At 49.0% G+C, this 72,089-nt stretch overlaps 1 protein-coding gene across 1 annotated transcript; it reads right to left on the minus strand.

The window, feature by feature from the left end:
- Window positions 1-4,064: 4,064 nt before the first annotated feature.
- LOC141272256 (uncharacterized) lies at window positions 4,065-47,964 on the minus strand. Its single transcript, XM_073682783.1, has 9 exons — window positions 47,475-47,964; window positions 46,509-46,667; window positions 46,020-46,199; window positions 44,647-44,770; window positions 30,694-30,791; window positions 30,537-30,615; window positions 28,833-28,930; window positions 28,594-28,711; window positions 4,065-5,334 (listed from the first exon to the last, which is right to left on the minus strand). Exons 2-9 carry the CDS (start codon window positions 46,590-46,592, stop codon window positions 4,118-4,120), a joined length of 1,998 nt encoding a protein of 665 aa, XP_073538884.1. The 5' UTR covers window positions 46,593-46,667; window positions 47,475-47,964; the 3' UTR covers window positions 4,065-4,117.
- Between the last annotated feature and the right edge of the window lie 24,125 nt (window positions 47,965-72,089).

The raw sequence follows: 72,089 nt of genomic DNA on the forward strand, positions 1-72,089 counted from the left end.
CTGACCTTTTTTTTTTTTCTTTGTTCATACGAAGCACACAGTTCTTAATGAAATGGTCAGATTTATAAAAGCACAAACCTTCAGAAAACCTGCGGTCTTTTTCCTGAGAGCGGGGTGACATCGCCCCAATCTCCATCGGCTCTCCAATGTCAGTACAGACCCTCTCAAGACTCGGAGCTGACATGGCAGAGGATTTACTCTCATTAACCCTTGCACGCAGTCTCCTGTCCACCCGTATAGCTAATTGCATAGCCTCCTGCAAGTTTCCAGGTGTAGGATAAGCAATCAGCAGATCCTTAACCCTTTCACCTAGCCCAGCAAGAAACAAACTTTTCAAAGCTGAATCGTACCACCCCACCTGAGCAGACCACCGACGGAAGTGAGTACAATAATATTCCACATTACCTGATCCCTGCCTCAAATGTCTCAATTCAGTCTCAGCTGATGAGACACAATCAGGATCATCATACAACAACCCCAAAGCAGAAAAAAAACTATCCACTGATCTAAAGCACGGATCACTAGGTTGGAGAGAAAAGGCCCATCCCTGAGGTTCTTTGCGCAAAAGTGACATTATGAACCCTATGCGTTGTGATTCATCAACAGAGGATCTGGGTCTCAAACGAAAATACAACAAACAAGCATTTTTAAAGGAAAAAAAATCTTGTTGTTCACCAATAAATAAATCAGGCAAACGTACCTTTGGCTCCACAAAATGCGCTCCAGAACAGCTACTCACGTGTTGCTGGAGCTCGGCCACCTCCAGAGAGAGTCCCTGCAGGCGTTGAGCCAAATCCTGAACCGACACCATGATGGAAACTGGAGATCTTTCCTTAGAGATATTTTTGGGCTGGACTTACTGTTAGGATATGCTACAAGCACTAAGGAAAGACAGGAGATCTGTCCCTACCATAGAACTAAGCTAGATCCCTACGATTTAACGGGGAACTTGATCCTGCGATCAGACCCGCTAAAGTCCTCAGCTAGTCTGAACGAAGACCTATAGATGTGAGGGAGGGATCCCTACAAGAACTAGGGACTGGGAGAAAGATGGACACCTCCTAGCAGAAATTGTAGCAGTAAAAAGACAAACAAACAACATAGAACATAGAGGTCCAAAGACCTAGCTAAACTGACTGAGAAAGGTTACAAAGCACCTGGCTAGCTTAAGAGTAGAAATTACAATGAAGTCCAGCAAGGCCAGGAGGGCGGAGCAGGATTAAATAGACAAAAAAGGTCATGTGACCAGCAAGATAGAAAAAACCTAACAGGAGAGTTCTAACAATTTTAAGATTGATTTATTTTTATTTACTTTTTTTTTTTTTTTTTTTTACACTGTGCAGAGACGCCGGCTGAGGAGACTACTTCTCCCCTCAGCTGCGCCTGCTCCCACTGTTATCAGCGGGATCGGCCATCGGATGATAGGAGGTGTAGTCTTCCGTGGTCCATTCTTTGTGCGGTTTTGCGGCGTTTTTGACTCATTGACTTGAATTGAGTCAGTCAAATATGCAGCAAACATCCGCAGCAAATCCGCAAATATATTTATATCTGAATTTTTTGTTGAGGATTTGACTGACTCAATTCAAGTCTATGGGTGAAAAACGCTGCAGAAACGCACAAAGAATTGCCATGCTGCAGATTTAAACGCAATGACAATCCGGTCAAGATAATTCCTGATCCTGTGCACAGCGCTTCAGGATTGTCATTGCATTAGCTGGCACACGGATTACCTAGCGTTTTTGGTGCATTTCCGAGCAGAAATAACACAGCGAAAACACATCAAAAACGCACAGTGTGCACATTGCTTTTTAATGTTTCTACGATTTTAATTTGTATTTTTTCATATAAGTTTTTGTTTTTATTCACACTGGAAAACAGGTGCTGGATTATCAGTAACTTAATAAATCCCGTCCATTCCTTCCCAACTGTGATTTTCCCTCCGAGCACTTCCCATGGATCTCACCAAGCACTGAGAGGTGACCTGAAAGCAGACAATGTTTTCTATAGAGGAATGGCAGACATGGGTGTTGTCCACATAGAAAGCCTCTCCTAAATCCCATGCACAAAAAAGCCGCCCTACAATCTGCCAGGACACATGCGGAAACATATGAAGACTCCTGGGACTTTATACTCTGGAGTGATGAGACCAAGATAAATGTGTTTGGAACTGATGGCTTCAAAACTGTCTCAAAGGTGAGGAATACAATGAGAATGCATGGTGTCTACAGAGAGACGTGGTGGTGGCCGTGTCCTCATGTGGGGCTGCATGAGCGCTGCTGGTGTCGGGGAGCTACAGGTCATTGATGACATCATGAATTCACAGATGTTCTGCTTTGTTACGCCCACTGGTGGTGCAAGTGGACTTCTGGACCCACCGGGCCGACCCTGGAGGGGCGTAACTAAGCAGCTACTTTGGTGTTCACCGGAGCCTCTAGTGGCGAGGTCAGGCTTGTGCGGCAGGCAGCTGCCAAATACAACTCTAGGGTGGTGTCCGGCAGTAGCTGCTGACCCCAGGGGTCAGCTTAGCTGACACTGATTACAGCTCCATTCAGACTCAGTAAATACAGTCCAGGAACACTGACACGGAGACTTAGGGGAATGTTCAGACACTGGACGCACTGTGACCAGGGGACTTCAGGAACAGGAATGGCCACACTAGGACCAGGGGACAATGTTCAGGGCTCTGGCCGAACCAGGACCATTTGACAAGGGTTCAGGCATTGATTGCTCCAGGACCAAGGGACGAGGGTTTAGGCACTGGCCGCTCTGGAACCAGGGGATGAGGGCTCAGGCACTGGCCGCTACAGGACCACGGGATGAGGGTACAGACACTGGTCTCTCCAGGTCCAGGGGATGAGGGTACCGGCACTGGTCTCTCCAGAACCAGGGGACAAGGGTAAAGGCATTGATCTCTCCAGGACCAAGGGACGATGGTACAGCCACCGGCCACTCCAGAACCAGGGGATGAGGGTTCAGGCACTGGCCGCTCCAGGACCAGGGGACGAGGTTTTCGGTACGGGCTACTCTAGGACCAGAGATTCAGGTACAGGACTCTAGCCACAGCGGGACCAAGGGTTTACGGACTCAGGACCCTGGCCACACCAAGACCAGGGGACCTCACAAGTCACAAGCAGTAACACCTTAGTAAGGGGAGACTGAGTCTTTTATACAAGATGCCTCCCAGCTATTGGTTGGGAGCCATCTTGCAGGTGTACTACTTATGCTAAATGCATTTAGCATAAGGCGCGCACTGCCCCTTAAGAACAGGGAAACAAGCGCATACTAGACAGCACCAGGAGTTGCAACGCATTCACAGGAACAGAGGACAAGAAGAGCGCCAGGAACCACGCCCACGGCTGGAGCGGTGAGAAAGCGTCTTTGCATGGAGGGATAAGGGGACACCATGCGAGGGCACCGGCAGCAGCGTTACTCTATAGTGGAAGAAAAGATGCTGCCATCACTCCATGCCCTTGGTAGACCTGCACTTCTCCAACATGACAATGATCCAAAACACACATCTAAGGCCACTGTTACATTTCTGAAGAACAGGGTTACAGTGATTCAGTGGCCAAGTGTCTCCTGATCTGAACCCAACCAAACACCTATGGGGAATTCTGAAGAGACAAGTTGTCATCGCTCCATCCAGCATCCAGGCTCTAAGAGCTCGTTATTGAAAAAGAGAAAAAAGATAGATATAGTATTATGTCACTAAGTTGTTCATTCTATGACTAGAAGGTTTGGTACCGTCCTTAAAAAATCATTGAGGCCATACAAAATACTAGATGTAGTAGCTTTTGATGTGGGGTGTACTCATTTTTGCACCAACTAATTTGAGTAAAACTGAAGATTTTGTAATGAGAGTTATATTATTACCCTTACTTTCATGTTTTGATTACAACAAAAATGTTCTATGAAATTCAGTGTTGGCAAAATTTTAGAAATGTATTCAGTGAGATATTAAATAAAATCTTACTCATCAAAGGGGGTGTACTTATTTATGCTGAGCAATGTTTATTAAATTTATGAAACACAGTGAACATAATTACAGTTTTTTTTCTGTATGACTTCTCTCATGTTTTAAAAGATATGATTTATATATAAAAGATTTCCCACATTCTCAACATGAATACGGCTTCTCTCCTGTGTGACTTCTCTGATGTATAAGAAGTTTTGATTTATTTCTAATGCTTTTCCCACATTGCAAACAAGAAAACGGTTTCTCCCCGGTGTGAATTCTTTGATGTTCAACAAGATTTGATTTTTTTCTAAAGCATTTCCCACATTCTGAACATGAATATGGTTTTTCTCCTGCGTGAATTCTCTGATGTGTAATAAGAGTTCCTTTAACTGTGAAGGACTTTCCACATTCTGAACATGAATACGGCTTTTCTCCTGTGTGAATTCTCTGATGTGTAACAAGATGTGATTTATCTGTAAAACATTTCCCACATTCTGGACATGAATACGGCTTTTCTCCTGTGTGAATTCTTTGATGTTTAACAAGCTCTGATTTACTTCCAAAACATTTCCCACATTCTGAACATGCAAATGGCTTCTCTCCGGTATGAATTCTCTCATGTGCAACAAGGACTGATTTATATATAAAAGATTTCCCACATTCTGAAAATGAATATGGTTTCTCCCCGCTGTGAATTCTCTTATGTATAACAAGATCTGATTTATATCTAAAGCATTTCTCACATTCTGAACATGAAAATGGTTTCTCCCCGCTGTGAATTCTCTGATGTTTAACAAGATCTGATTTATATCTAAAGCATTTCCCACATAGTGAACATGAATATGGATTCTCAACTGTGTGAGTTTTCTGATGTCTAATAAGACTACTTTTATATGTAAAGCATTTCCCACATTTTGAACATGAATACGACTTCTCACCTGTGTGAATTCTCTGATGTGTAGTAAGATTCTCTTTATCTGTGTAGGATTTATCACATTCTGAACATGAATACGACTTCTCTCCTGTGTGAATTCTCTCATGTCTAACAAGATTTGATTTATCTCTAAAGCATTTCCCACATTCTGAACAAGAGTATGGCTTCTCTCCTTTGTGTTTTCTTTGTATTAAACAATCTGAGCTTTTTGTAAATTGCTTGTCACACTGAAATCTTGTATCCACTGTGTCACCTGGACTTTTGGTAATAATGTGAGATTGCTCAGGAGATGATTCCTCATGATTAGGAGGATTATAAGAAAGTGAAGTGCTGTGAAGTCCAGGAGGTGCAGGAAGGGTGATGAGGTTTCCTCCATTAGAGTGCTTCATGATATCTTCTTTTTTACAATTTAGTGATGAACCGTTATTCTCACAAGGATTTCCTATAAGGATGAAAGATAAATTAGATGAGAGTTTTTTCTTCAACACAAAAGAGATTTCTGAATGTATTTTCTGGATCTCACAATGAAAACCCTCGTCAGTGAAAGTACCGGTAATAAGGAGGACAACTACATGCCATAACATTAACACAATGACGGGTAAAGTGAATGACACTTATAATCTGGTGACATTGGCACAAGTCAGGGGTGGCAGAGATTACACAGCAAATAGACAGTTCTTAAGGGAACCTGTCATCAGGAATTACCCCCTTAACCCTTTCGCAACCCTGGGATTTTCCGTTTTTGCGATTTCGTTTTTTGCTCCCCTTGTTCCCAGAGCCATAGAGTTTTTATTTTTTGGTCAATATGGCCATGTGAGGGCTTATTTTTTGCGGGACGAGTTGTATTTTCAATGCCATTACTAGTTTTACCATATCCTGTACGGGAAAATGGGAAAACAATTCCAAGTGCGGTGAAATTGCAAAAAAAGTGCAATACCACAGATGTTTTTTTTTTTTAATTTTTTTCACTACGTTCACTGAATGCTAAAACTGACCCGCCGTTATTCTCCAGGTCATTACGAGTTCGTAGACACCAAACATCTATAGGTTCTTTTTTATTTAAGTGGTGAAAAAAAATTCCAAAGTTTGGGAAAAAAAAAATAAAAAAAATGGCGCCATTTTCCAAGACCTGTAGCGTCTCCATTTTCTGGGATCTGGAGCCGGGTGAGGGCTTATTTTTTGCACACCGAGCTGAAGTTTTTATTGATACCATTTTGGGATAGATCTGATGTTTTGATCGCCCGTTATTGCATTTTATTTCAATTTTGTGGCGACCAATAAATGTAATTCTGGCGTTTAGAATTTTTTTCTTGTTACGCCGTTTACTGATCGGATTAATTGTTTTTTTATATTGATAGGTCGGGCGATTCTGAACGCGGCGATACCAAATATGTGTATGTGGGGTTTATTTTTATTATTTTATCTTGAATTGGACGAAAGGGGGGGTGATTTTAACTTTTAGATTTTTTAATTTTTTTTTATATTTTTAAAAACTTTTTTTTTTCACTTACTGCATGCTTCTATAGTCTCCATAGGAGACTAGAAGCAGCAACTGTGCAATCGACTCTGCTACATACAGGGGAAGAGAAATGCTCCTGTGCTATGAGCGCCGACCACTAGGTGGCGCTCATAGCGACCAGCTAATGACAACCAACGAAGTCTTCTAAGGAGAAACATAAAGAGGAGAGATGCATACCTCTCTGGATTATTGAGCAGTGAAGCATGACCTCTCTGGATTATTGAGCAGTGAAGCATGACCTCTCTGGATTATTGAGTAGTGAAGCATTACCTCTCTGGATTATTGAGTAGTGAAGCATTACCTCTCTGGATTATTGAGTAGTGAAGCATTACCTCTCTGGATTATTGAGTAGTGAAGCATTATCTCTCTGGATTATTGAGTAGTGAAGCATTACCTCTCTGGATTATTGAGTAGTGAAGCATTACCTCTCTGGATTATTGAGTAGTGAAGCATTACCTCTCTGGATTATTGAGTAGTGAAGCATTACCTCTCTGGCTTATTGAGTAGTGAAGCATTACCTCTCTGGATTATTGAGCAGTGAAGCATTACCTCTCTGGATTATTGAGTAGTGAAGCATTACCTCTCTGGATTATTGAGCAGTGAAGCATTACCTCTCTGGATTATTGAGCAGTGAAGCATTACCTCTCTGGATTATTGAGTAGTGAAGCATTACCTCTCTGGATTATTGAGCAGTGAAGCATTACCTCTCTGGATTATTGAGCAGTGAAGCATTACCTCTCTGGATTATTGAGTAGTGAAGCATTACCTCTCTGGATTATTGAGTAGTGAAGCATTACCTCTCTGGATTATTGAGTAGTGAAGCATTACCTCTCTGGATTATTGAGCAGTGAAGCATTACCTCTCTGGATTATTGAGCAGTGAAGCATTACCTCTCTGGATTATTGAGTAGTGAAGCATTACCTCTCTGGATTATTGAGTAGTGAAGCATTACCTCTCTGGATTATTGAGCAGTGAAGCATTACCTCTCTGGATTATTGAGCAGTGAAGCATTACCTCTCTGGATTATTGAGCAGTGAAGCATTACCTCTCTGGATTATTGAGCAGTGAAGCATTACCTCTCTGGATTATTGAGCAGTGAAGCATTACCTCTCTGGATTATTGAGCAGTGAAGCATTACCTCTCTGGATTATTGAGTAGTGAAGCATGACCTCTCTGGATTATTGAGTAGTGAAGCATGACCTCTCTGGATTATTGAGCAGTGAAGCATTACCTCTCTGGATTATTGAGCAGTGAAGCATTACCTCTCTGGATTATTGAGCAGTGAAGCATTACCTCTCTGGATTATTGAGCAGTGAAGCATTACCTCTCTGGATTATTGAGTAGTGAAGCATTACCTCTCTGGATTATTGAGTAGTGAAGCATTACCTCTCTGGATTATTGAGCAGTGAAGCATTACCTCTCTGGATTATTGAGTAGTGAAGCATTACCTCTCTGGATTATTTAGTGGTGAAGCATTACCTCTCTGGATTATTGAGTAGTGAAGCATTACCTCTCTGGATTATTGAGCAGTGAAGCATTACCTCTCTGGATTATTGAGTAGTGAAGCATTACCTCTCTGGATTATTTAGTGGTGAAGCATTACCTCTCTGGATTATTGAGTAGTGAAGCATGACCTCTCTGGATTATTGAGTAGTGAAGCATTACCTCTCTGGATTATTGAGTAGTGAAGCATTACCTCTCTGGATTATTGAGCAGTGAAGCATTACCTCTCTGGATTATTGAGCAGTGAAGCATTACCTCTCTGGATTATTGAGCAGTGAAGCATTACCTCTCTGGATTATTGAGCAGTGAAGCATTACCTCTCTGGATTATTGAGTAGTGAAGCATTACCTCTCTGGATTATTGAGTAGTGAAGCATTACCTCTCTGGATTATTGAGCAGTGAAGCATTACCTCTCTGGATTATTGAGCAGTGAAGCATTACCTCTCTGCGCAGGTTCAGACCGGGGAACACACGAGCCCAAACTGTAACTCCAGAAGGCTTCTCTGGTGCACAGTCGTCTCATACGATCGCCGCCCCGGGTAGATGTAATAACTCCTTCTATACCCATAACACGTAAAGATGAAATCTGTCTATTATGTGGAGACATTAAATGTTTAGATGCCAGTCTGCAGCTTGTTGAGAGCATTCAGGCTGCGCTGACACACTGTTCCGGAATCCATGCGGGTTTCTTCTCGGTGATGACGTCTGTGGACGCGCCTAACCGTCTGATACATCAGCACCGGTTTGTCATTATCAATGGAATGTAAGATGCACCGACATCGGCTCCGCAAAACCAGCAGAATTAGATGAAGAAACATCTGAAGATAGTAACAATAGTCCATCCAATTACATATAACCGGTGGAAGTGATAATAACATTTATATTAGTTTTCTAATATGTTTCATTTGAGGCATCGTATAAACGTAACTCAAAGCGAGCCGAGGCGAAAGCCCCTCAGGTCTCTAGATGTCAGACCAGAGCCGTCAATCCATAGACCCCAGATCTTGTCACATTTACAGATAGCATCTCCTTTTACGTATATGCCTTTTTCCAAATTTACTAGCCCGTTACCTTTATCATTCTGATATCATGGGCTCCTGATCTGCGATCTATTTTCTTGCCATATATAACATACGTGCCGCCGCAATTTTGCCGTACTCCTGAATAGTCAGATCTTCAACATATCCCAGTATACATAGTAATGGTGAAAGCTCTACGTCAACTGAATAAACCCTGTTAATCATTGCTACAACACTCTTCCAGAAGGACACCAGGTTAGGACCGTTCCACATCATATGAAGCAGGTCTGCTATGGTAGTTTTGCATCTAGGACAGTGGGGACTTGAACGAAATCCGATGTTAAATAAGAATTGAGGTGTCCTGTATACCCGGTGTATCACATATATATGGGACAGTCTATGGGATTCACTTACAGACAATTGTGGAACTCTTTCCAGTAGATCTGACCAGTGATTTTCCTCTATGGTCCCATTACACTCTCCCATTTCTCTTTTGATCGCGTCGGCTGGTTTGTCAATATAATGTTATAAAGTAATGAGATCAGTCCACGAGAACTGTGTAGATTAGCTATTCTCTGTATTATTGAGTTTCGGGGTACCCCTCCTTCCAGAACAATGCCTTCCCCCCGATATGCGTGCCTAAATTATAAGTATCTATAGAATTCAGAGGAGGTAACTCATATTCATTGTGTAGCTGTGAGAATTCCTTAATCACATCACCTATCAGCACTTGATTAAGTCTGTTTAAACCTTGGAGCTCCAGGAGTTAAATCCCACCAGTTGCTGTAGATTTGGAAGCCATGGAGTGTTCCATAATGAAGAAAATTGTGAAACACCTTCTGTTCCTTGTAATTCTTTCACCGTCCCCCAAAGTTTGTGACATAACAGCATAGTCGGTATTTTGCCTCCAAGTGTCCAAACGTATGCGTCTCCAATACCTCATAGAGTTTATCTGATAGGAAATAATGCTGAAGCAACATACGCTGAACCCCCTCCCCCAGGGTCGTCCCATCCCCACATACGCTGAGCTCCCCTCCCCCAGGGTCGTCCCATCCCCACATACGCTGAGCCCCCCCTCCCCCAGGGTTGTCCCATCCCCACATACGCTGAGCCCCCCCACCCCAGGGTCGTCCCATCCCCACATACGCTGAGCCCCCCCCCTCCCCCAGGGTCGTCCCATTCCCACATATGCTGAGCCCCCCCCTCCCCCAGGGTCGTCCCATCCCCACATACGCTGAGCTCCCCTCCCCCAGGGTCGTCCCATCCCCACATACGCTGAGCCCCCCCTCCCCCAGGGTCGTCCCATCCCCACATACGCTGAGCCCCCCCTCCCCCAGGGTCGTCCCATCCCCACATACGCTGAGCCCCCCCTCCTCCAGGGTCGTCCCATCCCCACATACGCTGAGCCCCCCCACCCCAGGGTCGTCTCATCCACACATACGCTGAGCCCCTCCTCCCCTAGGGTTATCCCATCCCCACATACGCTGAGCTCCCCCTCCCCCAGGGTCGTCCCATCCCCACATACGCTGAGCCCCCCCACCCCAGGGTCATCCCATCCCCACATACGCTGAGCCCCCCCTCCCCCAGGGTCGTCCCATCCCCACATACGCTGAGCCCCCCCTCCCCCAGGGTCGTCCCATCCCCACATAAGCTGAGCTCCCCTCCCCCAGGGTCGTCCCATCCCCACATACGCTGAGCCCCCCCCTCCCCCAGGGTCGTCCCATCCCCACATACGCTGAGCCCCCCTCCCCCAGGGTCGTCCCATCCCCACATACGCTGAGTCTCCCCCAGGGTCGTCCCATCTCCAAATACGCTGAGCTCCCCCAGGGTCGTCCCATCCCCACATACGCTGAGCCCACCCCTCCCCCAGGGTCGTCCCATCCCCACATACGCTGAGCCCCCCCACCCCAGGGTCGTCTCATCCACACATACGCTGAGCCCCTCCTCCCCCAGGGTTATCCCATCCCCACATACGCTGAGCTCCCCCTCCCCCAGGGTCGTCCCATCCCCACATACGCTGAGCCCCCCCACCCCAGGGTCATCCCATCCCCACATACGCTGAGCCCCCCCTCCCCCAGGGTCGTCCCATCCCCACATACGCTGAGCCCCCCCTCCCCCAGGGTCGTCCCATCCCCACATACGCTGAGTCTCCCCTCGCCCATAGTCGTCCCATCCCCACATACGCTGAGCCCCCCCTCCCCCAGGGTCATCCCATCCCCACATACGCTGAGCCCCCCTCCCCCAGGGTCGTCCCATCCCCACATACGCTGAGTCTCCCCCAGGGTCGTCCCATCTCCAAATACGCTGAGCTCCCCCAGGGTCGTCCCATCCCCACATACGCTGAGCCCCCCCTCCCCCAGGGTCGTCCCATCCCCACATACGCTGAGCCCCCCCTCCCCCAGGGTCGTCCCATCCCCACATACACTGAGCCCCCCCACCCCAGGGTCGTCCCATCCCCACATACGCTGAGCCCCCCCCTCCCCCAGGGTCGTCCCATCCCCACATACGCTGAGACCCCCCTCCCCCAGGGTCGTCCCATCTCCACATACGCTGAGCCCCCCCCTCCCCCAGGGTCGTCCCATCCCCACATACGCTGAGCTCCCCCTCCCCCAGGGTCGTCCCATCCCCACATACGCTGAGCTCCCCCTCCCCCAGGGTCGTCCCATCCCCACATACGCTGAGCTCCCCCTCCCCCAGGGTCGTCCCATCCCCACATACGCTGAGCCCCCCCACCCCAGGGTCATCCCATCCCCACATACGCTGAGCCCCCCCTCCCCCAGGGTCGTCCCATCCCCACATACGCTGAGCCCCCCCCTCCCCCAGGGTCGTCCCATCCCCACATACACTGAGCCCCCCCACCCCAGGGTCGTCTCATCCACACATACGCTGAGCCCCTCCTCCCCCAGGGTTATCCCATCTCCACATACGCTGAGCCCCCCCACCCCAGGGTCGTCCCATCCCCGGATAGGTTGAAGCTGAGATACCACATAATACACCCATGGGTTAGGAACTGCAAGCCCTCCCATTGTTTTGTTTCTTTGCAATGTTTTCAGTGTAATTGTCTGTTTGCCCCATATTAATTCTCTAAACTCCTGACTGACTTTAAAGAAAAGCCTCTGATTTATCCATATTGGGGGGTTGTGTAGAACATACAGCAGTTGTGGCATCCGGATCAGTGTGACCAGGTTAGCACGGCCCACCACCGACAACGGTAACTTAGACCAGGCGCCTAGTTTACCTCTAAATTTAATCAAGACTGGGTCAAGGTTCAACTTCTCATAATCATTTATTTTTGCCGATATATTGATGCCTAAATATTTAAACTCCGATACCACTTGTGAACCCGAGTTAATGTAGTGGGAAGCATTCTCATCTGTATTGTCCAATGGAAGTATGACTGATTTTCTCCAGTTTATCTTCAGACCAGAGTATTTTCCAAATATTTCTATCGTTTCCATTGCTATAGAAAGGGACTCAGAGGTTTTAGCCAGAAATAATAAAGTGTCATCAGCGTATAGCGCGACCTTCTCTTCACTGATCCCTCTACGAAACCCAACTATTCCTGGATGTTCCCTGACATCCGATGCCAGGGGTGCAATGGCCAGTGCAAAGAGCAGGGGGGACAATGGGCACCCCTGCCTCGTACCTCTACTCAGTCCAAAAGCCGGGGAGAGGTGTCCATTTACCCGTATTTTAGCCACCGGCTTACCATACAGCAATCTAACCCATGAAATAAAATTATGTCCTATACCAAACGTCTCCAACACCACCCATAAATATTCCCACTCAACAGAATCGAACGCCTTAGGGGCGTCCAGAGAACATACAGCTCTGTCCCCATCCACCGGCAACTGAACATTAAGAGACAATCTCCAGATATTAACAGCTGTGGATCTAGCCGGCATGAAGCCTGACTGGTCGGTATGAATTACTGTAGAAATAACTGTATTCAATCTAGACGCCAGAACCTTCGCAATGATTTTAAAGTCAGTTGACAATAAAGATATGGGTCTGTATGAGTCAGGGATTAAAGGGTCTTTACCTGGCTTAGGTATGACTACTATCACCGCCTCTTGCATTGAATGGGGTAGGGTTTTACACCCTCACCGTCTCCTCAAAGGTAGCCAGTAAGTGGGGAAGTAGAATTATTATATTTTCTTATATATTTCTGTGGGAAGCCCGTCTAGTCCTGGCGATTTGTTATTAGCCATAGAGGCTACTGCCATTTGTACCTCCTCCAGCTGTAGTGGTCTGTTTAATAATTCTTCATCTTTACCGCTGAATGTCGGTAGTTTGATTTCCCTCAAGTAAGATAAGATTTGTTCTCTATTAAATTGCAGTTTGGGTGTATATAAATCTTTATAAAATTCTAGCAGAGTGTTTGAGATCTGGTCAGTCTGGTTTACTACCGCTCCTTCCCAGTCCTTCAGCACCAATAATAGACCTCCCCGTCTGGGCTCTTGCCATCACGGCCAATAAGTCTCCTGCCTTCTCCCCCTCCTCGATGAAGTGTGTCTGGGTGAAACATGCGTTTGTTTTTAGCTTTTTTCCTAATATGTGTGGTGTATGCTTCTTGTGCCTCTCCCCACTCCATCAGGTCCTCTTTTACACGGTTAGTACAAATTTCTCTTCTGTAGATCTAACTCCATCCCGTAAAAACTCCCCAAACTGTTTTGTCTTAGTTTTGGATCTGTTAATGGCCTGTATTAAGACTCCTCGTAAGCCGCTTTCATGGCATCCCATAATGTGTTTGCGACACTCGTTTGTCGTTTTCCGTAAAATAATGTTCTAAGGTCGATGTGATCCGTGTAATATCTATAATTTGAAGCCAGAAGGGATTCATGGCCGATATAGTCAGAGAATCCAGCGGCCTGGGTAACAAACAGAGAGTAGTCAGCGAGGGTGAATGACCTGATAGCGTCTGGGCAGATATTCCACTGTTCTCACCAAGGGGGAAATATGTTCTGTGCCCAATACCAGATCTATACGCCATAATGTTTTATGTGGCTTAGAATAGCAAGAAAACTGTCTAGTGTTAGGATACGTGAGACTCCATGTAGCGCCGGCGTCCCTGCCCTCTGCTAGGCAGGGACGCTGTTCCCCTCACCTCTCTGCTCCGTGCCCGGCGTCCTCCTCCCGCTCTGCTGGCAGCGCGCGCTCCTTCCCGGCCACTGTGCTTAGGGCGCGCGCGCGCGCTCTCCCTCCCTCTTAAAGGGGGGTGAAACGCGTAGGGACTGGGACTAGGTCATTGGGACCTCATGTTTGACATATCACCTTTGGACCTCTATTGATGGACTTTCTTTGGACAAACGTAAATGGGCACACCTGCTGACAACTCCTTTCAGGAAGTTTATTGTTCTTTTCGGCTGGATGATCTACATGTCCATCTAGGAACATCGCTTGAACTGCATTATCTGCCATCCCAGAAGAAATGTGCTTAAGATAAGTTTATCTGTTTATTTTTTGATAATCATCTTGATTGGAGATACTATATTATTGCAGACCCTGGGATTCCAATAGTGGACATTTTTGTCATTCCGCTGTGAGGATAAACTGTGGCATAATTGCCTATGCTAGAACAGTATGAATGGTCGCTTTACTCTTTAATTTTTCTGAGGGACTATAGAAAATTATAGTATCACTTGGAATATATCATTTGTCATCTCAGAAGAATTGCATTTGAATATTAGCTCGTTTATTTATTTTCCTGCAAACATCTTGGTAGGATACACTGCATAACTGCAGACATTGGGATGTTATCTATGGACAATTTGTTATTTTTTCCCGAAGATAACTGTTGCAGAATTGCTGTTGTTTGGACAGTATATATATATATTTCTTCTGAGGGACGATTCTAATCGGATACATGTATTGTGTGGAATTCATCATTTGTCATCTCAGAAGAATTTGCATCTAAGAATAAAGTGCACCTAGGAATTAGTCCATTTATTCACTACCTTTTTAGGAGTTGCTATATAACTACGGACGCTGGGACATTGAATATGGACATTTTTGTTTTTGTTTTTTTGAGGACATTTGTCCTTTTTGGTCTATTACGGCTGGGTCATTATTGATTACCTTTCATCAGTATTTTTGCTTGGGTCATTTCAATGTGGCCCTATGGCTTATTATATTTATGAATATTGATGGGCATTTCATAAGAATTATCTTATTTATAGTTCTTCTGTGTATTATGTCTATTTACCCTCTGACACCTCTATCAATATTAATAGTATGGTTTTTCTAGTATTTGATTACTATTGATCATTCCTTTCATGATCCCAGGTGACTTGAGGTCCTGTTGGCTTTAGGTCTAACAAACACTATCGCATATCTTTAAAAACGGACGTTAGTTTACTGAGTTTATTTTTTTGTATATTTGATTGCTACTTGCAACGGGCTATTTTTTGATTGAGTCCATTTTTTGATACCATTTCATTTTTTGGTTACAGGGGGATATAGGGATAGTTTATCCTTAACCACTGACGAGTGGGGCTATTAATCGAACCTTTTGGGGTAAATTGAACTATTTGGCCTCTATGTGGGCTATTATCTACTACTAGGGTGACCTAGGGTAATTTTGGATTGTTTTTTATACCCCTCCCTTTGTATGATAATTGTAGTATGTCAAAGTTTATTTTTGCTGTTGTGTGTACATATTGTTCCATAGGTACCATTGAGTATCTTTTTATATAAGAAACTATTAAAGGTATTTTTTAAGGGTCTTGGTTTTTGGTTTTTGCCGCGCGCGCCGTCCTAAGGAGTCCCCGGCCAATGGCCGGAGGACTTCACCATATATAAGGCACCTCCTCCAAAATGGAGGTGCCCGAGCAATGTTGTTGCACTGTTCACTACTCTGCTTCAGCCCTCAGGTCCCGTTGCCAGTTACCTGCCAGATACCTGCCAGATTCCTGCCAGCTTGCTGTCTTATTCCTGCCTGATATTCTGCTACCTGCCTGCTAGCCTGAGGTCCGACGGTCTGCCTTACAACTCCTGTCAGTCTGTCTATGGACCAGCTTGCCCGCTCACCTGGGAGCGCACATCTGCTACCTGCCTGCTAGCCTACCTGGAGGCTCCGCCGTCACGTGCTATGACCACCTGCCTGTCCAGTGACTCCTGCCCGCTCACCTGGGAGCGCTCATCTGCTGCCTGTCTACTAGCCTACCTGGAGGTTCTGCCGTCACGTGCTGTGACCACCCGCCTGTCCAGAGACTTCTGCCCGCTCACCTGGGAGCGCTCATCTGCCGCCTGTCTGTTGGTCTTCCTGGAGGCTCCGCCATCACATGCTGTGACCACCCGTTTATCCAGAGACTCTCGCCTGCTCACCTGGGAGCTCACGTCTACCATCAGCCGCCACAGGTCGTACCAACCCTTTACCCAGAGACTGCCCCGGTCACTTGCCGTGACCTCCTGCCCGTTCATCCAGAGACTGCCCCGGTCACTTGCCGTGACCTCCTGCCCGTTCATCCAGAGACTGCCCCGGTCACTTGCCGTGACCTCCTGCCCGTTCATCCTGAGACTGTCCCGGTCACCTGCTGTGACTGCCTGCCCGTCTTCCCTGGTCGCCACCCGCTCCCTTACAAGGACCGCCCCCTTGTATAGTAGCTCAGAGGTTCCGCCTCCCAGACCCGTTACACTCCATATGTCCACTAATGATAGTTCTGATAGTATTTCTCCAAACTTAGTTATGGGGCAGTTTTTGTAGCAGTATCTGATTTATGTCTATCCCAATATGGATGAACAACATTATTGAAATCTCCCATACAAAGGACTGGAACTCCCGGTCTCTTATTCATTAGTGAAGCAATATTTTTCACACTAATGTTGTTATATGGAGGAGGAACATAGACGGCCACAAGTAGAATTTCTTTTGTAAATATTTTTACAGTGGATCCCCCGAAATCTGCCTTCTCCATCTATCTTGGAATCAATTAATTCAAAAGGGATCGTCCTATGTACTAGGATGCTGACCCCCTAGAGTATGTGGAGAAGGCAGAGTGGAAGCTGTGACCGATCCATGAGTATTTCATGCCCACAACACTGTTTTTCCCAAAGTGCGTTTGCTGCAGACACCACTGCAGGCAGGTGATCACGGATATGCTCCATGACCGCCGCTCTCTTTAAGGAGTCCCCCAGATCTCTGACCCGGGCAGCCTTAAGGATGGCACCACTGCAGGCAGGTGATCCCGGATATGCTCCATGACCACCGCTCTCTTTAAGGAGTCCCCCAGACCTCTGACCCGGGCAGCCTTAAGGATGACATCACTGCAGGCAGATGATCCCGGATATGCTCCATGACCACCGCTCTCTTTAAGGAGTCCCCCAGACCTCTGACCCGGGCAGCCTTAAGGATGGCACCACTGCAGGCAGGTGATCCCAGATATACTCCATGACCGCCGCTCTCTTTAAGGATTCCCCCAGACCTCTGACCCGGGCAGCCTTAAGGATGGCAACACTGCAGGCAGGTGATCCCGGATATGCTCCATGACCGCCGCTCTCTTTAAGGAGTCCCCCAGACCTCTGACCCGGGCAGCCTTAAGGATGGCACCACTGCAAACAGGTGATCCCGGATATGCTCCATAACCGCCACTCTCTTTAAGGAGTCCCCCAGACCTCTGACCCGGGCAGCCTTAAGGATGGCACCACTGCAGGCAGATGATCCCGGATATGCTCCATGACCGCCACTCTCTTTAAGGAGTCCCCCAGACCTCTGACCCGGGCAGCCTTAAGGATGGCACCACTGCAGGCAGGTGATCCCAGATATACTCCATGACTGCCACTCTCTTTAAGGAGTCCCCCAGACCTCTGACCCGGGCAGCCTTAAGGATGGCACCACTGCAGGCAGGTGATCCTGGATATGCTCCATGACCGCCGCTCTCTTTAAGGAGTCCCCCAGACCTCTGACCCGGGCAGCCTTAAGGATGGCACCACTGCAGGCAGGTGATCCTGGATATGCTCCATGACCGCCGCTCTCTTTAAGGAGTCCCCCAGACCTCTGACCCGTGCAGCCTTAAGGATGGCACCACTGCAGGCAGGTGATCCTGGATATGCTCCATGACCGCCGCTCTCTTTAAGGAGTCCCCCAGACCTCTGACCCGTGCAGCCTTAAGGATGGCACCACTGCAGGCAGGTGATCCTGGATATGCTCCATGACCGCCGCTCTCTTTAAGGAGTCCCCCAGACCTCTGACCCGTGCAGCCTTAAGGATGGCACCACTGCAGGCAGGTGATCCCGGATATACTCCATGACTGCCGCTCTCTTTAAGGAGTCCCCCAGACCTCTGACATTCCATGAAAGGAATTTTACTTTATCAGCCATTATATATAGCTATAAGGGATTGAAGAATACAGGTGACTTGTAAGGTATCTCGCCTTTCTCTTCCCTTTTATAACCCTCTTTACAGTATTTCCACTTAGTCGGCTTGACCGCTAGTATTTGCAGAAGCAGACAACAAGTTATAGAAACAAAATCCCCCAAAGACATTTAAACAAATAAACATTAATCCATCCGTTCAATCTGGATGAAGAAAGCCACCAGTCCATCCTGTAGCCGTATACAAGGCAAGCGAATGAAGAAAGGCACCAGTCCATCCTGTAGCCGTATACAAGGCAAGCGAATGAAGAAAGGCACCAGTCCATCCTGTAGCCATATACAAGGCAAGCGAATGAAGAAAGCCACCAGTCCATCCTGTAGCCGTATACAAGGCAAGCAAACAATCAACCTAAAACGAAAAGGGTTAAACACTTCCTGGGGGCCTGCAATATTCAGATATAGCTCAGGATAGTTGTGTCCACTGGGCGGTGGGCTAGGCAGTAAAGGATATGACCCCAACAGTCAATCGGGAAACTCTGATCGTATATATCTTTAATTATCCAGGTTCAAAGTTACTGATTTTGATGGATCCTCTGCTCATTCAGATCAATCCAGCGGAGTGCGTCTTTCAGATGTTCAATAAAGAAAGTCTCTCCCAGAGCCGCCACTCTAAGTTTCGCAGGGTAAATCATGGAGTATGAGGTTTGTGTAGCATCGGCGTCTCTGCCCCCTGCCAGGCAGAGACGCCGTCCCTCTCACCTCCTAGCGTGGAGTCCTTCGGCGCACACTCCTCTTCCTGCCGCTGCCGGCGCGCGCAGCTTCCAGGGCATGCGCGCTCCCTCTCTCTTAAAGGGGCCGCGCGCGCCGTCCTAAGGAGTCCCCGGCCAATAGCCGAGGGTCCTCCCATATATAAGGCACCTCCTCCAAAATGGAGGTGCCCGAGCAAAAGTTGATGCACAGCATACTTACCTCTGCTTCAGCCCTCAGGTCTAGTTGCCAGCCTGACTACTGTTCCAGTCCGCCAGCCTGACTACTCTCCAGCCCGACAGTCTGCCTTCCGTTCTACCCGCCAGTCTGTCTATGGGCAAGTCCGCCTGCTTACCAGGAAGCACCTGCCAGTTACCTGCCTGCTACCTGCCGTGCCTGCTAGCCCGCTCACCTGGGAGCACTCGCCTGTTACCTGCCTGTTACCTGAAAGCCTACCTGGAGGCTCCTGCTGTCACTTGCTGTGACCACCCGCCTGCTAACCTAGAGACTTCAGCCTGCTTGGCCGTCACTTGCCGTAGCCTACCTGGAGGCTCCTGCTGTCACTTGCCGTGACCACCTGTCTGTTACCTAGAGACTTCAACCTGCTCTGCCGTCATGTGCCGTGACCACCTGTCAACTATCCAGAGACTCCTGCCTGCCTGTTGTGTCCATCCGCTATTCCGGTCAGTACCAGTCTATTGACCCATGTGAGCGACCTGCTCTCTTACAAGGTCGTCCACAGAGTAGCACCTGGTCCCTCTGCTCGGTCCCTCCCTGGTCACGGAGTCGTTAGCCGCCGTACGACCAGGGTCGGTCTGAGTTGATACTTAGTCACGCCCCTCTGGGTCCCTCCTTGCATCGCGGCACAGAGGTTCCACCACCTGGATCCGTAACAGTTTGCTCGGGCCATGGAACCCGGTGGCCCCCAGGCTCCTTCGCTTGCTGGCCTGTACCAGGAGGTTTCTCGTCAGAGATCCCAACAGGAAACCATCCTGACCTACCTGCGGTCTGTCAACACTCGCCTGGACACGCTGTCCGTACCACCTGTGTCCGCCCCTAGTCGAGCAACACCCGCTCCGGCAGCGCCGCTGCCCACCAATACCACGGCATCCAACCCAGGCCCCCGGCTTTCTGCACCTCCTCGTTTTGGAGGCAACCCCGCTCTAGCTCGGGGTTTCCTAAACCAGTGCACCCTGCACTTTGAACTCTTGGCACATCAGTTCATCTCCGACCGGGCTAAGGTGGCATTCATCATGTCCCATCTCACTGGGGAAGCACTGACATGGCTAAATCCCCTGTGGGAGAGAGGGGACCCCCTGGTGTCCGACCTATCGTCTTTCCTCGCGGCTTTCCGGAGAGTCTTCGATGAGCCAGGACGAAAATCCTCTTCAGCATCCTCTCTGCTACGTCTCCGCCAAGGGAGTCTCACCGTGGGCCAATATGCCATACGGTTCCGTACCCTCGCTACCGAGCTTGCCGGGGATAACGAGGCTCTGGTGTCCGTCTTCTGGGAGGGTCTTTCTGGTCGGATTAAGGATGAGCTAGCCGGTCGGGACATTCCTACCACCCTGGATGACCTGGTGTCACTAGCTACCCGGATTGACATCCGGTTTCAAGAACGCACCAAAGAGACCACTCAGGAGAGAAAGTTCCCACGCCTCGCTCCTACTTTCCAGAGACCTGCCTCTCAACTAGTCACTCCCCGGACGCACTAGCCCGAACCCATGCAGATCGACCAGACCAAGATGGTCAAATCTTGCCAAGAGTCACGTCGAGCCGAGGGGAGCTGTTTCTATTGTGGCAGTAAAGAGCACCTGATCCGTTCCAGCCTGGAGAGGCCGGGAAACTTCAGTGTCTAGGACCGCTCGGAGAGGTCGTCCTAGGCAAAAGTAAGCCCTCTCCATCCCTGACTTTGTCTGTCTATCTCCTGGTGAGAGAACCGTCTCCTTGAAATTGCTCATCTGGATTCTGGAGCTGCTGGAAACCTCATTTCCCAGTCCCTGGTAGAGAGATACCGTATTCCCACCAAACCTCTGGCTGAACCATTGTCCGTCGCCTCCGTGGATGGAGGACTCCTTCCGGTGACCATCCTGCTCGTCACTTAGCCCCTAACCCTGCAGGTGGGAATGCTGCACTCGGAGAAAATCTCCTTCCATGTGCTGTCCAGACTCTCCCACTCCCTATGGCTAGGTCTACCCTGGCTCCAGACACATGAACCCGTGCTGAACTGGCAATCTGGTGAAGTACTCCGGTGGGGGCAGGACTGCCATAGGACCTGCCTGATTCCGGTTCGCCCGACTCGTCCACCACCTACCCCAGCTAATTCACCCGGTCTACCGGCTCCTTAGTGGTCCTACGCGGATGTCTTCGGTAAAAAGGAAGCAGAGACACTGCCACCTCATAGGCCATATGATTGCCCGATCGACCTGGTACCTGGCGCCACTCCACCCCGTGGGCGTATTTACCCGTTGTCTGCGGCTGAAATCCGAGCCATGTCTGAGTACATTGAGGAGAATCTGGCTAGGGGATTCATCCGGAAATCTACCTCCCCGGCTGGAGCCGGATTCTTCTTTGTCAAGAAGAAGGATGGTTCGCTACGCCCCTGTATTGATTATAGAGGACTCAATCAGATCACGGTAAAAAACAAATATCCCCTGCCGCTCATCTCCGAGTTGTTTGATTGCCTTAAGGGCGCCAGGATCTTTTCCAAGCTGGATCTTCGTGGAGCGTATAACCTGGTCCGAATCCGTCAAGGAGATGAGTGGAAGACGGCATTCAATACCCGGGACGGTCACTATGAGTACCGTGTGATGCCCTTCGGTCTCTGCAATGCTCCCGCTGTCTTCCAAGAATTGGTCAACGACATCTTCCGTGACCTTCTTTACTCCTGTGTGGTGGTATACCTGGACGATATCTTGGTCTTCTCTCCGGATCTTCCCACACACCGGAGGGATGTTCGTCAGGTCCTGCTTAGGCTCAGGCAGAACCACCTCTATGCAAAATACGAGAAGTGCCTCTTCGAGCAGACCTCTCTTCCATTCCTGGGCTATGTTATCTCCCAGACAGGCCTACGAATGGATCCTGAGAAGCTTTCTGCTGTCCTAAAGTGGCCACGTCCGGAGGGGTTGAAGGCGATTCAGCGATTCCTGGGCTTCGCCAACTACTATCGTCTCTTCATCCCGCACTTCTCTTCTCAGACTGCTCCCATATCTGCGCTCACCCGCAAGGGAGCATATCCCAAGGAATGGTCGCCCGAAGCTGAGGAGGCCTTCTTTTCCTTAAAGCAAGCCTTCTCCTCTGCCCCAGTGCTGCACCGTCCGAATAGCAACAAACAGTTCTACCTGGAGGTTGATGCTTCCTCCTCCGGAGCCGGAGCGGTGCTCACCCAAAAGTCTTCATCCGGGAGAATGGTAACCTGCGGCTTCTTCTCCAAACTCTTCTCCTCTTCTGAGCGCAACTACTCTATAGGAGACCGAGAACTGTTAGCTGTTAAATTGGCGCTTGAGGAGTGGCGTTACCTGCTTGAAGGGGCTCTATACCGGGTGATCATCTATACGGATCACAAAAACCTGGCATATCTCCAGAATGCCCAAAGACTCAACCCGCGCCAGGCCCGGTGGTCTTTGTTCTTCGCCCGCTTCGACTTCCTCCTACACTTCCCCCCGGCGGACAAGAATGTCAAAGCCGATGCCTTGTCCCGATCCTTCCTGTCCTCCGATCAAGAGGAGGAGCCTATGCACATCATCGACCCCTCCAAAGTGATGAATGTGGCCCCCTTGGATCTGACTCGTCTTCCACCCGGTAAGACGTTTGTAGCAGTACCGGATCGTGAGAAGGTTCTTCGCTGGGGTCATTCATCTAAAGTAGCCGGCCATGCTGGCCAAAAGAAGACCTTCCTGCTCATCGCCCGGCATTACTGGTGGCCCACCCTGCGCAAGGATGTGGTAGACTTCGCCTCGGCCTGTTCGTCCTGTGCCCGCAACAAAGTTCCCAGACATCTACCAGCCGGTCATCTCCTGCCTCTTCCCGTACCTGATGCTCCGTGGCAACACATTGCTATGGACTTTATTACAGATCTCCCTGTCTCTGCCGGTTGTACAGTCATTTGGGTGGTTGCCGACCGCTTTTCTAAAATGGCCCACTTCATCCCTCTGCCTGGTCTCCCGTCTGCATCAGTGCTAGCTAAGGACTTCTTCCTCCACATCTTAAGTCTCCTTGGCCTACCCCTCCACATCGTGTCGGATCGAGGGGTTCAGTTCACCTCACGTTTCTGGCAAGCTACGTGTAAGCTGCTGGATGTCACCCTGGATTTCTCCTCCGCAGTCCAATGGTCAAGTGGAGCGGATCAACCAGATCCTTACCAGCTACCTCCAGCACTTTGTTAACGCTCACCATACTGATTGGGTGGATCTCCTGCCATGGGCCGAATTCTCCTACAACAACCATGAGAGCGAATCATCTTCCAAGTCCCCGTTCTTTATAGTCTATGGTCAACATCCCCGGATTCCGTTTCCCGTCTCCATTTCTGTGGACAACCCTGCTGCGGAGTCTCTGGTCAGCAAATTTTCCACCATTTGGGAGAATACTAGGTCCGCACGTCTTCAGTCCTCCGAGCGGATGAAGAGACATGCTGACAAGAGACGTCTGGATAAGCCTCAATTCCGTCCCGGTGACAAGGTTTGGCTCTCCTCCAAACATGTTCGGCTCAAAATACCCTCCTAGAAGTTGGGTCCTCAGTTCATCGGTCCATTTGAAGTCCTTAAACAAATCAATCCAGTGGCCTACAAGTTAAAACTCCCAGCCACCTTACGGATTCCCAACTCCTTCCATGTATCTCTCCTCAAACCAGTTGTCTTTAATTCTTTTTCCAACAATCCAGGTTCTTCCCCTGCTCCGGTTTCTGCTGAGGACGTTTTTGAGGTAGAGAATATTCTGGCTACCAAAAGGGTAAGAGGAAAAACCTTTTTTCTGGTGGATTGGAAGGGGTTTGGCCCAGAGGAGAGAACTTGGGAACCCAGGGAGAACATCCATGCCCCACTTCTCCTTGAAAAATTTCTTTCTGGCCTAAAAAAGAGGGGACGTAAAGGGGGGAGGGGTACTGTAGCATCGGCGTCTCTGCCCCCTGCCAGGCAGAGACGCCGTCCCTCTCACCTCACCGCGCGGCGTCCTCCTGCACTCCTCTTCCTGCTGCTGCTGGCGTGCGCAGCTTCCCGGGCACTGTTGTGCTTAGGGCACGCGCTGCCTCTCTCTTAAAGGGGCCGCGCGTGCCGTCCTAAGGCGTCCCCGGCCAATAGCCAAGGGTCCTTCCATATATATAAGGCACCTCCTCCAAAATGGAGGTGCCCGAGCAAAAGTTGATGCACAGCATACTTACCTCTGCTTCAGCCCTCAGGTCTAGTTGCCAGCCTGACTACTGTTCCAGTCCGCCAGCCTGACTACTCTCCAGCCTGACAGTTTGCCTTCCGTTCTACCCGCCAGTCTGTCTATGGGCAAGTCTGCCTGCTTACCAGGAAGCACCTGCCAGTTACCTGCCTGCTACCTGCCGTGCCTGCTAGCCCGCTCACCTGGGAGCACTCGCCTGTTACCTGCCTGTTACCTGAAAGCCTACCTGGAGGCTCCTGCTGTCACTTGTCGTGACCACCTGTCTGTTACCTAGAGACTTCAACCTGCTCTGCCGTCATGTGCCGTGACCACCTGTCAACTATCCAGAGACTCCTGCCTGCCTGTTGTGTCCATCCGCTATACCGGTCAGTCCCAGTCTGCTGACCCATGGGAGCCACCTGCTCTCTTACAAGGTCGTCCCCAGAGTAGCACCTGGTCCCTCTGCTCGGTCCCTCCCTGGTCACGGAGTCATTAGCCGCCGTACGACCAGGGTCGGTCTGAGTTGATACTTAGTCACGCCCCTCTGGGTCCCTCCTTGCACCGCGGCACAGAGGTTCCACCACCCGGATCCGTAACAGTTTGCAGACTACGCAGCCTTCAGTTTACATCAAGAAACTGCGCCCTATGTTTTGAAACTTCAATGGAGTAATCCGGAAAAAAATAAATTCTTTGGCTGTTAATAGAGATGCCCCCTTTATCACGGGCGGCCTTAAGGGTGGCATCTCTGTCTTTGTAGTGCAGCAGCTTTATTAATACTGGACGTGGAGGGGACCCTGGTGACAGTGGCCGGGTTGGCACCCTATGCGCCCTTTCCACAGCAAAGAAGGCAGACAGGCAATCAGCCCCAAACAAAGAACATAAACATGTCTCAAAGTACTCATTCGGATTATTGCTCACAGTTTTTTCAGGGACACCCGTCACTCTTATATTATTTTGCCGGAGTCTGTTCTCCAAATCATCAGTTTTAGGTAATAGGGTCATGATCGGCTGTCCATGTCTGTGGCTGTCCTGTGATATCTGAGACTGTTTATCCTCCAGATCACTGGTTCTGCCCTCTGCTGCTGTAGTGCGGTCGTTAACCTTTTGTAGCCCTTGCCTCATAAAACAAAGCTCCTCTTTAATCTCTCCCATCTGACTGTTAAGTGAGGCTAAAGCAGCTTAATACTGTGTTACAGCCACAAACACATCCTTTATCGTGGGCTCATTAATGTTCTGATCTGTATTATGGTGGGAAGCAGTGATTTCTGGCTGAGGCTGCCGAGCACAGGAACTTGCAGAGACCTTATCAGCAGTGTTATTGAATTCCTCTGAGAGCACAGAGAAAGGATTAGACACCTCAATGATTTGTGTCTGTGCCTCATTGTCAGTGCAGGCTCCTGTGTCTGAAGCTCTAATAAATCCAGCCAGCCTCAGTGCTGTGCCTGCAGCCACTGACTTCCCTGTTCTGCTACCTGCTGCAGAGGAGCCTGCGCCATCTTGGATGCCTCCATTCCCTCCTGCTCCCCGTCGTCTCGCTGCTGCTCCTCTGGCCATGATCGCTCCTCCTATGCACACCGGTAAGTGCTAGGACGTGTATAGAAGGGGTAATACCGCTTTTTATTAAGTTAGGGGACCAATGGATCCTCCGGCAGTCTAGTTATCCCAGGGGCTCTCCTAGCACACTTCCACTCACATGTCCGGCCACGCCACGCCCCATGGGTGTAATTTTTACACATGGACTAATTAAACGCATGTTTTTAATTGGAGCTGGATACCACATCTTCTTTGGCTATTCATCACGTTTTGATCAGAACCTTCTCCCGTGCTCCAATCATGAACCACACAGGTGAGCTGGATTTACTTTATCTCTTATCAGTAATCATGTACACAGTATGTCTACGAGCATGATAGGAAACCTTAGAAGACTGCAATAGCACTGAAGACACATTAACCACTTAAGGACCGAGCCACTTTGTATGCTAATGACCCGGCCTCATTTTACAATTCTGACCGGCGTCACTTTATGTGGTAATAACTCTGGAGCTTCCGCACATCCCAATGATTCTGAGAATGTTTTTCGTGACACATTGCACTTCATGTTAGTGGTACATTTTGGTCGTTATTATTTGCATTTATTTATGAAAATATCAAAAATTTGCCAAAAAAAAAAATTGAGAATTTTGCAATTTTCCAACATTGAACTTTTATGCGCTTAAACCAGATATTTATTAACTATTTTTGGTGGTAAAACTAACATTTACTACATGTCTACTTTACATCAGAGTCATTTTTAAAACAAATATATTTTTTGTTACGAAATTAGAGGGTTAGAAATTTATCAGCAGTTTCTCACTTTTTCAAGAAAATTTACAAAACCTATTCTTTAGGGACCACATCATGTTTGACTTTGAGGGACCTGTGTGACAGAAAATACCCAAAAGTGACACGATTTGAGAAACTGCACCAATCAAAATTGCTCAAAACCACATTCAAGAAGTTTATTAACCCTTTAGGTGCTTTACAGGGATGAAAGCAATGTGGAAGAGAAAAATGAAAATGTAATTTTTTCCCACAAAAATTTTGCTTTAGCCCCAAATTTTGCATTTTTACAAGAATGAAAGGAGAAAATGCATCATACAATTTGATGTGCACTTTCTCCTGAGTACACCGATACCCCATATGTGGGGGAAAACCTACGGTTTGGGTGCATGGCAGGGCTCAGAAGGGAAGGAGCGCCATTTGACTTTTGGAGTGCAAAATCATCTAAATAGATAGCGGATGCCATGTCACGTTTGCAGAGCCCCTGATGTGCCTAAACAGTGGAAACCCCCCACAACTGACCCCATTTTGGAAACTACAACGCTCAAGGAATTTATCTAAAGGTATGGTGAACATTTTGAAACCACAGGTGCTTCACAGAATTTTAAGAAATTGGACTGTGAAAATTAAAAATTATGTTTTTTCTCCAAAAATGTTGTTTTAGCCACGAATTTTTCATTTTCACAAAGAAATCATCCGGTGGTGCAGTGATCATATTGACTCCATATGTGTTTCACAAAATGTTATACCATTGAACGGTGAAGAACAAAAATGACATATTTACCACTAAAATGTTGTTTTAGCCCCAGATTTTACATTTTCACAAGGGGAAATGGGCAAACATGACCACATAATTTGTTACACAATTTCTGCTGAACGGGGCAATACCCCATATGTGGCTGTACTGTACTGCTTAGCCACATGGCGAGACTCGGGAGGGAAGGAGCAATATTTGACTCCTGGAGAACAAATTTTCATAGAATAATTTGCAGACTCCATATACAGAGCCCCTAAGTGGCAGAAGAGCAGTATCCCCCCTCAAGTGACCCTATTTTGGAAATTATAACCCTTTAAGAATTTATCTAGTGTAGAGATAAATTTGACTCCATGAATGTTTTCCAGAAACAAGCAGCAATGAATGTTGCTGAGTTAAAAAGCAAATATGCCATTGTAGTGACTGGTACATTGTAGTGCCCGGTACTTTGTAGCGCCCAGTACTTTGTAGCGCCCAGTACATTATGCCCGGCTTGTGCTTATGGAGTCACGCACCCTGGAAATTAAGTGGGCTCTTCTATCTACAGTAATGACAAACATGTGGACGCTAACTGTGGTTTCAGCACACTGTGGGGCTCAGGAGGAGGGGGGTATTTGGATTTGGGAGCGCAAATTTTGCTGGATTTCTTTTAGTGGGAGCCACGTCACTTTTCCAGAGCCTTTGTTCTACCACTAATGTGAACACAACCTATACTTCTGTTTACAGATGATGAACCTGAGTAGGGACTTGTTTTTTGTGGGTTGAGTAGAAGCTTTTTTTGGTGGCATTTTGGATCACATTTATCCTGTGCTCTATCCTAAATCTATATTTACAAAATACGTGTTTCAGATGACACCCCCGAGGGATACATTCATATAATGAGACAGCAGAGTTGCTCTGGACTCTGTTTCAAAAGTGCACAAAGCTGTGGCGGACCGTGCTTTTATGCACGATTAAAAAGACGGACACCGACGAATCACAGGTCAGACGGCGTTCACAATGTCTCCATCTGCCTCATTATAGGGAATCTGTCTCGGAAGTTCTGTCTGAATCACAAGCTCAATCATTTATATGGCAGCACGGGACTTGTGTAAGAACAATATGGAAGTAAAGGATGGAAGTAATATTAAAGCCAGTAATTATTATACACTGGACAATATTACACACCTGTGGAAACATCTACCGGAATCTCCTCCTTCCCGTCACTCACACACGGCTGATCCCTCCTCGTCATCGCTTCTTCTTCTGTCTCGTCCTCCTCTTTATTCTTAGTTGGATCTTCCTCCTGATATATCAGATGTAACAATCAGCACAATACAAGAAACCACCAAAATCTGTGACATCTATGACCTCGATCAGAAATGTCCCCCATATACAGATCCGGTACAGGGCTCAGCACCGTCTACCTGATGACTCTCCGGGACATTGTGATTCTCCTCTGGACAGTCCTGGGGATACAGAGGACGGGGACATTGGTCTGGTGGATTTCTTTCCATGAGTCCATCTGTAAGAAACACAAAATGAAGGAATACAGTGACATGTAAAAGTTTGGGCACCCCTGGTCAAAATTCCTGTTATTGTGCACAGTGAAGCAAGCTGAAGATGAAATGATCTCTAAAAGACCTAAAGTTAAAGATGACATTTCCTTTGTATTTTAGGCAAATAATAAATAAATAATGAAAAAGTTTAGACACCCTGGATGGTTAGTACCTAGTAGCGCCCCCTTTTGCAAGTATCACAGCTTGTAAACCCTTTTTTGGCCAAATTCTTATGAGGGATTTCTTCCTTGGAGAATTTTTCCAGTTCTGTGAGATTCCTGGGTCATCTTGCCTCCTCTGCTATTTTGCAGTCTAGCCACAGATTTTCAAGATGTTCAGATCAGGGGACTGTGAGGGCCATTGTAAAACCTTCAGCTTGCGCCTTTTCAGGTCTTCTATTGTGGATTGTGACTTGTATTTAGTATCATTATCATTTGCCATCCTCTTTTCACCTTCAGCTTTTTTTACAGATGGTGTTATGATTGCATCAAGAATTTGTTGAAATTTCATTGAATCCATTCTTCCCTCTACCCGTGAAATGTTCCCTGTGCCACTGACTGCAACAGAACCCCAAAGCATGATTGATCCACCCCCATGCTTAATAGTTGGCGAGATTTTCTTTTCCTAAAATTCTGTGCCCTTTTTCCTCCACACATACCTTTGAACATTTTCTATTTTACCCTCATCAGTCCACAGAACTTGTTTCCATAATGCATCAGGCTTGTTTTTATGTTCTTTTGTACTTCTGACACTGAATTTTATGGTGAGAATGCAGGAGAGGTTTTCTTCTGATGACTCTTCCATGACGGCCATATTTGGGCAGGTGTCTCTGAACAGTACAACAATGTACCTCAACTCCGGAGTCTGCTAAATCTTTGTGAAAGTCTTTTGCAGTCAGCTGGGTGTTCTGATTTGCCTCTCTAGCAATCCTACGAGCAGCTATCACTGAAATTTTGCTTGGTCTTCCAGACCTTATATTGACCTCCACTGTGCCTGGTAACTGCCATTTCTAAATTACATTTCTAAGGAAAGGGAAACTTGAAAACGCTTTGCTATCTTCTTATAGCCTTCTCCAGATTTGTGGCCTCCACCATTTTCAGAGTGCTCGGCAGCTGCTTAGAAGAACCCATGGCTGCTGGTTTTGGCACAAGGTTAGAGGGGGCTGGGTTTTTATAAAGCTAAGAAATTTGCATCACCTGGTCTTTACTATTGATGATAGTGAACGAGCCATAACCCTAACAGGCTAAGTAAGGTCTGAGACCTTGGTCGAAGTTATCTGAGCACACAAATCTCCAAGGGCGCCCAAACTTTTACATCAGCCCAGTTTAGTTTTTAAAATGTAAAAAATGTCAATATTTCTTATTTTTTTCCTAAAATACAAAGGAAATGTGTCATGTTTAACTTTAGGTCTTTTAGAGATCATTTCATCTTCAACTTGCTTAACTGTTCACAATAACAGGAATTTTTACCAGGGGCGACCGAACTTTTACATGACACTGCAGATTGTGTCATGTGATGATGGGAGTAGTAGTAGGTGACCACAGAACAGACATGACAGTCTCCCCTCCTCACCCTGCTGATCGGCCCATATAGCGGTCGCCTCTCGTGCTCCATGTATAACCTCAACCTTAATATCAATCAGATCTTCACCCTAAAAAGAAAAATGTAAGATGAGCTCAGGTCCCATCACTTCATGGTCAGATGTTGTGGGGACTTCAGTGTCATCTACCTGATGATCCTCCGGGATGTTGTGATTCTCCTCTGGACAGTCCTGTGAATACAGAGGACGGGGACATCTCTCTGGTGGATTTCTCCTCCTGGATCCATCTGTGGAGACACACAGACTGAATACATGACCTGCCGTGTATCTGTCTGTATATGAAACTCGTCTCTCAGAACCGGTAATTCTATGTTTATGTATTAAGGACTAAATTACATTGTTGTGGTCCTCACCACTGGTACCGAGGTCCTAGCACATTGTGGCCTCAAGTATGAAGTGATAACCAGCGAGGCCAAAGCCTAATGCTCTCAGCTCTGCACTCGGAGGATGAGGACCCTGAGGAGAGGGACAGAGAAGACCAAGGCTGTGGATTCGGAGTCGTGGAGTCGAAGCCCATTTTGGTGGAGTTGGTATAAAACGGACCAACTCCTAAAATATATAATAAATTGGGTACAGTAATTCAATGCAGTTTGTGGGAAATATTTTTTCATAAGAATTTGGGAAAGTTATGAAATGTCCTACAAATGTCTGTCCTACGCCTGATCTAAGGGTCTAGACTTTTAGCTGAGATTAATCTGTGCTACAGTAAATTTATCACTTAAACATGAGCCATGTATGAGGGAGTCGGAGTCGGTGTCATGGAAATTGAGGAGTCGGAGGTTTGGCTTACCGACTCCACAGCCCTGGAGAAGACCCTCATCAGTCAGATGAAGGAGCCGTACTAAGAAACATAACTTCTCCAAGATTCATCTCCACCAGGGATGGAACCACAGAGGAGCTAGAGAAAGCTCCACATTTCCATCCATCGGTTCCTTTCCTAATTCGCCATTATGGAGATTGGGGGACGGATGGTTACCATTTACCAGTGATTGTTTTTTGAGAGCTCACAATGTCACTATGTGGATGTGGCCTCCCTCCTGGACAGGATCCTCTGGGATCACTAAGAGGAGAGAACCTGCCGTCCTCCTATTAAAAGACGAGTTACTGCGTTTTTATTCTTCTTTGAATAGAGAGAAATCTCAATATCCGCCTCGATATAAACACTAAAATAGGCAGCAAGTGTGCGTAAAAGTCTGAATTTGTCTCTGAAGGAGAAAAAAAGGGCACATGTACGGCTGATGGATGAAGTCACAGAACCCGGAAGGACGGTGTTGTGGGGAGCACTCGGTACACAGCGGTTAGTACCTATCAATGTGTAGAAAGGACAACTAGAGAGCAGGCACCGGGGTCATGGGCACTTACTGATGCACACGGGGAGCCAAGGAGAGATTGTCTGGTCAGACTCCACAGAAAAGCTCCATAATACATATTCTTCTGAACAAACATCCCTGTAAGGGAGACTTACACTTATTATTACCACCCTTGGGCAGCCCGATGTTCCTGCAGGGCCAACACCTGCGTCATCATCCCACTTATATCATTCTGATCAGACCCCATGAAAAGGAAGAGCGGACTACCTGACATTTTGCTATCGTTGAGCCCTTGAGGCGAGAACACCCCGTCCCGCGCATTCTGATGTCATGTGATAACGCTCTTTAACCCCTTCCTGATATCTGGTGTTCATGCATGGAGCATGCCAGGTGCACGTATGTGGAGCGAGCTCCAATTGGGCCGGAGCAGCTACAGTCACTGCTCAGTGTAAAGAGAGCGGCAGCACTTACCGCACCCTGGCACTGACTGACAGCCGGCTCAGCATTAGAGCTGGCAGTCAGTCAGTGCCGGGGGTGAGGATTCAGCCGCTGCTCACTGTATACTGAGGAAAGACTGAAGCCGCGCTTTCAGGTACTGACTGATAGCCAGCTCAAATGTTGACCCGGCTGTCAGTCAGTGCCGGGGGCGCGGTAACAGTCGCTGCTCTCTATACACTGAACAGTGACTGTAGCTGTGCCGGCAGAAACTCTATGACTGGAAACCGAACACTGCTAGGGAACATCTGCAGGTTAATAGTGTTATTTTACATGACAGGTTCCCTTTATGTGGTTGAGTGTCCCATTCTCCTGCCAATCAGTCAATAAATCGGAGGATCCCAACAACGGTTTGCCATGACTACCAGCGGCCTGCAGAAGACCCCCATCTCTGCCTCCACGGTTTTCCTATGAAGCCCGGTATGAATAGGATTGTAGCATCGGCGTCTCTACCAGTTACCTGTTGTGCCCGCCAGCTTGCCTACCCGGAGCACCCATCTGGCTATCAGCCAAATCAGCCTGCTTGTCTACCCGGACCACCCGTCAGCTTGCCTGCCGTGCTCATCCGCTGTACCGGTCAGTTCCTGCCATCTGACCCGTGGGAGTCACCTGCTCTCATACAAGGTCGGTCCCAGAGTGGCACCTGGTACCTCTGCTCGGTCCCTCCCTGGTTCACCGAGTCGACTGAGCCGCCGTGCGACCTTGGTCAGGCCGAGTAGATCCTTAGTCACGCCCCTCTGGTCCCTCCTTGCACCGCAGCACAGAGGTTCCACCACCCGGATCCGTAACAGTTAGCACGGTCCATGGAACCCGGTGGCCCCCAGGCTCCTTCGCTTTCTGACCTGTACCAGGAGGTTTCTCGACAGAGATCCCAACAGGAAACTATCCTGACCTACCTGCGGTCTGTCAACTCCCGCCTGGACACGCTGTCCATCCCACCTGTATCCGTCTCGAGCCGAGTGGCACCCGCTCCAACGGCGCCTATGCCTACCAGTGCCATGGCACCCGGCCCTGGTCCCCGGCTCTCTGCGCCTCCATGTTTTGGTGGTGACCCTGTTGGGGTTTTCTAAACCAGTGCACGCTGCACTTTGAACTCCTGGCACATCAGTTTCCCTCCGACAGGGCCAAGGTGGCGTTCATCATGTCTCACCTCACCGGGGAAACATTGGCATGGCTAAACCCTCTATGTGAGAGAGGGGATCCCCTGGTGTCCGATCTTCCGGCTTTCCTCACTGCCTTCCGGAAGGTCATCGATGAGCCCGGACGAAAGACTTCTACTGCCTCTTCTCCATCTCCGCCAAGGGAGTCTCACCGTGGGCCAGTATGCCATACATTTCCACACTCTCGCATCTGAGCTTGCCTGGAACAATGAGGAGCTGGTGTCAACCTTCTGGGAGGGTCTTTCCGGATGGATCAAGGATGAGCTAGCCAGTCGGGACATTCCTTCCACCCTAGACGACCTGGTGTCATTAGCTACCTGGATTGACATCCGTTTCTTGGAACGAGTTAAGGAAACTAACCGGGAGAGAAGATTTCCTCGTCTCGCTCCTGTATTCCAGAAACCTGTCTCCCAACCCGCAATTCCCCGGGCACGCTCGCCCGAACCCATGCAAATTGACCAGACTAAGATGGTCAAGTCTCGCCAAGACACACGCCGAGCCGAAGGGAGCTGCTTCTACTGTGGCAGTAAGGAACATTTGATCTGCTCCTGTCCGGTGAAGCCGGGAAACTCCAGTGTCTAGGACCGCTTGGAGAGGTCGTCCTAGGCAAGAGTAAATCCTCTCCGTCCTTGACGCTATCCGTTTCTATTACCAGTGGTGAGACCCGCTTCTGTGAGACCGTCCACCTGGATTCCGGAGCTGCTGCGAATCTCATTTCTCAGGCCCTTGTGGAGCGGTATCAGTTTCCTACCAAACGTCTGGCCGAACCATTGGCAGTCGCTTCCGTGGATAGGAGACTCCTTCCGGAGACCATCTTGCTCGTCACAAAGCCTGTAACCCTTCAGGTGGGAATGCTGCACTTGGAGAAGATCTCCTTTCATGTGCTATCCGGACTCTCTCACTCCCTTTTGCTAGGTCTACCCTGGCTACAAAGACATGAACCCGTCCTGAGTTGGCGATCTGGTGAGGTGCTCCGTTGGGGGCAGGATTGCCATGAGACCTGCCTGGCTCCGGTTCGTCCGGCTCGACCTCCGTCTACTCCGGCTAATCTACCCGGTCTGCCGGCACCCTACTGGTCCTATGCGGACGTCTTCGACAAGAAGGAAGCTGAGCCTCTACCACCTCATAGGCCGTATGATTGCCCAATCGACCTGGTACCAGGTACTTATCCTCCCTGCGGGCGTATCTACCCCTTGTCGCTGGCTGAGACCGGGCCATGTCTGAGTACATTGAGGAGAATCTTGCTAGGGGATTTATTCAGAAATCTACTTCCCCAGCTGGAGCAGGATTCTTCTTCGTTAAAAAGAAAGACGGCTCGCTACGGCCGTGTATCGACTACAGGGGTCTTAACCAGATTACCATCAAGAATAAGTACCCCCTGCCTCTCATCTCGGAGCTGTTCGACCATCTTAAAGGCACGAAGATCTTCACTAAGCTTGATCTTCGTAGGGTGTACAGTTTGGTCCAGATCCGCCAGGGAGACGAGTAGAAGACGGCAATCAACACTTGAGACGGTCACTATGAATACCGCGTTATGCCCTTTCGTCTCTGTAATGCCCCAGCCGTCTTCCAGGAGCTGGTTAACGACATCTTCCGTGATCTCTTGTATTCTTGCGTAGTGGTGTACCTGAACGATCTTGGTCTTCTCTCCAGATCTGCCCACACACCGGAGGGATGTTCGTCAGGTTCTGCTTAGGCTCCGGCAGAATAGTCTGTACGCAAAATTTGAGAAATGTCTCTTCGAGCAGACTTCCTATCCGTTCCAGGGATATATTATCTCCGAGACTGGTCTTCGGATGGACCCCGAGAAGGTTTCTGCCGTCTTAAAATGGCCCCGACCGGAGGGGTTGAAGGCGATTCAGCGATTCCTGGGCTTTGCAAATTATTACCGCTTCTTCATCCCTCATTTCTCCTCCCGGACCGTCCCCATCTCCGCGCTCACCCGTAAGGGAGCAAATCCCAAGGAATGCGGAGGAGGCCTTAGTCTCCCTAAAACAAGCTTTCTCCTCCGCCCCTATGCTGCACCGTCCGGATTGCAACAAGCAGTTCTGCCTGGAGGTTGATGCTTCCTCTTCCGGAGCGGTGCTCACCCAGAAATCCCCGTTCGGGAAAATGGTAACCGGCGCCTTCTTCTCCAAGCTCTTCTCCTCATTTGAGCGCAACTACTCCATAGGAGATCGTGAGCTGCTTGCCATCACATTGGCGCTGGAGGAGTGGCGCTACCTGCTGGAAGGGCCTCTGCACCCGGTGATCATCTACACAGACCACAAAAACCTGGCCTATTTACAAATCGCCCAGAGACTCAATCAGCGTCAGGCCCGGGGGTCTCTATTCTCTGCCCGATTCTGCTTTACTCTACATTACCGCCCTGCGGACAAGAACATTAAAGCCAACGCTCTATCCCGCTCATTACTGTTCTACGACCAAGAGGAGGAGCCTTTGCATATCATCAACCCCTCCAGAGTAATGACTGTAGCCCCATTTGACCTGTCTCGTCTTCCACCCGGTAAGACTTTTGAAGCTTTTCCAGATCGTAAGAAGGTTCTTCTCTGGGGTCATTCGTCCAAACTAGCCGGCCATGCAGGCCAGCGGAAGACCTTCCTGCTCATCGCCCGGCATTACTGGTGGCCTTCTCTACGCAAGGATGTTGCGGATTTCGTCAAGGCTTCTTCCTCTCCGTGGCAACACATTGCTGTGGACTTTATTACGGATCTCCCTGTTTCTGCCGGTTGTACTGTCATTTGGGTGGTTGCTGACCGCTTTTCTAAAATGGCCCACTTCATCCCTCTGCCTGGTCTCCCGTCCGCATCTGTGCTGGCTAAGGACTTCATCCACCACATCTTTCATCTCCACGGCTTACCCCCCCACATTGTGTCTGATCGCGGGGTTAAGTTCAGTTTGCGCTTCTGGAGAGCGTGTAAGTGCTGGATGTCACCCTGGATTTCTCCTCTGCTTATCATCCTCAGTCCAATGGTCAAGTGGAATGTATCAACCAGGTCCTTACCAGCTTTCTCCGGCATTTTGTCAATGCTCACCATAAAGATTGGGTTGAGCTCCTACCATGGGCTGAGTTCTCCTATAACAACTGTAAGGTAGCGGTATTGATCATGTTGGGGGGGGCAATCACTTCACCGGGTCAATTAAAGCACACAAGCCACGTTTTCCAGTAAACTAAAGTCCAGCAGTTTATTACACGTCATAAACTGCTTATAACATAGTCCATCTCAGTGGCTCGCAGGAATGTTACACATGTAATGTCCTAGAGCCTTGTCAGGGGCAGCTATGCCCGCTTGGCTTTAGATAAAGACTTCAGCAAGGTACAACATCAATGTCCATATAAAAAAACATTTTTACCTTTGCCGGGTCTTAGCTGCTTCTCCCAGCTCTGTTCTGCCACAGCTGTGGCTTTAAGGCTCCCCAGCCGTGGTCTCCAAGCCACGTGCCTTCCAGGGCTACTGCGTCCCAAACACAGGGATCTAGCCTCTTGCCTCACCAGGCCTCTCTTTTCCAGCCTCTCCAGGCTAATGGTGTCCCACACACAGGGATCAGGCCTCATACCTTTTCACACCTGTTTCAAAACTACCAGGGTTTATATATCAGTCTGTGCACACAGGACCTGTGATGATGTCACAGTCATGTGATCAGTCACCTGAGGGGAGGTACATGGTCAGCCAGAACACACCCCCTGGACACTTTAGCAATGCAGCAAGGCGCTGCATTACACAACCATGAGAGTGAGTCTTCTTCCAAATCCCCGTTCTTTGTGGTCTACGGTCAACACCCCCGGATTCCGTTTCCCGTCTCCGCTTCTGTGGACAATCCTGCCGCGGAGACTCTGGTCAGCGAATTTTCTACTATTTGGGAGGACACTAGATCCACACTCCTTCAGTCCTCTGAGCAGATGAAGAAACATGCCGATAAGAGCGTCTGGATATGCCTCAATTCCGGGTCTGGCTCTCCTCCAAACATGTTCAGCTCAAAATACCAATGTATAAGTTGGGTCCGTGGTTCATCGGTCCGTTTCAGGTTCTCAAGCAAATCAATCCCGTGGCTTACAAGCTAAAACTCCCGGCCACCTTAAGGATTCCCAACTCCTTCCACATATCTCTCCTCAAACCAGTTGTTCTTAATTCTTTTTCTGACGATCCAGGTACCAATCCAGCTCAAGTCTCCGCTAAAGACGTCTATGAAGTAGAGAACAGTTTGGCCACCAAAAGGGTAAGAGGAAAAAACTTTTTTCTGGTGGATTGGAAGGAGTTTGGCCCGGAGGAGAGGTCTTGGGAACCCAGGGAGAACATCCATGCCTCTCTTCTCCTTAACCACTTCGCACCAGAGCCTGTTTTTGCCTTCGTGACCGGGCCAATTTTTTCAATTCTGACCACTGTCACTTTATGAGGTAATTACTCTGGAACGCTTCAACGGATCCCCCTGATTCTGAGATTGTTTTTTCGTGACATATTGTACTTCATGATAGTGGTAAAATTTCTTTGATATCACATGCGTTTGTGAAAAAATCTGAAATTTGGCGAAAATTTTGAAAATTTTGCAATTTTCAAACTTTGAATTTTCATGCCCTTAAATCAGAGAGATATGTCACACAAAATACTTAATAAATAACATTTCCCACATGTCTACTTTACATCAGCACAATTTTGGAACCAAATTTTTTTTTGTTAGGGGGCTATAAGGGTAAAAAGTTGACCAGCGATTTCTCATTTTTCCAACAAAATTTACAAAAACATTTTTTTAGGGACCACATCATATTTGAAGTCACTTTGAGGGGTCTTTATGACAGAAAATACCCAAAAGTGACACCGTTCTAAAAACTGCACCCCTCAAGGTGCTCAAAACCACATTGAAGAACTTTATTAACCCTTCAGGTGCTTCACAGGAATTTTTGGAATGTGGAAGAAAAAAATTAACATTTAACTTTTTTCACAAAAATGTTACTTTAGACCCAATTTTTTTTATTTTCACAGGGGTAACAGGAAAAAATGGACCCCAAAATTTTTTGTGCAATTTCTCTTGAGCGTGCTGATACCCCATATGTGAGGGAAAACCACTGTTTGGGCGCACGGCAGGGCTCGGAAAGGAAGGAGCGCCATTAGACTTTTTGAATGTAAAATTTGTCTGAATAATTAGCAGACACCATGTTGCGTTTGGAGAGCTATTGATGTGACTAAACAGTGGAAACCCCCCACAAGTGACACCATTTTGGAAACTAGACCCCTTAGGGAACATATCTAGATGTGTGGTGAGCACCTTGAACCCCAAGGTGCTTCACAGAAGTTTATAATATTGAGCTGTAAAAATAAAATTTTCACATTTTTCCCGCAAAAACGTTTTTCATCCCTTAATTTTCCATTATCATAATGGTAATAGGATAAATTGCACCATGAAATTTGTTGTGCAATTTCTCCTGAACACGCCGATACCCCATATGTGGGGGAAAACCACTGTTTGGGCGCACGGCAGGGTTTGGAAGGGAAGGAGCGCCATTTGACTTTTTGAATGTAAAATTTGTCTGAATAATTAGCAGATGCCATGTTGCGTTTGGAGAGCCCCTGATGTTGCTAAACAGTGGAAACCCCCCACAAGTGACACCATTTTGGAAACTAGACCCCTTAGGGAACTTATCTAGATGTGTGGTGAGCACCTTGAACCCCAACGTGCTTCACAGAAGTTTATAATAATCAGCTGTAAAAATAAAATTTTCACATTTTTCCCGCAAAAACGTTTTTCATCCCTTAATTTTGCATTATCATAAGGGTAATAGGATAAATTGCACCATGAAATTTGTTGTGCAATTTCTCCTGAACACGCCGATACCCCAAATGTGGAGGCAAACCACTGTTTGGGCGCACGGCAGGGCTCGGAAGGGAAGGAGCGCCATTTGACTTTTTGAATGTAAAATTTGTTTGAATAATTAGCGGACGCCATGTTGCATTTGGGGAGCCCCTGATGTGCCTAAACAGTGGAAACCCCCCACAAGTGACACCATTTTGGAAACTAGACCCCTTAGGGAACTTATCTAGATATGTGGTGAGCACCTTGCACCCCCAGCTGCTTCACAGACGTTTATAATATTGAGCCATAAAAATAAAATTTTCACATTTTTCCCACAAAAAATGTTTTCCTTTCCCTAATTTTGTACTATCATAAGGGTAACAGGATAAATTGCACCATGAAATTTGTTGTTCAATTTCTCCTGAACACGCCGATACCCCATATGTGGGGGAAAACCACTGCTTTGGTGTACGGCAGGGTTCGGAAGAGAAAGGAGCCCTATGTTGGCTGGGATAGGCAGCAGACACCGTGTCACATTTGAAGAGTCGCTGACATGCCGAAACAGCAGAAACCCCCACAAGTGACCCCATTTTGTAAACTACACCTCTCAAGGAATTCATCTAGGGAAGTAGTGAGTATTTTTTAATTTTTAAATTTATACCATTGGGCAGTGAAAAAAGCATAATTATATTTTTACCACAAAAAAATGTTTTAGCCTCAGATTTTACATTTTCACACAGCGCAATGGGTAAAAATGGTGCCGAAATGTGTCACACAATTTCTTCTAAAAGTGGCAATACCCCATATGTGGCTGTATCGTACCGCTCAGCCATATGGCGAGATCTGGGAGGGACGGAGTGCTATTTGACAATTGGAGAACAAATTATTGTAGATTAGGCATTTGGATTTGGGAGCACAAAATTTTTTGAATTTCTTTTGGGGGGCAAGGGCCATTTCGCTTTTCCAGAGCCTTTCTGCTACCAGTAACTTGGAAGTCCCTTATATTTTTAACAGATGACAGACCTGAGTGGGGACTAGCTTTTTTTGAGGACTGAGTTGAAGCTTTTATTGGGAACATTTTACGTAACATTTATCCGGCGCTCTAGGCTGAGCACTTACATCGGGGTTTCCATCTAAATTTCCAAGTGATGTAATTCAGATGAAACCCCTGCGGGATCCATTCACTGTAATGAGGCAGCAGAGTTACTCTGGACTCCGTCTGGCCTCTGTTTAGCGGTGTCCTTTTTTTCAGAAGTGCACAAAACTGTGGCCAACCGCACTTTTATGCACGCCTAAAACAAATGACACCGTTGGATCACAGGCCAGACAGCATCCACAGTGGCCTATATCTGCCTCATTACAGGGAATCTTCCGTCATGGGTTCCGGCTGAATCACATATTTCAGAGATTTACACGGAAACTCTGGTGTAAGCGCTCAGCGTAGAGCACAGGATAAATGTGAGCAGAGCCTTACTGCGATCTTTGGGAGACATAATAAACAAATCAGTCGCAGGTGAAGAATTGGTTTTATTTTAAACCGCCGTTCCTCGTGCGGTATAAGTGATGAGATTACTTTATTCTTCGGGTTGGTGCGATTACAGAGATACCAGATTTATATCGGGTTTTTATGATTGACAGCTGTCACACACTAAGAGACGCTTTTTTTTTGCAAAATCTAGTTTTTGCATCGCCATATTTTGAGAGCTATAATTTTTCCATATTTCGGCCGACAGAGTCAAGTGACGGCTTGTTTTTTGCGGGACGAGTTGACATTTTTATTCGTACCATTTTTGGGTACGTGACATTTTTTGATCGCTTTCTATTCCGTTTTTTTGGGAGGTAAAATTAACAAAAACCAACAATTCAGGAATTGTTTTTTGAGGTTTTTTTTATGCCGTTCTGCGTGTGGTAAAAGTGATCAGGCAGCGTTATTCTTCGGGTCAGTACGTTTACAGCGATACTACACTTACTGTATATTTTTTTATGTTTTGGCGCTTTTACACAAAACAATTTTATAGAAAAAATATTTTTTTTGCATTGCTTTATTCTGAGAGGTATAACTTTTTTATTTTTTGGCTGATGGAGCTGTATAGCGGCTTGATTTTTGCGGAACAAGATGACGTTTTCAGCAATACCATTTCTATTTCCATTTTGCTTTTTGATCGCATTTTTTTCCACTTTTTGTTTGGCGATATGAGGAAAAAGCATAGTTTTTTGCTCCGTTTTTTATTTATTTTTATTACGGTGTGCACATAAGGAGTTAATTAGTGTGACAGTTTTATAGCTCGGGTTGTTTCGGACGCGGCAATACCAAATATGTGTACTTTTTTATTTTTGCATAAATATATGGATTTATCGGTTTAATATTTTAGTTATTTATTTTGTAATTTTTTTTTAACAGTTTCAAAACATTTTTTTTACATTTTTACTTAGTCCCTGTATGGGACATTAATTTTTATTTTTCTGATCCCTGATCTCATGTAATGTAATAGACATGTATTACATTATATGAGATCTTCACTGACTGTTTCACAGTCTCCTGTCTGGCATCAGCTACAGGCTGAAGCCAGACAGGAAGGACACCATATATGGCAGAGCTGGAGGCGGTCATGTGACCTCCAGCTGCCATAGCAACGCCAGGTCCTGAAAGCAATCAAGGGGTCGTCGGAGAGGTAAGTGGACGACCCCCTCTCCTCCTGCTGTCTTCTATATGCCGCGATCACTATAGATCGCGGCATATAGAAGACAGCAAAGGGTTAACATCACTGGGACCTGATCTAATCAGGTCCCGATGATGTTCCCTGTCAGAGCTAACGCTCTGCACCGCTCTCACAGCGCTTGCAGGACCCAGGGGGTCCTGAGCACTGCGAGACCACCCACCGTTTTTAAACGTCCGCGCTGCACAGAGCCCAGGCAGCACGGACGTTTATCTACAGTGGGCGGTCAGGAAGCGGTTAAAGAATTTCTTGCTGGCCTAAAAATAAGGGGGCGTAAAGGGGGGGGGGGGGTACTGTAGCATTGGCGTCTCTGCCCCCTGCCAGGCAGAGAAGCCGTCCCCCTTACCATCGCGGTCCTGCTCCGGCGTCTTCCGGCCTCTCTGCTGCTGTTTGTGCCGATGGCCAGAGGACTTACTCTATAAAAGGCACCTCCTCCAACATGGAGGTGCCCGTGCAAGGTTGTTGCTCTGTTATACTTACTTTGCTTCAGCCCTCAAGTCCTCTGCAAGTCAGTCCTGTCCGCCAGTCTGTTCGTCCATCCAGTCCGCCAGTATGACTATTATCCAGCCCCACATCCTGCCTACAGTCCAGTCTGCCAGTCTGTCTATGGGCTTTGCCCGCCCGCTTACCTGGAAGCACCTGCATGTTACCTGCGGAGCCCGCCAGCCTGCTTACCTGGAAGCTCCTGCCTGTACCTGCCGTGCCCGCCAGCTTGCTTACCTGGAAGCACCTGACAGTTACCTGTTGTGCCCACCAGCTTGCCTACCCGGAACACACATCTGGCTATCAGCCTGCTTGTCTACCCGGACCACCCGTCAGACTGCCTGCCGTACTCATCCGCTGTACCGGTCAGTTCCTGCCATCTGACCCGTGGGAGTCACCTGCTCTCATACAAGGTCGGTCCCAGAGTGGCACCTGATCCCTCTGCTCGATCCCTCCCTGGTCACGGAGTCGACTGAGCCGCCGTGCGACCTTAGTCACGCCCCTCTGGTCCCTCCTTGCACTGCAGCACAGAGGTTCCACCACCCGGATCCGTAACAAGGGTCTTAGGTTGAAGTCGTCATTATTTTTGCTTGGTCTCCCAAAATGAGAAGAATTTTATTTTTTTTAAAAAAAAACAAACATATTTGGCATTTTCACTTCAGGATTTATCCCACACGGTAAACGCCATAAGGAAAAAAACATCAAAACCTCAAAAACACCTCCCCAAAACTGCAATGAAAATACAAAGATCAAAAAGTCACAGATACCCCTAAAATGGTACCAATAAAAAGGTCAGCGGCCATTCAAGAAGAGAAGCCCTCACACAACTCCGATAACGGAAGATAGTGATGGGTCAGGAACAGTTCTGAATATTTAACCCATAAAATATATTCTAAAAAAAAAAAATGGAAGTTTGGAATCGCCGTAACTGTAATGACCTGGAAATTCACAGCGAGGTCACAAAACCCAAAACACAAATGTGGAATAGAGGGTTTTTTTTATTAACTGTTTGGCCTCATCTGGAATTTTTCCTGTTTTTCGGCACATTATATGGTAAAATGCACAATTTGTCATGTAAAAAACAGAAGAGCTCAAACATCTGTGGATGGAAAAATATAAATATTATGGCCTATAGAAGAAGGGGAGGGGAAAAAATGAAAAAAAATGGAAATTTGCCCCATCGGGACGGGGTTGAAAAGTTGATATTGACTCCTAGGATTTCCGCCTCCTGTAGGTGGCGCTAGAGACCCTGTTCTCTGCATCTGGCAAAAGGAAATTTGCATATGTTATTTCCCATGGGGAATTGCATGGCCTATAACTCTCTGTACTCAGAATGGCCGCTCTCCTCCAGGAGACACATTACCCCCTATAGAGAGGAGTGCGCAGTGATCCGACCTTCTCCTCCAGTGCGGAAAGTTCTGAGCTTCTCCGCCTGCAGAGAGAGTGGTGAATAGACGCGGGGGCCGAGAACTGCTGGAGCCTCCATGTCCGGCTCTGGGGGGGGGGGATTGGCTCCACCACGCTCCATCTTCATGTCAGGACTCGTGTTTCGGGGTCTGAGGGACGGTCCGGTGCCGATATTTATCCAGGACTTTGTGCTCAGTACGGAGAAAGTGATTTGTCACAAAGAAGAAGAATGAACGGAGGAGACCAAGGAAGGTCACACAAGTGTCAGCCAAGAGGGAGGAGCCGGACGCCCGACCACGACTGATGACGACATTGAGCCGGCACCGATTCTGAGGGACGGACTAGCGACAGCGGATTAGGGGGAAAATCATCAGTAAATTAACCCCAACTCTGCTGAGTAACAATCCACGACAGACTCAGGTACCGAAAGATCTCACAGGAGAGAACGGACAGAAGCGCTGGGACATCTGCAGACAAAATGTGACCGATGCGCTAAGGAAGGGGAAAGATTCTGAAAGAAGCCGCCGAGGACGAAGACTCAAGACTGATGAAGACGACAGCGGAGAAACCGCGACTCACAGATCAGAAGAGAATAATCAGGGAATGAAAGCTGTGAGAAAATGTAGAGAAAACCAGAGCAAGTCTGGAGAAAAATCATCTATTATAGGACGAGGCCGAGAGACGTCATCACATCCACCGGAGCCAACAAGAGTCTCCTCTCACCTGGTGATGTCAGAGGCCGGAGCTCCTCCATCATCACCTCCTGGTACCGATCCTGGTGTCCTTCTAGATACTCCCACTCCTCCATGGAGAGATAGACAGCGACGTCCTGACACCTTATAGGAACCTGACAACAACGACACCGTCATCACCCAGAATCCTCCAGTGCTGTCCTGTATAATGTCCCAGCAGTCACCTCTCCGGTCATCACCCAGAATCCTCCAGTGCTGTCCTGTATAATGTCCCAGCAGTCACCTCTCCGGTCATCCCCCAGAATCCTCCAGTGCTGTCCTGTATAATGTCCCAGCAGTCACCTCTCCGGTCATCACCCAGAATCCTCCAGTGCTGTCCTGTATAATGTCCCAGCAGTCACCTCTCCGGACATCACCCAGAATCCTCCAGTGCTGTCCTGTATAATGTCCCAGCAGACACCTCTCCAATCATCACCCAGAATCCTCCAGTGCTGTCCCGTATAATGTCCCAGCAGTCACCTCTCCAGTCATCACCCAGAATCCTCCAGTGCTGTCCTTTATAATGTCCCAGCAGTCACCTCTCCGGTCATCACCCAGAATCCTCCAGTGCTGTTCTGTATAATGTCCCAGCAGTCACCTCTCCGGTCATCACCCAGAAACCTCCAGTGCTGTCCTGTATAATGTCCCAGCAGTCACCTCTCCGGTCATCACCCAGAATCCTCCAGTGCTGTCCTGTATAATGTCCCAGCAGTCACCTCTCCGGTCATCCCCCAGAATCCTCCAGTGCTGTTCTGTATAATGTCCCAGCAGTCACCTCTCCGGTCATCACCCAGAATCCTCCAGTGCTGTCCTGTATAATGTCCCAGCAGTCACCTCTCCGGACATCACCCAGAATCCTCCAGTGCTGTCCTGTATAATGTCCCAGCAGACACCTCTCCAATCATCACCCAGAATCCTCCAGTGCTGTCCCGTATAATGTCCCAGCAGTCACCTCTCCAGTCATCACCCATAATCCTCCAGTGCTGTCCTTTATAATGTCCCAGCAGTCACCTCTCCGGTCATCACCCAGAATCCTCCAGTGCTGTTCTGTATAATGTCCCAGCAGTCACCTCTCCGGTCATCACCCAGAAACCTCCAGTGCTGTCCTGTATAATGTCCCAGCAGTCACCTCTCGGGTCATCACCCAGAATCCTCCAGTGCTGTCCTGTATAATGTCCCAGCAGTCACCTCTCCGCTCATCACCCAGAATCCTCCAGTGCTGTCCTGTATAATGTCCCAGCAGTCACCTCTCCGGTCATCACCCAGAATCCTCCAGTGCTGTCCTGTATAATGTCCCAGCAGTCACCTCTCCGGTCATCGCCCAGAATCCTCCAGTGCTGTCCTGTATAATGTCCCAGCAGTCACCTCTCCGCTCAGTAGCTCAATCATCTTGTTGCTGAGCTCTAGGATCTTCTTCTTCCTCTCATGTATCGGGGGGTGCGGGGGAGGCTCTGTGATGGGGTCCGGGCTCCGCCCTCCTGACTCCTGGAGATGGATGCTGGGAGTCACACCCTCCCCCGGTGTCTTCCTCACTATTGTGTAATCCTGTGTATGGAGAGAGACACTTAGGGAGAAGAATTCCTTCCCGACTCCAGCTCTGACAATCAGTAGAAATCCCGGGATCTCCAGTAATCTGGGGCCATAACCTGGAATATTATTACACTCAGGACAGACATCCAGGCCCCTCTACAGCTCTTATAGGGAATCCCCATGACAACTCCTCCTGGCAGAGAGCTGCACACAATCACTGCTCTTACAGTAAAGAATCCTTCTCTTCCTCTTCTGGATTTCCTCTTCCCGATGTCGGACTTGTTCCATAACACAATAAAGCTGATAGAAATGTAGAGGAGTTACCTCTCCGCTCAGCAGGGAGATGATCTCCAGGGTGAAGTGTAATAATCTTCTGGTGGTCTCGTCCTCGTCCATCCTCGGGGTCATTCAGGAGAAGGAGGGATGAGCACTGGATCAGCTGGAGGGATCTCGTCCTGCCGGCGGTCACCGTGGTAACTCCACCTGCAGTGGGGGACGGTCATCGTGGTAACTCCACCTCCAGCAGGGGACGGTCACCGTGGTAACTCCACCTCCAGCGGAGGACGGTCACCGTGGTAACTGCACCGCCAGCAGAGGACGGTCACCGTGGTAACTGCACCGCCAGCGGGGGACGGTCACCGTGGCAACTGCACCGCCAGCGGGGGACGGTCACCGTGGTAACTCCACCTCCAGCGGGGGACGGTCACCGTGGTAACTCCACCTCCAGCGGGGGACGGTCACCGTGGTAACTCCACCTCCAGCGGGGGACGGTCACCGTGGTAACTCCACCTCCAGCGGGGGACGGTCACCGTGGTAACTCCACCTCCAGCGGAGGACGGTCACCGTGGTAACTACACCGCCAGCGGAGGACGGTCACCACGGTAACTACACCTCCAGCGGAGGACGGTCACCGTGGTAACTACACCTCCAGCGGGGGCGGTCACCGTGGTAACTCCACCTCCAGCGGGGGGGCGGTCACCGAGGTAACTCCACCTCCAGCGGGGGACGGTCACCGTGGTAACTCCACCTCCAGCGGGGGGCGGTCACCGTGGTAACTCCACCTCCAGCGGGGGACGGTCACCGTGGTAACTCCACCTCCAGCGGAGGACGGTCACCGTGGTAACTCCACCTCCAGCGGGGGCGGTGAGGTGAGGAGGAGCCGCTGCACATCCCCCATACAACACTGAGGAGCCGCAGTCACATGGAGCAGGAGCCTCCACAGGAACAGCTCTGATCTCACCCCACACTCTCCTCTCACAGATTCACCACAAACCCTCCCTGTAATCTCACCGGAATGGCGGGAAGCGGAAACCTGCTGCTGGCTGATACCAGAGAGCAAGAGCTGCGCACAACCAGGACGGAGCTGCTGCACTGAGAGCGGGAGGAGCTGTGGTGACGTCACCGCCATGTGCTCAGGGGGCGGAGCTCAGGAGTGAAGTGAAGGCCATGTGATGTGATGACGTCACCGCAGCTCCTCCCGCTCGGTATAGGTCTGTGTTGCGCTCTGTTGCTCTCTGGTGTCAGCCCCAGTGGTGATGGATGGAGTCACAGCGGAGGCTGCTGTCTGTGTACAGGGCGGGGACTCCAGCACTGAGCCCTCAGCATGTGGGGCCCCGGGCCACGAATAAGACGCCGCCGCTCAGAGAGGAGCCGCGCCCTGTGTGTACAGAGGCCAAGAAACTGCAGCAGAACCAAGACCCTGAGCCGGAGGAGACGCTGCGATATGTGCGGAGTGTAGGAGCGCGTTCACACTGCGCCGCTTCACAGCCAGAACCCGAGAGAAAGACAAAGGAAGTAACAAGCAGTGCTCGGCCACGCCCCTCCTCAGAGCTCCGCCCATGCCCCCTCCTCGGAGCTCCGTCCACGCCCCCTCCTCAGAGCTCCGTCCACGCCCCCTCCTCAGAGCTCCGTCCACGCCCCCTCCTCAGAGCTCCGCCCACGCCCTCCTCGGAGCTTCGTCCACGCCCCCTCCTCAGAGCTCCGCCCACGCCCCCTCCTCGGAGCTCCGCCCACGCCCCTCCTCAGAGCTCCGCCCACGCCCCTCCTCAGAGCTCCGCCCACACACCCACCCTCCTCAGAGCTCCGCCCACGCCCCCTCCTCAGAGCTCCGCCCACGCCCCTCCTCAGAGCTCCGCCCACGCCCCTCCTCAGAGCTCCGCCCACACACCAACCCTCCTCAGAGCTCCGCCCCTCCTCAGCTCCGCCCACGCCCCCTCCTCAGAGCTCCGCCCACGCCTCCTTGGAGCTCCGCCCCTCTCCCCTCAGAGCTCCGCCTCCTCCTCAGAGCTCCGCCCCTCCTCAGAGCTCCGCCCCCTCCTCGGTGTCAGTGCAGAGGTGAGGAGATGGAGTTCCTGCTCTGAGGCTCCTGTGCACACAGCGCGGTCTATGAGGACGAGTCCTACAGCCGCTCCATACTGGTTATACTGAGGGGGCGTCACACAGGGGGGCAGCACTAATCAGGGGGCTTCTAAGGCGATTGCTCACTCTATCTATCTATCTGGAGGACATACTGTGCGGCTGTATAAGGGGCTGTGCACACGGGCAGTAATGGCGGCATGTGGGAGGTACATGGGGTGTTGGCTGTATTTGGGAGGTACATGGGGTGCTGGCTGTATATGGGAGGTACATGGGGCGCTGGCTGTATTTGGGAGGTACACGGGGTGCTGGCTGTATTTGGGAGGTACATGGGGTGCTGGCTGTATTTGGGAGGTACATGGGGTGCTGGCTGTATTTGGGAGGTACATGGGGTGCTGGCTGTATTTGGGAGGTACATGGGGTGCTGGCTGTATTTGGGAGGTACATGGGGTGCTGGCTGTATTTGGGAGGTACATGGGGTGTTGGCTGTATTTGGGAGGTACATGGGGTGCAGGCTGTATTTGAGAGGTACATGGGGTGCTGGCTGTATATGGGAGGTACATGGTACATGGGGTGCAGGCTGTATTTGGGGGGTACACGGGGTGCTGGCTGTATTTGGGAGGTACATGGGGTGCTGGCTGTATTTGGGAGGTACATGGGGTGCTGGCTGTATTTGGGAGGTACATGGGGTGCTGGCTGTATTTGGGAGGTACATGGGGTGCTGGCTGTATTTGGGAGGTACATGGGGTGCAGGCTGTATTTGAGAGGTACATGGGGTGCTGGCTGTATATGGGAGGTACATGGGGTGCTGGCTGTATTTGGGAGGTACATGGGGTGCTGGCTGTATTTGAGAGGTACATGGGGTGCTGGCTGTATTTGGGAGGTACATGGAGTGCTGGCTGTATTTGGGAGGTACATGGGGTGCTGGCTGTATTTGGGAGGTACATGGGGTGCTGGCTGTATTTGGGAGGTACATGGGGTGCTGGCTGTATTTGGGAGGTACATGGGGTGCTGGCTGTATTTGGGAGGTACATGGGGTGCTGGCTGTATTTGGGAGGTACATGGGGTGCTGGCTGTATTTGGGAGGTACATGGGGTGCTGGCTGTATTTGGGAGGTACATGGGGTGCTGGCTGTATTTGGGAGGTACATGGGGTGCTGGCTGTATATGGGAGGTACATGGGGTGCTGGCTGTATTTGGGAGGTACATGGGGTGCTGGCTGTATTTGGGAGGTACATGGGTTGCTGGCTGTATTTGGGAGGTACATGGGGCGCTGGCTGTATTTGGGAGGTACATGAGGCGCTGGCTGTATTTGGGAGGTACATGGGGCGCTGGCTGTATTTGGGAGGTACATGGGGTGCTGGCTGTATTTGGGAGGTACATGGGGTGCTGGCTGTATTTGGGAGGTACATGGGGTGCTGGCTGTATTTGGGAGGTACATGGGGTGCTGGCTGTATTTGGAAGGTACATGGGGTGCTGGCTGTATTTGGGAGGTACATGGGGTGCTGGCTGTATATGGGAGGTACATGGGGTGCTGGCTGTATTTGGGAGGTACATGGGATGCTGGCTGTATTTGGGAGGTACATGGGGTGCTGGCTGTATTTGGGAGGTACATGGGGTGCTGGCTGTATTTGGGAGGTACATGGGGTGCTGGCTGTATATGGGAGGTACATGGGGTGCTGGCTGTATTTGGGAGGTACATGGGATGCTGGCTGTATTTGGGAGGTACATGGGGTGTTGGCTGTATTTGGGAGGTACATGGGATGCTGGCTGTATTTGGGAGGTACATGGGGTGTTGGCTGTATTTGGGAGGTACATGGGATGCTGGCTGTACTTGGGAGGTACATGGGATGCTGGCTGTATTTGGGGGGTACATGGGGTGCTGGCTGTATATGGGAGGTATATGGGGTGTCGGCTGTATATGGGATGTACATGGGGTGTCGGCTGTATTTGGGAGGTACATGGGGTGTTGGCTGTATTTGGGAGGTACATGGGATGCTGGCTGTATATGGGAGGTACATGGGGTGCTGGCTGCATAGGGGGTACATGGGGTGCTGGCTGTATTTGGGAGGTACATGGGGTGTTGGCTGTATTTGGGAGGTACATGGGGTGCTGGCTGTATTTGGGGGTACATGGGGTGTTGGCTGTATTTGGGAGGTACATGGGATGCTGGCTGTATTTGGGAGGTACATGGGATGCTGGCTGTATTTGGGAGGTACATGGGGTCCTGGCTGTATTTGGGAGGTACACGGGGTGCTGGCTGTATATGGGAGGTATATGGGGTGTCGGCTGTATATGGGATGTACATGGGGTGCTGGCTGTATTTGGGAGGTACATGGGGTGTTGGCTGTATTTGGGAGGTACATGGGATGCTGGCTGTATTTGGGAGGTACATGGGGTGCTGGCTGTATTTGGGAGGTACATGGGGTGCTGGCTCAGTGGTGGGTACATGGGGTGCTGGCTGTATTTGGAAGGTACATGGGGGTGCTGGCTGTATTTGGAAGGTACATGGGGGTGCTGGCTGTATTTGGGAGGTACATGGGATGCTGGCTGTATATGGGAGGTACATGGGGTGCTGGCTGTATTTGGAGGTACATGGGGCGCTGGCTGTATTTGGGAGGTACATGGGGCGCTGGCTGTATTTGGAGGTACATGGGGTGCTGGCTGTATTTGGGAGGTACATGGGGTGCTGGCTGTATTTGGAAGGTACATGAGGTGCTGGCTGTATTTGGGAGGTACATGAGGTGCTGGCTGTATTTGGGAGGTACATGGGGTGCTGGCTGTATTTGGGAGGTACATGGGGTGCTGGCTGTATTTGGGGGTACATGGGGTGCTGGCTGTATTTGGGAGGTACATGGGGTGCTGGCTGTATTTGGGAGGTACATGGGATGCTGGCTGTATATGGGAGGTACATGGGGTGCTGGCTGTATTTGGAGGTACATGGGGCGCTGGCTGTATTTGGGAGGTACATGGGGTGCTGGCTGTATTTGGGAGGTACATGAGGTGCTGGCTGTATTTGGGAGGTACATGGGGTGCTGGCTGTATTTGGGAGGTACATGGGATGCTGGCTGTATATGGGAGGTACATGGGGTGCTGGCTGTATTTGGGAGGTACATGGGGTGCTGGCTGTATATGGGAGGTACATGGGGTGCTGGCTGTATTTGGGAGGTACATGGGGTGCTGGCTGTATTTGGGAGGTACATGGGGTGCTGGCTGTATTTGGGAGGTACATGGGGTGCTGGCTGTATTTGGGAGGTACATGGGGTGCTGGCTGTATTTGGGAGGTACATGGGGTGCTGGCTGTATTTGGGAGGTACATGGGGTGCTGGCTGTATTTGGAGGTACATGGGGTGCTGGCTGTATTTGGGAGGTACATGGGGTGCTGGCTGTATTTGGGAGGTACATGGGGTGCTGGCTGTATTTGGGGGTACATGGGGTGCTGGCTATATTTGGGAGGTACATGGGGTGCTGGCTGTATTTGGGAGGTACATGGGATGCTGGCTGTATATGGGAGGTACATGGGGTGCTGGCTGTATTTGGAGGTACATGGGGCGCTGGCTGTATTTGGAGGTACATGGGGCGCTGGCTGTATTTGGAGGTACATGGGGCGCTGGCTGTATTTGGGAGGTACATGGGGTGCTGGCTGTATTTGGGAGGTACATGGGGTGCTGGCTGTATTTGGGAGGTACATGGGGTGCTGGCTGTATTTGGGAGGTACATGAGGTGCTGGCTGTATTTGGGAGGTACATGGGGTGCTGGCTGTATTTGGGAGGTACATGGGGTGCTGGCTGTATTTGGGAGGTACATGGGGTGCTGGCTGTATTTGGGAGGTACATGGGGTGCTGGCTGTATTTGGGAGGTACATGGGGTGCTGGCTGTATTTGGGAGGTACATGGGGTGCTGGCTGTATTTGGGAGGTACATGGGGTGCTGGCTGTATTTGGGAGGTACATGGGGTGCTGGCTGTATTTGGGAGGTACATGGGGTGCTGGCTGTATTTGGAGGTACATGGGGTGCTGGCTGTATTTGGGAGGTACATGGGGTGCTGGCTGTATTTGGGAGGTACATGGGGTGCTGGCTGTATTTGGGGGTACATGGGGTGCTGGCTATATTTGGGAGGTACATGGGGTGCTGGCTGTATTTGGGAGGTACATGGGATGCTGGCTGTATATGGGAGGTACATGGGGTGCTGGCTGTATTTGGAGGTACATGGGGCGCTGGCTGTATTTGGAGGTACATGGGGCGCTGGCTGTATTTGGGAGGTACATGGGGTGCTGGCTGTATTTGGGAGGTACATGGGGTGCTGGCTGTATTTGGGAGGTACATGAGGTGCTGGCTGTATTTGGGAGGTACATGGGGTGCTGGCTGTATTTGGGAGGTACATGGGATGCTGGCTGTATATGGGAGGTACATGGGGTGCTGGCTGTATTTGGAGGTACATGGGGTGCTGGCTGTATTTGGGAGGTACATGGGGTGCTGGCTGTATTTGGGAGGTACATGGGGTGCTGGCTGTATTTGGGAGGTACATGAGGTGCTGGCTGTATTTGGGAGGTACATGGGGTGCTGGCTGTATTTGGGAGGTACATGGGGTGCTGGCTGTATTTGGGAGGTACATGGGGTGCTGGCTGTATTTGGGAGGTACATGGGGTGCTGGCTGTATTTGGAAGGTACATGGGGTGCTGGCTGTATTTGGGAGGTACATGGGGTGTTGGCTGTATTTGGGAGGTACATGGGGTGCTGGCTGTATTTGGGAGGTACATGGGGTGCTGGCTGTATTTGGGAGGTACATGGGGTGCTGGCTGTATTTGGGAGGTACATGGGGTGCTGGCTGTATTTGGGAGGTACATGGGGTGCTGGCTGTATTTGGGAGGTACATGGGGTGCTGGCTGTATTTGGGAGGTACATGGGGTGCTGGCTGTATATGGGAGGTACATGGGGTGCTGGCTGTATTTGGGAGGTACATGGGGTGCTGGCTGTATTTGGGAGGTACATGGGGTGCTGGCTGTATTTGGGAGGTACATGGGGTGCTGGCTGTATTTGGGAGGTACATGGGGTGCTGGCTGTATTTGGGAGGTACATGGGGTGCTGGCTGTATTTGGGAGGTACATGGGGTGCTGGCTGTATTTGGAAGGTACATGGGGTGCTGGCTGTATTTGGGAGGTACATGGGGTGCTGGCTCTATTTGGGAGGTACATGGGATGCTGGCTCTATTTGGGAGGTACATGGGGTGCTGGCTGTATTTGGGAGGTACATGGGGTGCTGGCTGTATATGGGAGGTACATGGGGTGCTGGCTGTATTTGGGAGGTACATGGGATGCTGGCTGTATTTGGGAGGTACATGGGGTGTTGGCTGTATTTGGGAGGTACATGGGATGCTGGCTGTATTTGGGAGGTACATGGGATGCTGGCTGTATTTGGGGGGTACATGGGGTGCTGGCTGTATATGGGAGGTATATGGGGTGTCGGCTGTATATGGGATGTACATGGGGTGCTGGCTGTATTTGGGAGGTACATGGGGTGTTGGCTGTATTTGGGAGGTACATGGGATGCTGGCTGTATATGGGAGGTACATGGGGTGCTGGCTGCATAGGGGGTACATGGGGTGCTGGCTGTATTTGGGAGGTACATGGGGTGTTGGCTGTATTTGGGAGGTACATGGGGTGCTGGCTGTATTTGGGGGTACATGGGGTGTTGGCTGTATTTGGGAGGTACATGGGATGCTGGCTGTATTTGGGAGGTACATGGGATGCTGGCTGTATTTGGGGGGTACATGGGGTGCTGGCTGTATATGGGAGGTATATGGGGTGTCGGCTGTATATGGGATGTACATGGGGTGCTGGCTGTATTTGGGAGGTACATGGGGTGTTGGCTGTATTTGGGAGGTACATGGGATGCTGGCTGTATATGGGAGGTACATGGGGTGCTGGCTGCATAGGGGGTACATGGGGTGCTGGCTGTATTTGGGAGGTACATGGGGTGTTGGCTGTATTTGGGAGGTACATGGGGTGCTGGCTGTATTTGGGGGTACATGGGGTATTGGCTGTATTTGGGAGGTACATGGGGTGCTGGCTGCATAGCGGGTACATGGGGTGCTGGCTGTACTTGGGAGGTACACGGGGTGTTGGCTGCATAGGGGGTACATGGGGTGCTGGCTGTATTTGGGAGGTACACGGGGTGTTGGCTGCATAAGGGGGTACACGGGGTGTTGGCTGCATAGGGGGTACACGGGGTGTTGGCTGAGTGGTGGGTGCTGGCTGCATAGGGGGTACATTGGGTGCTGGCTGTATTTGGGAGGTACATGGGGTGCTGGCTGTGTTTGGGAGGTACATGGGGCGTTGGCTGTATTTGGGGGTACATGGGGTGCTGGCTGTATTTGGGAGGTACATGGGGTGCTGGCTGTATATGGGAGGTACACGGGGTGCTGGCTGTGTGATAGAGCGCCACAAAGTAGGGGAAAGTAAGTGCTCCTTAGTGGAGCTGAAGGTTCAGTAAGGGCACAGTATGGGAGGCAGTGTATACGGAGGGACATTGTGTAGGCACAGTATGGAGGGAGTACAGTGTGGAGAGGGGGCACAGTATGGGAGGCAGTGTATACGGAGGGACATTGTGTAGGCACAGTATGGAGGGAGTACAGTGTGGAGATGGGGCACAGTATGGGAGGCAGTGTATACGGAGGGACATTGTGTAGGCACAGTATGGAGGGAGTACAGTGTGGAGAGGGGGCACAGTATGGGAGGCAGTGTATATGGAGGGACATTATGTAGGCACAGTATGGAGGGAGTACAGTGTGGAGAGGGGGCACAGTAATGGAGGCAATGTATATGGGGGGACATTATGTAGGCACAGTATGGAGGGAGTACAGTGTGGAGAGGGGGCACAGTGTGGGAGGCAGTGTATATGGAGGGACATTATGTAGGCACAGTATGGAGGGAGTACAGTGTGGAGATGGGGCACAGTATGGGAGGCAGTGTATATGGAGGGACATTATGTAGGCACAGTATGGAGGGAGTACAGTGTGGAGAGGGGGTACAGTATGGGAGGCAGTGTATATGGAGGGACATTGTGTAGGCACAGTATGGAGGGAGTACAGTGTGGAGATGGGGCACAGTATGGGAGGCAGTGTATACGGAGGGACATTGTGTAGGCACAGTATGGAGGGAGTACAGTGTGGAGATGGGGCACAGTATGGGAGGCAGTGTATACGGAGGGACATTGTGTAGGCACAGTATGGAGGGAGTACAGTGTGGAGATGGGGCACAGTATGGGAGGCAGTGTATACGGAGGGACATTGTGTAGGCACAGTATGGAGGGAGTACAGTGTGGAGAGGGGGCACAGTATGGGAGGCAGTGTATATGGAGGGACATTATGTAGGTACAGTATGGAGGGAGTACAGTGTGGAGAGGGGGCACAGTAATGGAGGCAGTGTATATGGAGGGACATTATGTAGGCACAGTATGGAGGGAGTACAGTGTGGAGAGGGGGCACAGTATGGGAGGCAGTGTATATGGAGGGACATTATGTAGGCACAGTATGGAGGGAGTACAGTGTGGAGATGGGGCACAGTATGGGAGGCAGTGTATATGGAGGGACATTATGTAGGCACAGTATGGAGGGAGTACAGTGTGGAGAGGGGGTACAGTATGGGAGGCAGTGTATACGGAGGGACATTGTGTAGGCACAGTATGGAGGGAGTACAGTGTGGAGATGGGGCACAGTATGGGAGGCAGTGTATACGGAGGGACATTGTGTAGGCACAGTATGGAGGGAGTACAGTGTGGAGATGGGGCACAGTATGGGAGGCAGTGTATACGGAGGGACATTGTGTAGGCACAGTATGGAGGGAGTACAGTGTGGAGATAGGGCACAGTATGGGAGGCAGTGTATACGGAGGGACATTATGTAGGCATAGTATGGAGGGAGTACAGTGTGGAGAGGGGGCACAGTATGGGAGGCAGTGTATACAGAGGGACATTGTGTAGGCACAGTATGGAGGGAGTACAGTGTGGAGAGGGGGCACAGTATGGAGAGGGGGCATTGTGGGGAGGGACACTGCAGATGGGGACAGTGTGGAGGCTATAGTACATAACGTAGGTGTAGTGTGTAGGATGGACAGTGTATAGGTCATAGTTGTTAAGGGGCGATGGTTTGACAGTTATTATTCATGAGCAAGGACAGTGTGGCAGTCATAGTTTATGGGGGAGGGACGGTGTGGTGGATATAGTATATAAGGGGGACGGTGTGGAGGCAATATTTTATAGAAGAGGAGATCATGTATCATAAGAGGGACAGTGTGGATATTATCTTTTGTGTATGGATTCATTATTTATTCAGGGGCACAGCACAGGCTTATTTAGGGCACAGCAGGGGCAGCTATTTTTATTCAGGCGGCATTATAATGACCCTTATTTTTACCGGCAGTGTCGGCATGTGCTGCAGAAGACCGAAGAAAAGGGACGTGTGTGTACACGAGCTGCGGATGTGAAAAATTACCCTGGAATCAGGGGCAGCTGAAGAAGAAACGCCAAGGTTACTTACCGGTAGTCAGTTTTTCCAGAACCCATGACGGCACACCTGAGAGAGAGGATCCGCCCACCAAGGACAGGAAACTATCTGAAATAAAAGGGGCGGCTCCTCTCCCCCGAATCAGTTGGTTACAGAGCATTGAGAGGAGCTTCATAGAAAGAGTTATACACAAAATCCAACACCACATTATATAACACCCAACAAACATGCACACCCATATGGTGAGAAAGAAAGAAGGAGGGGAATATACGGGTGCCGTCATGGGTTCTGGAAAAACCGGCTACCGGTAAGTAACCTTGGTGTTTTCCTTTCACCCATGATGGCGCACCTGAGAGACTTTTGGTAAAAGAAACGCCATTCCCGTTTGTGGCTCCACCATTACTCCCCAGCAACACGCCCGCTGTCTTGGGGTCATACTCTATTCAGATCTTTCCTTCACTCCTCACATAAAATCACTTGCTCTCTCGTGTCATCTACACCTCAAACACATCTCTAGAATCAGAACTTTTCTTACCTTTGACTCACCAAGAACTCTTACTGTAGCTCTTATTCATTCCCGTCTGGACTATTGCAACTCTTTACTAATCGGTCTCCCACTTTCTAAACTTTCCCCTCTCCAATCCATCCTGAATGCAGCAGCCAGGATCATATTCCTCGCCAACCGCTACACTGATGCCTCTTCCCTGTGCCAGTCATTGCACTGGTTTCCCATCCAATACAGAGTTCAATATAAACTTATCACTCTTACCCACAATGCTCTCCACGATTCATCACCACTCTACATCTCCTCCCTCATCTCAGTCTACCACCCTACACGTGCCCTCCGTTCTGCTAATGACTTCAAACTAAAATCCTCCTTAATCCGAACCTCCCACTCCCGTCTCCAAGATTTCTCACGTGATGCGCCAGTTCTTTGGAATTCACTACCCAGGACAATTCGATTAATTCCCAATACCCACAGCTTTAAGCGTGCCCTAAAAACCCATTTCGTTAGGCTGGCCTATCGCCTTAACACACTTATCTAACTGTCCCAGTTTGGCCCATATCAAAATTCTCTTCAAACTCATGTTAATCCCATCCATGCACTGATTAGCCTCTGTCTGTACTGTACACATACTGGCTGGCGACCAGTTCATGTAGTGCTTTGTACTTACCCTATTTAGCTTATTATGGCTGTATTATACAATATTTGTACATTTTACCTTTTGTGTCCCCTCCTATTTCCTCATAGACTGTAAGCTTGCGAGCAGGACCCTCACTCCTTTTAATATCTCAGTTATGCTTATTTGGTAATGTCTTTTTGTCTGTTCAAGCCCCCCCTAAAATTGTAAAGTGCAGCGGAATATGTTGGCGCTATAAAAATTATTATTATTATAAAGTGAGGGACCACCTCTTGCAGCACCCTTCTAGCAAAGGTTAAGTCAGTAAGGTAGGATAGAGCCAACCGATAGTGTTTGAAGAAGGTAGATGGTGATGACCAGGAAGTGGCCTTACAGATTTGATCTATAGATTTCTGTGCCCAAGAGGTAGCGATGGCTCTGGTGGAGTGAGCCTTGATGCTGTCAGGGATCGGGGTGTCACTGGCCGAATAGGCTAAGGAAGTGGCCTCCCTAATCCATCTGGCTATAGTCCGCTTGGTCACGCCGTAATCCTTCCTACTCCCCTGGAAAGCTACAAACAGGGATTGGCCTCACCTCCACTGGCTAGTTACATGTATATACAGGGGGTACGGAGCCATGAGTCTTCTTGGGAATGATACAAGTTTTTCACACTTGGATTTAGGGATCCTCTGCCATTCTTCCTTGCAAATCCTCTCCAGTTCCGTCAGGTTGGATGGTGAACTTTGGTGGACAGCCATTTTCAGGTCTCTCCAGAGATGCTCAATTGGGTTTATGTCAGGGCTCTGGCTGGGCCAGTCAAGAATGGTCATAGAGTTGTTCTGAAGCCACTGCTTTGTTATTTTAGCTCTGTGCTTAGGGTCATTGTCTTGTTGGAACGTGAACCTTCGGCCAAGTCTGAGGTCCAGAGCACCCTGGAAGAGGTTTTCATCCAGGATATCTCTGTACTTGGCCGCATTCATGTTTCCTTCAATTGCAACCAGTCGTCCTGTCCCTGCAGCTGAAGAACACCCCATAGCATGATGCTGCCACCACCATGTTTCACTGTTGGGATTGTGTTGGGCAGGTGATGAGCAGTGCCTGGTTTTCTCCACACATAGCGCTTAGAATTATCACCAAAAAGTTCTATCTTTGTCTCATCAGGCCAGAAAATCTTATTTCTCATAGTCAGGGAGTCCTTCATGTGTTTTTGAGCAAACTCTATGCGGGCTTTCATATGTCTTGCGCTGATGAGAGGCTTCCGTCGGGCCACTCTGCCATAAAGGCCCGACTGGTGGAGGGCTGCAGTGATAGTTGACTTTGTGGAACTTTCTCCCATCTGCCTTCTGCATCTCTGGAGCTCAGCCACAGTGATCTTAGGGTTCTTTACCTCTCTCACCAAGGCTCTTCTCCCATGATTGCTCAGTTTGGCTGGACGGCCAGGTCTAGGAAGACTTCTGGTGGTCCCAGACTTCTTCTATTTAAGGATTATGGAGGCTACTGTGCTCTTGGGAACCTTGAGTAATGCAGAAATTCTTTTGTAACCTTGGTCAGATCAGTGCCTTGCCACAATTCTGTCTCTGAGCTCCTTGGCAGTTCCTTTGAGCTGATGATTCTCATTTGGTATGACATGCAATGTGAGCTGTGAGGTCTTATATAGACAGGTGTGTGCCTCTCCAAATCAAGTCCTATGAGTTTAATTAAACACAGCTGGACTCCAATGAAGGAGTAGAACCATCTCAAGGAGGATGACAAGGAAATTGACAGCATGTGACTTAAATATGAGTGTCTGAGCAAAGGGTCTGAATACTTATGACCATGTGATATTTCAGTTTTTCTTTTTTAATAAATTTGCAAAAATGTCTACGTTTTTGTTTTTTTTTCAATCAAGATGGGGTGCAGAGTGTACTTTAATGAGAAAAAAAATAACTGTTTAGAATTTACCAAATGGCTGCAATGAAACAAAGAGTGAAAAATTCAAAGGGGTCTGAATACTTTCTGTACCCACTGTATTGTAATAAGGCCCTTCTAACATCAAGGTTATGAAACTTTTGTTCCCCTAGGGTCTTTGGGTTATCACAAAAGGAGGGCAGAACAATTTCCTGAGATCTATGAAATTTGAGCACTTCCATAGGGAGGTAAGCTGGGTCAGGCCTCAATACTACTCTATCGTCAAATATTTGTGTATATGGAGAATTTATGGAGCGGGCTTGTAAATCGCTTACTCTACGGTCAAATGTTAAAGCCATCAAAAGAATTGTTTTGAGAGTAATGTATTTTGCAGACATCTCCTGGATTGGTTCAAAAGGTTCCTCAGTTAGAGCCTCAATCACCAAATTCAGGTCCCATGGGGTAACTTTGGGTATTGAGAACGGCCTAGATCTATCACAGGGGTCTCAAACTCAGCTGGGCATATGGGCCGCACACGGAAAAACATTTAATTTGGGGGGCCGCATTATTTGTATGACAAAGTGACATTTTTAGTGATACCATTTTATTTTCTATACACCTTTTGAACTGGTTCTCATCTTGCAGACATGGTCTCCCCTCCAGGCCCCCCATACTGCAGACATGGTCTCCCCTCCAGGTCCCCCATACTGCAGACATGGTCTCCCCTCCAGGTCCCCCATACTGCAGACATGATCTCCCCTCCAGGTCCCCCATACTGCAGACATGGTCTCCCCTCCAGGTCCCCCACACTGCAGACATGGTCTCCCCTCCAGGTCCCCATACTGCAGACATGGTCTCCCATCCAGGTCCCCCATACTGCAGACATGGTCTCCCATCCAGGTCCCCCATACTGCAGACATGGTCTCCCATCCAGGTCCCCCATACTGCAGACATGGTCTCCCATCCAGGTCCCCCATACTGCAGACATGGTCTCCCATCCAGGTCCCCCATACTGCAGACATGGTCTCCCATCCAGGTCCCCCATACTGCAGACATGGTCTCCCATCCAGGTCCCCCATACTGCAGACATGGTCTCCCCTCCAGGTCCCCCATACTGCAGACATGGTCTCCCATCCAGGTCCCCCATACTGCAGACATGGTCTCCCATCCAGGTCCCCCATACTGCAGACATGGTCTCCCACCCAGGTCCCCCATACTGCAGACATGGTCTCCCACCCAGGTCCCCCATACTGCAGACATGGTCTCCCATCCAGGTCCCCCATACTGCAGACATGGTCCCCCATACTGCAGACATGGTCTCCCATCCAGGTCCCCCATACTGTAGACATGCTCTCCCATCCAGGTCCCCCATACTGTAGACATGGTCTCCCATTCAGGTCCCCCATACTGTAGACATGGTCTCCCATTCAGGTCCCCCATACTGTAGACATGGTCTCCCATCCTGCAGACATGGTCTCCCATCCAGGTCCCCCATATTGCAGACATGGTCTCCCATCCAGGTCCCCCATATTGCAGACATGGTCTGCCATCCAGGTCCCCCATATTGCAGACATGGTCCCCCATCCAGGTCCCCCATATTGCAGACATGGTCCCCCATATTGCAGACATGGTCCCCCATCCAGGTCCCCCATATTGCAGACATGGTCCCCCATCTTGCAGACATGGTGTCCCATATTGCAGACATGGTCCCCCATCCAGGTCCCCCATATTGCAGACATGTTCCCACATCCAGGTCCCCCATATTGCAGACATGGTCCCCCATCTTGCAGACATGGTGTCCCATATTGCAGACATGGTCCCCCATCCAGGTCCCCCATATTACAGACATGGTCCCCCATATTACAGACATGGTCCCCCATCCAGGTCCCCCATATTACAGACATGGTCCCCCATATTACAGACATGGTCCCCCATCCAGGTCCCCCATATTACAGACATGGTCCCCCATATTACAGACATGGTCCCCCATCCAGGTCCCCCATATTACAGACATGGTCCCCCATCCAGGTCCCCCATATTACAGACATGGTCCCCCATCCAGGTCCCCCATATTACAGACATGGTCCCCCATATTACAGACATGGTCCCCCATCCAGGTCCCCCATATTACAGACATGGTCCCCCATATTACAGACATGGTCCCGCAGACATGGTCCCCCATATTGCAGACATGGTCCCCCATATTGCAGACATGGTCCCCCATCCAGGTCCCCCATATTACAGACATGGTCCCCCATGTTACAGACATGGTTCCCCCATCCAGGTCCTCCATATTACAGACATGGTCAGGGCCCCCATCCCCCCATACTGCCGTCAGGGTCCCCGTCCCCCTATACTGCCGTCAGGGTTCCCGTCCCCCTATACTGCCGTCAGGGTTCCCGTCCCCCCATACTGCCGTCAGGGTCCCCGTCCCCCCATACTGCGGTCAGGGTCCCCCCATACTGCGGTCCCCATCCCCCCATACTGCGGTCCCCGACTGTCCGTCCATCCAAACTGCGGTCAGGGTCCCCGTGTGCTGTATTTCACAAAAAAGATTCTCACCTGTCCTCCGTTCCCTCGGCGTCCTTTCTGCACCTGTGGCCCGCAGGCACAGACCCCGTAACGATCGCGGCTCTCTCCAGCAGCCGCCGACATCAGCGCTGTAGTCCAGTGTATTGCCGCGCAGAGACTGGCTCTCTGCACAGCAATACCAGTGTCAGCCGCCGGCCTATCAGAGGCCAGCAGCTGACATCTGCTCATGGCAGTGACGTCATATGCCGCTGCGCTGGGACACCGACGTCAGCTGCTGGCCTCTGATAGGCCGGCGGCTGACACTGGTATTGCTGTGCAGAGAGCCGGTCTCTGCGCGGCAATACACTGGACTACAGCGCTGATGTCGGCGGCTGCTGGAGAGAGTCGCGATCGTTACGGGGTCTGTGCCTGCGGGCCGCAAGAAGCAGCCGGTGGGGCCGCATGCGGCCCTCGGGCCGCGTGTTTGAGACCCCTGATCTATCATAAGATTTAATGAACCTTACAACCCATTTATTGGCTGCGAGGTTGCAGTTATACAACGCTCTTAGGGCTGAAACCTGGACTTTGAGCATACTGGTAGCTAGACCCAACTCAAACCCCTTTTGTAAGAACTCCAGGATGGAATTAATTGGAGGTTTTTGGCTTAACGGCTTCCCTAGGAAATCTAAAAATTTCCTCCATGTTCTACCATAGATTTTGGTGGTTATGGGCTTCTTACTCCTCAACAGAGTAGAAACTAATCCTGATGAAAAACCTCTACCCCTCAATATTGCCCTCTCAAATTCCACGCTGCAAGGTGGAAACCCTTTACTTGAGAGTGGAATATTGGTCCCTGTGCCAGAAGGTCCGGGATTTCCGGAAGGATCCATGGGTCTGATAGGAACATCATCCTCTGGAGGGAGAACCATAGTCTCTTTGGTCAAAAGAGGGCAATGAGAATCACTCTTGCTCGATCCTTCCTGATCTTCCTTACTACAAGAGGTATCAGAACTATTGGAGGGAAGGCGTAGGCCAACTTGAAACCCCAGGGAATTTGGAGGGTGTCTATCACCAATGGGTTTCCCCTTGGATCTAGTGAGCAGAATTTCTCCACCTTTCTGTTGTTTTTGTCGGCAAACAAATCTATTTCTGGCAGACCCCATAGCTGTACTATCTGCCAGAATACTCTGGGGTACAGGGCCCATTCCACCTGTCTTAACTTGTTGCGGCTTCGGAAGTCTGCTCTTGTATTTTCTATGCCACGTATGTGTAGTGCTGAAAGAGATAGGAGATTTTGCTCCGCTACTTGAAAAAGTCTGCTTACTGCTTCCAGAGGGGAATGAGATCTTGTTCCCCCCTGGTGGTTTATGTAAGCCACGGTGCTTCTGTTGTCCGACATAACCCGAACATGACTGCCCCGGAGTAAAGGGAGGAAGCCCTCAAAGCGTTCCTCACTGCCCATAGCTCTTTTAAATTTGACGACCCTTTTTCCTCTAGGACTGACCAAGAGCCCTGAATTATGTGGTTTCCCAGGTGTGCCCCCCACCCTGAGTTGCTCGCATCGGTCGTGATGATGTTTTGCACTGTTGTATCCCACAACCAAACCTTTCTAGGGTTTTTTCTAAACTCCGAGTGTCAGACTTGTCTTCTGCCCGACAGCAAGATAGACAAAGTCACAAAGTTGGTCTCGGCAGCTATACGGACCCCAGATATGTCCTTGATGAAAGCACTGTCCCTGCTAGGTACTCTAACATTGTGCGTTCTGGCAGTCTAGTGGGCTCAATTTCACACACGAGCCCTTCAGCGAGAAATCTTGTCAGCACAAAAATTTTAAAAGGGTATTTAGAAGGAAAGTTACATCTCTCCTTACATACCAGAAACTCCCTCTTGTGGTGGACGGACAGGTCAAATTTAACTTTAGGGGTCCAGTGGGTTCTAGTCTTGATTTTTGGGTGTTCACTATCCAGCCCAGGGTTCTGCAAGGTCATCCTGACTTCTTTCAGCCGAGAAACACAATGGCTCTCTGAATTCCCTACTCTAAGGAAGTCGTCCAGATATGGTATTATGACCGTGTTTTGAATGCGAAGAAAGGCCGTTACTTCAACTATTAGTTTGGTGAACATTGGGGCAATCAACAACTCGAAGGGGAGAGATCGGAACTGGAAGTGCCTGCACCTTCCTTGGATGTAAAGTGCAACCTTAGATACTGTTGGTCATCTGGGTGAATGGGGACGTGATTATACGCGTCTTTCAGATCTGTCACTGGTATAAAACAATTTTGATACACAAGCTTTATTGCTGAATTTACCGATTCCATCTTGATTGTATGGTTGTTTATGAAACAGTTGAGGCCTTTTAAATTTATAATAGTCCTGAAAGAACCGTCCGTTTTTTTTTTTTATTAGAAAGAGAGGGGAATAAAATCCCCTTCCTTTCTGACTGACCAGAGCTTCGCATAGCATTCGCTTCTCCAAAAGGGTAAGGATCTCTGATTCCAGAGCCAGCTGTTCGTCCGGGAACTTCCTTACCGGGGTCACCGCAAATATTTGCCGTGGTTGTTGAGGGAATTGAATCTTCAGTCCATCCCTTAATATGTTGAGGAACCAGGAACTGGAGGAGATGTTTTTCCAGGCCTGGACAAAATGTGGCCTGGTGTCATTGTGGAGGCTTTTTGGAGGTGGAGGAGGGACCACCGAACATATATTCGGACTCTTTTCTGTTCTTGAAATCCCATTTCCTTTTCTCCCCCGAGGGGTGACCTCTTAAATTTCCCCCTCCGAAAATAGTTCCTGGCGTCTGCTGAAAACCCAGGGAATCTTCCTGTTTTGTCGCTCGCCTTCTCAAGGACGTCATCCAACTTCTTCCCAAAGAGAAATTGACCACCACAAGATATGGAAGACAGCCTAGACTTTGATTGTAAGTCTCCAGGACATCCCTTGGGCAACAGAGCTCGTCTCGCCACTTTTGACAGACCGGCTGACCTAGCTGCGAGATTAACAGAATCGGCAGAAATATCTGCCAGGAAGGCTGCCGCACCATGTAATGGGCAGGTTGGGTAGAATTTTGTCTCGTGAGGTTTTTTTGTCTTTTAGTTGATTTTCCAACTTCTGCAACCAGGCCATCAGGGAACAGGCAGTACATTTTCCTGCAATAGCTGGTTTTAGGCCAGTATGTTTTAGGAAAGTATCTGCCTTCTTATCCAAGGGGTCTCTAAGCACCCCTGTGTCCTCAAAGGGAAGTGCTGATCTCTTAGATGACCTAGATACAGCACCGTCAATTTTTGGCACCTTGTCCCAATTTTCAGAGTCCTTAAGCTCAAAGGGATATTTCCTTTTTGAGGATGAAGGCAAGGCCCCTACTTTCTCCGGCTTCCTCCATTCTCTATTAATAAGTGCCTGGACCTTGGCATTTACCGGAAAGGTGCGTTTTTCCTTCTCTTCTAACACTCAAAACATAATGTCTAGGGATTTTACAGATTTATCCTACTTTAACCCCATAGTGGTTCTGATAAATTGATAAAAGCTATCCCTCCCCTCCCTTCCCCTCCCCCTATCACTGTCCGAGGAGGATGAGGATGAAGCTTCACTACAACACTGTCCCTCTGACAACACCGAAGAATCCTTTCTTCTTTTCCTTAAAATTGTTTTAAGGGAACCCTCTACCTCTGATCTGATGGCAGACCTGAGACTAGCAGCAAAATCCGGTGTACCCTCACAAATGGTTCTCTGAATGCAGTCCGAGCAGAGCTCCTTCTGCCAGTCATTTGCATATTGCACATTCCTTGTTCCGCTTCTCGTCGGTAACTTTCCTGGGCTCCTCCTGGTGATTAAACACACAACAGGAGGCCCATTAGCCAATATATATAGTGACATTCACGAAGATCACTCACCCTGCCATTGCAGATACCGGAATTGAAGACTGTTTCAGGATACGCGACGCACCCTTCCTGGGGACCGTGAAGTCCTGAGAAGCTTTACTCCTCTGACTGGGACGGCTGCTGTTTTTACCGCTGGACCCTCTGGACCGGCGAGCAGATGGAGGTGGTAATGAGGATGGTAGCGACTGTGGCTGTGGTGTCAGCTGCTGCTGCTCGATGTCTGACATTATGGCAGACTCCTTGAGCAGTGTTCTGACCATAGGTGCACCTTTATATAGGGAGGAGGGCGGGGTCAGCCACCAAATCCCTGCAGTCTCCTCCGGTTAATCTCCCACCCCACCACCCCTATTCTGCAACGCCGCCGGCAACGTCAGCCATTGGGCTTTGCGGCCGGCAATTCACAGGGCGCTGCCAACTTACTTCTGGCGCTGCCTTCAACGTCACCAGGGCACACCCTACCTAGCGTGCCCCACAACGTCAGAGGCACGTGACCGTTCACTCCTGGTCACGTGCGTGTCAGGGGGAGGTTGGCACGGTGGTGCACAGAAGCCCAGGACCTCCGCCCGCATGTGCAGCAGGTCCCCAGGGAACCTGTGAACAGCGCTACCAGGACCTGAAGGCCGACGCCACGGAACACCAGCCCGCTTTTCCAGCGCCGGGATAGGCCTGGGTAAGTGGATCTTTATCCTGGCGAGCCACCTGATACTTCATGAGGTCTCCCATCAAGGACAGGAGACCAACTGAAGCGGGGGAGAGGAGCCGCCCTTTTATTCCAGATGATTTCCTGTCCTTGGTGGGCGGATCCTCTCTCTCAGGTGTGCCGTCATGGGTGAAGGGGAAAACGGATGCGAGCAACCAGAGAAGACATCTCCTATAAGATACTTGGATCTAAGGCTGCATTTACACTGGACAAACGCAGCCAAAATGCCTCCCGACTGGTTATATGAAGCGGATCAACAGTCGTTTAATCACCTGTGAACCTTAATATGATGGTGACACTTTGTCATCTGTGTGCAGGACGTATTGACGTCTGTGTTGCCGAAAAAAAAACAGACATATCCATGGGTGGGTCACACGGACATGTGCTCAGCCCATAGATTATAATGGGTGTACGTGTTTAAGTGTATCCGGTGGAGGGGACCTAGAGGGTATGGGCACTTTTAGTCTGACTTACCAGAAGGGGGCCTGACCACTTAAAGTGCCTAGGGCAGCATGAATGCCAAATACGGCTCTGAGCTCAACCCTAATAAAGTAATTAGAGCTGCAGCTAAAGGGGGTTCAATTTCAATTCTGGATAGTGGGTAATGATGAGTGAATATGTTTGAAATCTGAAATTAAATTTTGCACAAATGTGGCACATTCGGATTCGTGATCGGAAAGGCGAGCATTTTTACTTAAATTCGGGAAAATCGGCAATGTTCGAATAAGTTTGGGAACGTGATTGCGGGGCAACTACAGCGTTTTTAACAGTTTGGTTAGCATAATGCCTGTGTATGATGAGCAGGGGGATGTGGTACATGAGTGGAGGGGCTGGGGAGAGCTCAGAACAGGTCAGATCAGCGGCGCGCTTGTAATTTTTTATTTTTCCTGTAACTTTAAGTGAGGAAAATGCAGCTAGCCAATCAGAGCCCAGGAAGCATCCACACTGTCTAGACACAAGGGCTCCTGCCATTGGCTGCTGAAATCACATGTCCTCTCTATATAAAGAGCGGTCATGTTCCCTCAGCGCCATTTTATGCATGTCACTGCGGGTGATAGACGCTGCTCTTAATGAGAGATATTAGCTAGATAGATGGGCGCTTGTTTGGAAGTCAGATAGTGTAGATAAGTCCTCTGCTGTGTACCTGTGAAATCGACCTTGCAGCACATTTTTATTTTTATTGTGCAATTACTGAGATTCAGACAGAAACAGCAGGGCCCATGCCATAGAACTGTGTTGTGCACGGCTTGTATTGTGCTGTATGCACCAGTATCCCTTCAATCTATTTTTTCACTTGCTAATGTGATAAAGCTAGCAAGCCATTGCAGCCACCTTTTGATTTTGTGGGGTTGAAATTCAGCTGTATGCAGACTCTGCAGAGAGTCTTAGTGCAGAGCACAGCAAAACTTTTTTTTTTCATTTGCTAATGTGACAGTGCAAGCTATAGTAGCCCACTTTGTCATTTTTTTGGTGGGTGAAATTCAGCTGTATGCACAGTAAAAAAATATTCCCATGGGTTGTAGTGAATATGAATTTGTATGGTCTTTAATAGCGGCACACAGACCGCAAATCGGCAGCAGGAGCTGTGCTGCGGGTACAGTGTGTGCTCTATTAAGGAGTGTGAATAGTCACTGCTCCCCACACACAGTCCCGGCGTGGGGCGCAGTGACTATTCCGGCACAGCATCTCAGTGTGAGGGCACTTGGCAGTTACGCCATGCGCGCCTCACACAGTGAGATACCTGTCAGCAACAGAGCAGGACGCAGCGCTGGAGGAGAGAGGAGGTGAGTATAATTGTTTATTTTTTTGTGTGCAGCGTGTTGGGGATCAGATGGTTCCAAGCATACCGGGAAGAGGGATGAGGGGGGCCATACATACCAGTATAGTGAAATGAGGTTTACAGATTCTGCACAGACTTGTCAACAACTTGACCCATTTGATTACCATTCTGAGTTGAATACATGCCAAAGGTATGAGGTTGGTTTCCAAAACAGCCGAACTTTATTATGCCAAACCTCCGATGCAAGGACTTTTGACTCGTATACGTTGTCTTGGGAGACTCACTGACATCATACCCTGCATATTGCCAATGATTTATATCTAGTATGTCGTCATCAGGCTTATAAATGGCTTCTCCCGGTTGCAGAGGGAACCTGTACCTTAGCACGCCTTACACCTGCAACCTTCATACTTCTGCATGGTGACCTAGATATAAATGCTGTCCTCAAACATTACTTATGTAAATAAGCTGCAGACAAACGCCCCAGACCGAATGGTAGACCTCATATAGTGGAAATGGAGATAGGGAATAAGAGTATATTCATTTACCCTTTCATTACATAAATGTTGGTATTACTAGTGTATGTAACTGCTAGAACTGGTACATTTGTTATGACGATGCTATGCAGAGAGATGCACAAGATCAGACATCATAGACCGTCAGTTATCACATCTGCAAAATATCATAGCGCTCCTCCAGAAAACATATATGACGAGATTTACAAACAAGATATCTGACGGTGAACGGGACTCATCCCCTCCAGGCTCCCATAGCACGGGGAAGTAGCTGATGGATAAATTGTCTGTAAATAATTAAAAGGGAGGAATTGTTATGGTAAATATTTATACTTTGCTTTGATTATTATTTTAGACAATTGAATCTACCTATATATCTTTGATAATGTAATATTTTATTATTAGCCTTATAAGTGTTATTCATAAAAGTGATAACAGCATGTTCACATTTTTGGAAATGTGGAGAATCCTGATTGGGTCTCTCCATCGGTTGGTTGTAGTGGGAGAGTTGTCGGTCCCCATTATGCTACTTCTACTCTAGTGAAATTGATGCCACTTCCTTGGTGTTAGGCCCTAATTTAGAGAAATGTGAATACTCCTGATTGGGTCTCCATCTATTGGGTTGGCTGTAATAGAATAGGTTTCGGTCTCCATTATACAATTTTTACTCTAGTGAAATTGATGCCACTTCGCTGGTATCTGCCACTAATTTTTGGAAATGTGGAGAATCCTGATTGGGTCTCCATCTGTTGGGTTGGCTGTAGTGCAAGAGGTTTTGGTCTCCATTACAATAGTTACAGTGGTGGCCAAAAGTATTGGCACCCCTGCAATGCTGTCAGATAATACTCAGTTTCTTCCTGAAAATGATTGCAATCACAAATCCTTTGGTATTATTATCTTAATTTAATTTGCTTGCAAGGAAAAAACACAAAAGAGAATGAAGCAAAAATCAAATCATTGATCATTTCACACAAAACTCCAAAAATGGGCCAGACAGAAGTATTGGCACCCTCTGCCTAATACTTGGTTGCGCAACCTTTAGCCAAAATAACTGCGAACAATCGCTTCCGGTAACCATCAATGAGTTTCTTACAATGCTCTGCTGGAATTGTAGACCATTCTTCTTTGGCAAACTGCTCCAGGTCCCTGATATTTGAAGGTTGCCTTCTCCAAACTGCCATTTTGAGATCTCTCCACAGGTGTTCTATGGGATTCAGGTCTGGACTCATTGCTGGCCACCTTAGAAGTGTCCAGTGCTTACTCTCAAACCATTTTATAGTGCTTTTGGAAGTGTGTTTTGGGTCATTGTCCTGCTGGAAGACCCATGACCTCTGAGGGAGACCCAGCTTTCTCACACTGGGCCCTGCATTATGCTGCAAAATTTGTTGGTAGTCTTCAGACTTCATAATGCCATGCACACGGTCAAGCAGTCCAGTGCCAGAGGCAGCAAAGCAACCCCAAAACATCAGGGAACCTCCGCCATGTTTGACTGTAGGGACCGTGTTCTTTTCTTTGAATGCCTCTTTTTTTTCCTGTACACTCTATGTTGATGCTTTTTGCCAAAAAGCTCTACTTTTGTCTCATCTGACCAGAGAACATTCTTTCAAAACGTTTTAGGCTTTCTCAGGTAAGTTTTGGCAAACTCCAGCCTGGCTTTTTTATGTCTCGGGGTAAGAAGTGGGGTCTTCCTGGGTATCCTACAATACAGTCCTTTTCATTCAGACTTCGACGGATAGTACGGGTTGACACTGTTGTACCCTCGGACTGCAGGGCAGCTTGAACTTGTTTGGATGTTAGTCGAGGTTCTTTATCCACCATCCGCACAATCTTGCGTTGAAATCTCTCGTCAATTTTTCTTTTCCGTTCACATCTAGGGAGGTTAGCCACAGTGCCATGGGCTTTACACTTCTTGATGACACTGCGCACGGAAGACACAGGAACATTCAGGTCTTTGGAGATGGACTTGTAGCCTTGAGATTGCTCATGCTTCCTCACAATTTGGTTTCTCAAGTCCTCAGACAGTTCTTTGGTCTTCTTTCTTTTCTCCATGCTCAATGTGGTACACACAACGACACAGGACAGAGGTTGAGTCAACTTTAATCCATGTTAACTGGCTGCAAGTGTGATTTAGTTATTGCCAACACCTGTTAGGTGCCACAGGTAAGTTACAGGTGCTGTTAATTACACCAATTAGAGAAGCATCACAGGATTTTTCAAACAGTGCCAATACTTTTGTCCACCCCCTTTTTTAGGTTTGGTGTGGAATTGTATCCAATTTGGCTTTAGGACAAATCTTTTTGTGTTTTTTCATTGAAGACAAATTAAATGAAAACAATAATACCAAAGAATTTGTGATTGCAATCATTTTCAGGAAGAAACTGAGTATTATCTGACAGAATTGCAGGGGTGCCAATACTTTTGGCCACCACTGTATATCCTAGTGAAATAAATTTTTGGTTGCAGATGTTGTTCTCCATACAGGGGTACTCGGACAAGATAAACTCAAAATTGGTATATAAAGCAGGCTACATCTCAGCTTAAAATTCTTTGGGGCAAATATTGTTCTCCATACAGGGAAAAAAAACAACTTGGGTCTGAGCAGCTTCCTGACCCTCATCACCAGACGTTTCCTCCCGGGGGGGAACGGTGGAGGTGATC

Source organism: Phyllobates terribilis, unplaced genomic scaffold (assembly GCF_046119375.1).
Source record: "Phyllobates terribilis strain yellow unplaced genomic scaffold, ASM4611937v1 Scaffold_1__5_contigs__length_1240528914, whole genome shotgun sequence".
In the NCBI taxonomy this organism is placed as follows: domain Eukaryota; kingdom Metazoa; phylum Chordata; class Amphibia; order Anura; family Dendrobatidae; genus Phyllobates; species Phyllobates terribilis.

Excerpts from the sequence above, each read along its gene's own strand:
- LOC141272256 (XM_073682783.1), bottom strand. The coding sequence starts at position 46,592 with ATGACCCCGAGGATGGACGAGGACGAGACCACCAGAAGATTATTACAC. Across the intron at positions 44,771-46,019 it reads TTGAGCTACTGAGCGGAGAG|GTTCCTATAAGGTGTCAGGA; the intron begins GTGACTGCTGGG and ends CGTTGTTGTCAG. Across the intron at positions 28,931-30,536 it reads TATATGGGCCGATCAGCAGG|ATGGACTCATGGAAAGAAAT; the intron begins GTGAGGAGGGGA and ends TGTTTCTTACAG.